We start from the raw sequence: 72,089 nt of genomic DNA, 5'->3' as shown, positions 1-72,089 counted from the left end.
TGATAACCAGTTTTCTATTCTTTATTTCTATGAGATCTACTATTTTAAGTTCTACATATGAGGGAGATCATGTTGTATTTATCTTTCTGTGCCAGTCTTATTTCACCTAACATAATGGCTCCCAGGTTCATCCTAGAATTCTTTATGACAGTAAAAACTAAAAACAACATAATTATTTAATAATAGGTCAATGGGAGCAGATGATAAAAATCATATTTTAAAATAATATTTTTACATAAGAAAACAATGTTTTTGACAGGATCCCAACTGTACAACAGGTATAGCACATATATACATCAAAATGATATATTTTTTTCTTAAATTTTAATAATCAACATCGATTACTTTTATCATCAGAAATACTTATTTTTCTTTAAATATATAAAACCTATATAGCAAGATGGCATCATCTGCTCAATCTATAGTGGTGAACACATATTTTTGTTATATATTCTTCTGTTATAGGCATGTTTGAAATATAATTAAAAACCATCTATAATTAAATTAAAATTAAGTTGCTATTTTAAAATGACCTCTTATTCTTAATTTCGCAAAGTGTAATGTAACCTCATGTGTTAGTCCATTTGCATTGCTTTACCAGGTATTCAGGTAAAGGAATACCTGAGATGGGGTAAATTATAAAGAAAAAGGTTTATTTTGGTCCAAAGTTCTGCAGGCTATACGAAAAACATAGTGCCAGCATATGCTTGGCTTCTAGTGAGGGTCTCAGGAAGCTTACAATCATGGCAGAAGGTGAAGAGGAGCCAGTGTGTCACATGAGGAGGAGGAATAAAGTGCTATCCTCTTTTAAACAACCAGATCTCCTGTGACCTCAGAGGGCAAACTCACTATTACCATGAGAAGGGCACCAAGCCATTCATGAGGGATCCACCCCCATGACCCAAACACCTCCCAGTAGGTCCCACCTCCAACATTGGGAATCACATTTCAACATGAGATTTGGAGGGGACACACATTCAAACCATATTACCCCAGCTATATACAAATATCTGTTTGAGTATGTGGACCACCTAAACCAGTGTTTTGACTGATTTTTTCTCTCTACTATGTGATTTATCTACCTGAAGAGTTTATTTTTGTTGACTGTATTTCAGCAACCTCTTCATAGCAACTTTACTCTTTAGTCAAGGGTTCACCTTTTTATAGTGTGTCTGTGTTTTTAAGGGTAGCCACAACTTTCAAATTCTGCTTCTACCTTTATACCAAATAATCCTGCTAGAAGAGCCAATAGCCCAAGTTCTGATGGTTGGGACATGGTGTTTAGCTGAGCAAGTACGATTCTTGGGGACATGTGGAATGGTGGATATGACCCTGGCAGGTGGCTTGCAGTAGGGGTGAGAATGTGTTGGAGTGTTTGGCATGGCAGTATGGAGGGGACATCCATGTGGCCCTGCAGAGCCAGCAGGAGTGAGGAAGCACAATTATGCTAATAAGAAAAGGCCTGATTCTATTGCTGTTATGATGTGACAAGACAAGAATGGACTTGGGTCTAAACCTGTGCTTTTTAAATAATTTATCAATCTGCAAACGTGAGTGGACAATACCACATATGAAGTCCTGAGGGACACAAAAGCAGATTTTAGGTCCTGTTCCTCACCGTTGATGCAGTTTAAAACCTACAGAAAAGATCTACACAAAAGTACCAATTTAACAACAGAGTTTAAAAGTTCTACAAGAAAAAAGTAATATCTTTGATGATAAACAGCTGATTTTATCAGTTGCTATCGATTTTGCTTAACCAAGTCTTCTCAATGTATTATGCCTAAAGTAACTTAAATATCTGTTCATTTTTTTCTGTGTAAAATGATTTTAGATAATAGCAAAAATGAACTTTGTACTTGCTCTGTATCTTTGCAATTGTTTATCCAATTGGTTTCATCCACAAGTAATAAACTGTGAAAGTGCCCAGCAGTCCATTAACATACGTAAGAGGATGAACACTATGTACAAAGTCTAAAACATTTACCTTAACTGGACAAAATGTGAGTTATTTCCCATCAGAGGTTCTAAGAAATTGGAATATGCTCTCCGTTAATAACCACTACTATGAATAAAAAGAACCCATATACATATATATCTATGTTACACATTATATACGTGTGTATTTATATATATTACTAATTTTCCATTATGTCAAATGTATATTCCTGTGTTAAATATGGATGAGAAGATGAAAATCATAAATATCTGTGTTCTCTGAAGCAATGGTATGTTTTTTAATATGGAAAGGCTAATTAAAAGGTATGAGGGCTGGTAAATTAGAAAGTCATTTTGTATAGTTTATTTCATCTAAATATATATATTTAATGAGTGAATAAAATGAGGTCAGCAACTTTCTTTGTTTGCATTCTCAGGCTTCATTTCTTGTCTCGATAGTATGGCATAACAGGACAGTTAGGTTGGGACAACAGCATGACAGAAGGGAAAAGGAGTATCAGGATTGTGGGGAAAATAATTTATTGACAAAAAACTCCTCCTGAAGAAAAGCAGAGAGCTGCCATTTACAGTTCTCCCGCTGGTTCCCTGAGTGGTCACTGTCTCAGAGACCCAAAGTGAGGATTAAACATTGGAAGGAGGGAGGAAATGGCAGGGTGTTTGTTATGGTTTGGCTCTGTGTCCCCACCCAAATCTCATCTTGAATTGTAATCCCCAGGTGTCCAGGGAGGGAGCTGGTGAGAGGTGATTGGATCATGGGGGCAGTTTCCCCTATGCTGTTCTCATGATAGTGAGTTCTCACAAGATCTGATGGCTTTATAAGGGATTCTTCCTCCTTCACTTTCTTCTCTCTCTCCTGCCACCATGTGAAGAAGGTTTTTGCTTCCCCTTCGCCTTCTGCCATGATTGTAAGTTTCCTGAGGCCTCCCTAGTCACGTGGAACTGTGAGTCAATTAAACCTCTTTCCTTTAGAAATTACCCAGTCTTGGGTTTGTCTTTATAGCAGTGTGAAAATGGGACTTATACAATATTATGAAAGACTCTTCCATTTATTAACATGTGTCTCTCATTTCCACAGGCCAAAAATGGCATTAGAATGCTATCATAAACTGTCAACATTACAGAATAAGCAAATTAATTGAAATTCTAAAGCACTTATTTTTTACTCTGGTTATATAACTCAACTGATGTGGGAGTTTTGGGGGTTCATTAAAAAATTTGACCTTTAAAGTTTTAAAAATCAATCTTCTTTTACTATAATACTCTTTAAATAGTTTCACGCATAAGGTGAAACTTCATTCCTGACAATGAAACTCTAGTGAAATAAAAGTAGTATATAATACCTATGTTTTCATATAAATGACAAAATTGGTTGTTGTTCATGGTTTTATTTATAAGTGCAACGTTTACCACAAAATTCCTTAGATCACTGCAGTCTACTGCTGGTATTTACTTTCCAGGATTATTATTTGTGGAGGTCGATAAATGATTAACTGCAGCTTATTTTGTTTTAGCTATGGCATCAGATAAACTGCACTTCTCACTTTGTCTTCTCAGCAGTTGTGTGGATTATGGAGATGAGCTGTGGCTCTAGTGGAAAATGCATCATTTATATATGTCAGGTGGATGGCATCACGCTCCTGTTCTCGGCTTTTTCACAGAGGCAGTGAGATTTATGACCATCATAGAGCCTTTTCACCCTCATAGATCATGTTGGTAGAATACACATACCTTTTCTGGACTTCACCCCTTCCAAAAGCAGCTGGAATCAGAACAAGGTGCTGTTTTGGTAATTTTTTCCCCCCAGAGAGAGAGAAAATTACTCCATCCCCCTAAAATTTTTCCCTACGGCCAAACAACTAATTATTCAAACTAAATAGAGAAATCTAGCGGATTATTTTTCCTTTTCAACATGTTTTCTTTGAGAAAAAATGTATTTATTTTTATGAAAAGCTTTTTTAAAGTAAAAGGTATTAAACTGCTTAACTTGGCAGAGCTACTAGGATAAAACCCATGTCCACACACAGAGCTGTTTTTGCTGATGTTCTCTCCAACTCTCAGGAATATATATATATAGCTCAATTTGTCTTATACATATAGATGTTTATCTTTCATTGGTATCATGTAATCAGAAAATAATTTTCAAAATTGGAGACCTCTCCTGAGGCAGTCGTATGTTTTAAGGCAATTCAAACTTTCACTTTATAGGATTACTAAGTCAAAGCTGCCATTCATGAATTAACTACTTAGAAAGTGGAAGGCAGTGTTTGATTTCTCCTTCTCTCAATCTACTCTGCCTCTGTCCCTTTCTCCCCAGCAAGGCAAACAGGAATAAAACCTGATCTATAAATTTAGCAAAAAGAAAAACATAAACAAAAGAATACATACCATAGTAGATGATTATTTATGATTACAGCAGAATAACTGGATTACCTGACCAAGAAAATGGATATAGTTTTTATAAAGGAGATGATGTTTGAGCTGGGGTTTTCTGGACATATATTTCCCTTCTGGCTGGAATTTTTCTATCAGTAAGAAAACAAAAAAAATCTGCAAATCAAAATATTAAAAATATAGGTAGTAGAGCATGTAGAATCAGAGAAAATATAAAAATATGTTTGAACCACTCAGATATATTAACAGAGGCACTTAATATATATAGATTTATCTTGATACATGCACACATCTATCAAGCATATGTAAGAGCAAACACAAAATATCAAGAGGCAAAACTTGCATCTGAATGAGTCAATGATGAGCAAGTAATGTTGTATCATTCATTTTTAGTTATTCTTTCTTGCAACATCCTCACAGATTACAAATGAAATTTCTTTCTCTACCGATATTCACCTTTTAAATATAATCCTCATTGATTTTACCCTTTTTATTTGCACCAAACTTTGAAATTAGTAAAAATGGATTTTATATATTCACATCATAAGCATGTATTAAAGGCTAATTTGTGATATGGAAATAAGATTATAAAAGGTTTAGATTGAATATGTTCTGACTCCAGGAAAAACAAAAATAAATAACAACAAATAAAAAGTCCTGATATGGGCTGCTTTATTGGTGATTTATCTCTTTTGTCTAGATGTTTAATTTATCAAAAATGTATGCTATTGCATCTCATTGTCCTTTAAGAATGCCAAGGTTTGTGAGCACCCCTGGGTTGTATTCACCCAAAGGTCATATGATCATCTAAGTTATTTAACAGGGAGTCCACTCATTATCCTGACAGCACATGAAAAAGTACCTGAATTCACGGATTCAAGAAATCAGATGGAAAGATCATGAAATGTTTGAACACATCTCAGTCACAGAGAAGGAGAAATTGAGATATAAAAAAAAAAAATGACATCACAGTCCTACCTTATAGGTTGCTTTATTATATTAGCTTAGTAATTTGAGGGTTTTTCTTGAGACGAAGTCTCACTCTTGTACCACAGGCTAGAGTGCAATGGCGTGATTTCGGCTTACTGCAACCTCCGCCTCCTGGGTTCAAGCGATTCTCCTGCCTCAGCCTCCCCAGTAGCTGGAATTACAGGCGCCTGCCACCATGCCTGGCTAATTTTTGTATTTTTAGTAGAGACAGGGTTTCACCACACTGGCCAGACTGGTCTCGAACTCCTGACCTCAGGTGATCCGCCCGCCTCGGCCTCCCAAAGTGCTAGGATTATAAGCTTGTGCCACGGTGCCCAGCCGAATTTCAGTATTTTTAAATGAAATATTTTTTTAGCAAATTAAGCAACTATTTTGTTAGTGTGTCTATATGCAGTAAAGCTGAATCCATTTTTATGAAACATTTATTGGTGCTGCTTATCCTTTATTTTAAAAAATTCTTTTTATATACAAATTTTATATAGCTAATCGAATTTTTTCAAATATTTTGAGTTAAATTCTTTATATTTTGCGCAGTATTTGAAAAGCCTTCTGCACATTCTTGTATGCCCTAAATTAAACAAGAATGCCTCAACTAGAGTTTATTTTATAGTGTAATGGAACTGATCTATCCTCAGGAAAATTAGCCTTCCATTTAAATATCTGCATTCATTTGACAGAAAAGCAAGCTAGATATATGTGAGAATGTATATGTGTTTTCACAATTGTTATGCACTCCCATTAGAAAGTGCCAGAATATCTGCAAATAAAATTCTTTGTCAAAATCAATTTTACATGAAGCTTGATTTAATGAGCAGTTTTTATGTGGCACACAAATCTCTGGCACTCTCTTTTTTGTTGCCAACCAGTTTTATTAATCATGGAGCAGTTAGGTTTCAAACCAACTACCCATCCATTAGGATTTATTTCCAGAACTTTGGCAGATCTTACCTCCACAATTTTTTCTGCAACACAGAATCCATTTCTCAAAGAATGTAACGTACTGAGCTTAACATCTTGTAGGGTGAAATAGGCGTTCTAATTAATAGGGGTTGGTGATGGGATATATTTTGTATCATCTAATACTAACTAGAACAAAAAGTTACCCTCCTATCATTCTAGCAAAAAGTCTACACTAAATCCTTATTATATGCTCAATAATAGAAGGGGATTAGTAATGTGGTAACCTTAATCACAAAAGATTGGGCAGATCTACAAAACCTTCCTAAATTTAGAGCAAGTGTCAGTCTGAAGACACTATTATAATGTCCCCAGTCCACGTGGTTAATTTTCAGTTGTGTCAAGGAAGACTATCTTGTGGTAATTCCAGTAGTTCCTGCAGTGCTGCTTACTTCTTAGATCATCAACATTTACTTTCTGAGTTCTAACTTTCATAAATATGCCTTTCATTTTTCTGACTCTCCCCAGAATCAGAAAGGCCATTCATGGTCAAAGAAGTGTTGCACAGGATATTCTGTTTCCTGAAGGATTCAGAAATGTATTACTTCACTAAGCCCTGGACCAGCACATAGCAAATATTTTATAATAGTTCCTGGAGTAATTTTAATTTATGAATGTTAATATTTCAAATTTGAAATAAAAGTTAGTGATTAATTGAAAATATTGTGTTTGAGATTTTAAATGTGTATAATCCCATTCTTACAGAGTTTAAAAAAATTCTTCAGAGGGAATTGAGTTTCTGGTAATATGATCCATTAGATACCATAAACAACCCTAAACAGCTATAATACAAATGTGAATGAAATACACAAAAATAACTGTATACATCCCTAAGCTGGTAAGATTTTTTAAAAATTCCAACTTGAAAATAAAGTGAAAGTGGTAAAACTGGAAGATGAATGCTGAATTAGTTTTTCAGGTTGATGGTAACATCAGAAATATGGTGACCCTGAGCTTCTTTCCTGTCACCTGATCAGGAATAGGAGACAGGAGAAAAATTGATGACTTGTGTAAGCCAGAGTCTAATAAGAGAACTACATTCTCACTATGTTAAAGAATAAGTTTGTCACGTAGGAGAAGATATCAACACAACAAAAAGGAAATTTACCTATTTTGACTTTGATGCTTAAAATAACTAAGGTAAACACTAAAAGATTATATATAAAGAATGTAAATTGCACTCTAGTAGAAGGAAATAAATGATGGCAAAAATAGAACCTCAATTAGAAAAGACAGAAAGGAAAGGAAATAATGAACAAAAACAGGATATATTGAAAACAGAATAAAGATAATAAATAAAAGTGAGTAGATAATCAATAAGTACATATGGCTAAAATTATTCAGTTGAAAGTAAAAGACATTTAGTCCTGAATTTACTACATCTAGCCACATGTTGTGCATAAAAGACACTGTCAAAACATTAGAATGCAGAAGTTTGAAAATCAAAGGGTGGACTCGTATTTACCTGTCAAATGCTAACAAAAAGATGAGCTTGTAACAAACAAAATAGACTTAACTAAAAAACTAATACTTAACATAAGTAAGGTTGTGTCATAATGATTGAAGTTTCAATTGACAAAGAAGACATACAAATTCTATAGTTTTTGTATATAATACATGGGCTCAAAACAACTATTGGAAAAATTTACAGACATAAAAGAGGAAATACACAAGTATATCATTATAGTGGAAGATTTCAGTACACTTTTTGTCAGTAACTAATAGATCAATGGTATAAACATAGGTCAGAATATAGCAGATTAATAAGATTGTTCTACTAGACATATATAGGATATTAAATCAAAAAGTTATTCTCATTTGTCTTCAAGAAGACATAGAATATTTAAAGAAATTGATTATGTAGTAGGTTATAAAAGTGAGTTTCAACAAATTTTATGGGAATGACATAATGCAGATTGTAATCTTTAACCACAAGGAATTTACATTTTAAATTAATAGAAATAAAAATAACTTTAAACACCCATATCCTTGGACATTTAAAGATTACACGTTCAAACAACCCATCAAATAAAAATAATACTGGGTATTAGAAAGTATTGAGAAATAAAAAATATAATAACTATAATACATATCAAACTTATGATATGCTTATAAAACAGTTTGTAGTAACGTAGAGCCTTAACTATGTCAAAAAAGAAGACAAGCTAAATATTAATAACCTAAAAATCTAACATAAGAAGAAATAAATCGCCTAATTAGCTGGCAAGTATTAGAGAAAAAATAAGAGGAGAAATTAATGAAACGTAAAACAAACATAAAATAGAAACAATCAACAGAGCCAAAAGTAGTTTTTTGATAAGGCTAAGAAAATTGATATATTTGTGGCAAGCACAGTAAAGGGAAAAAAGAATAGATTAAAAATAGAAATAGAGGCCGGGCGCGGTGGCTCAAGCCTGTAATCCCAGCACTTTGGGAGGCCGAGACGGGCGGATCACGAGGTCAGGAGATCGAGACCATCCTGGCTAACCCGGTGAAACCCCGTCTCTACTAAAAAAATACGAAAAAACTAGCCGGGCGAGGTGGCTGCCACCTGTAGTCCCAGCTACTCGGGAGGCTGAGGCAGGAGAATGGCGGGAACCCGGGAGGCGGAGCTTGCAGTGAGCCGAGATCGCGCCACTGCACTCCAGGCCGGGCGACAGAGCGAGACTCCGTCTCAAAAAAAAAAAAAAAAAAAAGAAATAGAAAGGAGGAACATAAATTACAACAGAGATTCAAAAGGTTATAAGAACACATGCTGACACATTTTATGTTGAATATTTGAAACGTTACTTGTTACTGATAAATTTAAAGGAATTTGCAATTTACCAACAGAATTGTGATGACAAAGAAGAGATAATAAACTTGAAAAATTATTCCATGTAAAAAACACTAGGCCAGGACTGCCGTAGAGAGAGAGAGAGTAAGGCTATTCCAGACATTTAAAGAAGAGATAACTCCAGATTTCTACAAAATCACTCACGGAATAGAATAACAGAGAGAGTTTTCAGTGGGAGCAAGAGCATTAGAGACAACCACCACTATTACAGCAAACTAGTAGATAGATGACTTTAAAATAATGAGGGCAAGTAGGCTAAAAGATCTACTGCCAACAGAGGGTAACATGTGTGAATAAGTGTAGAAATTCACCAAAGCCAAGTTAGTTATTTGAAAAGATCAATAAAATTGATAAACCCCTAAAAAAACTGACCAAGAAAATAAGAGAAGCAAGAATAAAAGAAAAAAAAAGGAACTCTATAAACCATAGAACTCTAAATTATTTTAAAAACAAGAAAATAAAGGGAATAAAGAAATATACAATACCGTAATTTATTCAATTGGCTTAACAACACATAGCTCTCCCTCTGCATAGCTGAAAAAAAGATGAATGATTTTGGAAAAAAAAAAGCAACAGAAATTATCCAAATCGAATACAAAGTCTAAAACTATGAAGCAGAAGACGTGATATCTGTGGCACAATATTCATGTTCTCTTTGAACTCTGCATAGAAAATGATGTTTTAAATAAGGATCAAAAACCATAACCATAAAAACTACCTGAAAATTAAGAACATTTGATTAATAAAAGACACTGTAAGGAGAATGAAAATATAAAGAAGTTATTTCCAATTTGTATGACTGATAAAGTAATATCTATATGTGTATCTATCGACCTTCCTATCTATCTAATGGCAGGTAGATGATAAATAAGAAAAAATAGTAAGATAGACAAAAGAACCTTAAACAATAGTCCCCTGAGGAAGAAAACTCAACAGATATTAAGATTTTTAAAATGTTGCTGAAACTTACTATGAATAAGGGAAAGTCTGAGAAACTAAATGATACTGAGTACTATAAAAAGTTAAAACCGCAAAAGGGATTGTCATACACAGGTGATTGAAGTACACATTCAAACAAATACTTTGGAAAACCATATGACATTACCAAGCATTTTGATAGTGAAGATGATGATGACACAGCAATTCACTCCCTAGGTATTATACAATGAAGAAACCCTTATCCTTTAGCTCCAGGAGACAAACATAAGGAAGTTCATAGCATAGCACAGATTTCTCTTCTCTCTCTTCCTCCATCACCCCTTCTCCGAAAATGTCAATGTATTTACATATACACATGCACACACACACACACACACACATATATCTATCTATATATATATCTCTATCTCTATCTATCTATCTATCTATCTATCTATCTATCTATCTATCTATCGCTGAACTGCTGAATAACTCATTTCTGCTTCCAAATCCACTCTATTCTTCTTCATTTATTCTGGACTTTGAGAGATGGATTAATCAGTTTGGACACCATTGATTGACTCAGTCTTAACTTCCAGCTCTTGATTTTTTTCAGCTGCAGAAGGCACTGCCGGAAACTGGGAGGTTTCTTAGAAGGGTGGGGTTGAGTTATGTATTTGTCAGCAGCCTCCCTGCAAGGTCATTCTGACTTGGCAGCATTTTCACTCTATGAAGACCACAGTTCTTGGCAGGCAGCCCCCTCCTTCTATCTTCTATTTACCTTCTCAAAGTTTGTGTAACTGCTTTCTTTCCCTTCAGATCTAGGGCTGAGGAGGGCTCTTCACTGTTGCCAGCTATGGAGTACTACATTACCACTTGCGGGTTTGCTGAAATCCTCTCACACTTTGGAGAAATAGTTCCTTTATTAAACTCTAGTCATTTGGTTCCTGTGGGAATTTTTACTAATACGAATTCAATCACACATTCCTAATTAAATAAAAAATATAACTTGTGTTGCATTTATATGATTACGTGCATTTGTGTAAGTACAATAGAGTGGCAAAATGAATAAGTTTTGCATGAATTAACATGGTTAGATCTTCATAGCATATTACTGAGTGAAACAGTCTGAAAGAATGACATTTAAACATATAAAGAAATTTCATATTGGCGAAGGTAGCATATTTCATCCACTGCAACTATATTAAATAAAGGTTAGAACTTATTGAGCTATAGCTTATTCTAGGTATGTTATCTCTGCATACATTTTGAATCTTAAACATTGTGATTACAGTTAAGTCATAGTTTGCCATAGAAAGATCGTTTCATTCACTCATCTGTAACATGAGTATGTTTAACCAATGCTCAGATTCAGAGAGAATCTTCTGCATTCTCACTCATAAAGGAACTGTTTATTTCCTTTCATATCACAAAATATTCCCCAAAATATGCAGGGATTTAGTGCCCAGAGATATCACATTCATTCATTCCTTCATTGCATTCAGCAAATAATTAGTGATCAGCCAGTATAGGCTGGGCACTGTCCAAAAAAGGTATGCTGGTCAGGGACTAAACAATGACTTGGGTAGTGGAAATGGACATCATTCCTGCAGGGTGGTCATATGGCACAATGCTGGATGCTATACAACTGAATTCCTCGAATGTCTCTTCAGATACCTATATAAAGACAAATATGTTATCTGAGTTCAGGTCACATGCATTCCTGCTCATTAGAGTGGAGGCAGGATGAGCCTGACTTCACTCTCCAGTGGCTCCTTAGTCCTGTTACAAATGATGCTGGCTTCAGACCCAGGTTGTCCATGAACTTAGTATCACTGCAGCTCCTAGGTTCTCAAATAATACTCCTCTTGATGGCAGTGTGCTAATCTCTTAACCAGTTGAAAAAATAAAGCAGATGGGCCGGACACATTGGCTCACACCTGTGGTCCCAGCACTTTGGGAGGCCGAGGCGGGTGGATTGCTTGAAGCCAGGAGTTCGAGACCAGCCTGGCCAACATGGCAAAACCCCATCTCTACTAACAATACAAAACATTAGCTGGGAGTGGTGGCACGCACCTGTAATCCCAGCTACTCAGGAGGCTGAGGCACAAGAATCACTTGAACCTGGGGAGGTCGAGGCTGCAGTGAGCCAAGATCTTGCCACTGCACTCCAGCCTGGGCAACAGAGCAAGACTCTGTCTCAACAAAACAACAACAAAAGAAAGAAAGAAAAGAAAAAAGAAAAACAGAGCAGGTGTCTGTTCTCACAGAGCTTGGGGTCTATGGAGTGGATTAAAGGAAAGCAATGAATTATAATGCAGTGCCATGGTGATATTAGGCCAAGTACAGGATGTTACAGGAGAATGGCAGTATGAATCTAACCTAGATTTTTGCTATCTATAGTATCTGTGTGGACATCCAATTATAGAATTACTGCTGCTGCTTCTGTTATTATGAGTTTACAAGGATATGTCACTATGCTCTAAAACGATGATCATCAGAGCTCCAGTTTCAATTATTATATGTACACCATATTTGGGCTTCAGTATCCACAGCTTCTCAATGTAAACTCAACTTTAACAGATATAGGGCCTACACATTTTAAAGAGAAAACTTTATCAGTCCTAATAGCAAGAGGAAATTTTGAGGTTGTTCCAGTAAGATGAAAAACTGGGAGGGACTAGAGGCAAATGAGCCCCACAAGAGATGGAATTCTGTTGCACACACTATCACTTCCTCTTACTTTTTGTTTTCATTGCCTTCCCACTCTTAATAAAAATGGAAGCTGGCTACAACTAGATTTTCATTTAGTTGAAGCAACAGACAGGAACATGTAACTATTCCAAGCCAATAAAATAGTAAATTCAAGTGAACATCTAACAGTAACATAGAATGACAAATAATTTTGAGACATGGGCTCAAGGTTTACTTACTCCCGGCATCAGTCTACTCATTTTTTCTCCACTATACTTTCTCTTGTCAAGTAATGAGTATTTCAGGGATTTAAATATGTGTGAAAAAAAAATTTAGTAGCATACAGGTGACAAACGAACAACGTTTCCAACCCTTTTCAAATTGGTCTATGCACTGTCAGGCCCAGGTGAAGGGGGTCATTGTTAGAGGAAACAGAATGGATAAACACAGATAACACTATAACTCTAGGAAGGAAAATTCATAATTGCTGATGGATCTCCTGTATTTTTCTTATATTTCTTACTAAATAAATTCTCGAAGAGCAGGGTATTTATTCCTTCATTACTGCTTCCATAAAGTGCTTATAATAAATAAGTAAATATTTGCTGGTAGATAAACCAAATAATAATTTCTTTTAATACTATATGCTCTAGACTGAATATCTGTGTCCCCCCAGAATTTATACGTTGAAACCTAATCCCCAATGTGATGGTATTTAGAGTTGAAGCCTTTGGGAAATAATTAGGCCATAATGGTAGAGCTCTCATGAATGGGATTACTACCCTTAGAAATATCAGACAGCTCCCTCACCAGACACCATATCTGCCAGAGCATTGATCTTGCACTTCTCAACCTCTAGAACTATGAGAAATAAGTGTTTGTTGTTTAAGCCACACAGCGTATGATTTTGTCATAGCAGCCTAAACAGACTATGACACTAGGCATCTACACAGCAGATTTACTGAGAGGTTAGTGTTGCATGACCTGTTGATTTTATTAGAAATTGAACTAAAAATTACCCAATGGAATTCTGATAAAGTATTGCTGAAAAAAAACTATAAAATCTTAAAAATCTTCAAGTTCAAAATTGCCTGAAACTAGAGGCTGTATTAGGATTACTGGGGAGGAGCTATGAGGAGAAAACTCTTCATATCATTTACTCATTGAATCATTCATTTATCCATTAAATACACATTGAGTGATAGGCAGCATTTTAAGTGCTAGAGATACAAATATGAATAAGATAATTTTTGAGACTTAGGATTTCAGGGTCTGTTTTTGGATACCAAAATATTATATATTTTAATACAAGGTAACACAAACATAGCAAAAGCATTAACAAAATGTTACATGAAACAAAGATGTCACTATGCCTGGGAGATTGAAGGGAAGGTTGACACTGGATGTGATATTGTGTTTTAATGTATCAGTAGTAGAAAAGTTAGAATGATGTAGTCAGCAAAACTGTCTAAATATGATACAATGATGAAACTTCCATTTTTAAAGAACTATCCATTTTCAAATAATTTTAGGCAATGTTGTTTCATTTGATTGCTTTAATAAACACACAAGTTGGACTTTAACTCCATATTTTTTAAAAATGGAATAAACAAGTTCATAGAGATTAAATTTTTTGACCAAATTTGTATGGCTAATAAGGGAATAAATGAAAACTGACAAAAAGGGAATTATTACCTGTCTCAAAAAGTATAGAGTTACCCACTACAGCGAGTGATTGGAAATAAATGGGATGAGCAGTTGATAAGAAGATTGTAAGGAAAATTCCAATGATAGATTAATGACAGGTGTTAGGTAATACATCAAGACATTTAAACCTTGTCATTTTGTGATGTTCAGGGTTGCAGTGACTATGAATTTAAATAATAAATATAGAAAGTTTTGTTAATAAGGAATAACCATTGGTAACTTCTTTTATCAGTCATTTCTTTGGAAACTACCCTGTAACAGAAATGCCATATTGGGGGTTTGACATGATAACTGAATAAGGCTTGGTCTCTGCTTTAACAATGGAGATAATAGGCACTCAACTTACATTCCTGTAAAAGATTTTTTAAAAATAATTAAGACCACTTAATTATCATTTTCATTAAGATTTGTCCCAAATAACCAAAAGTTAACAGAATGTTTTTGATATTATTAATAGTCAAGAAAAAAACATGTGACAAGAAATGATATATAAATGCAATTATTCATACTGCTTGGCCAAAATCATTTATTGAGAAAAACATTCAGATGTCAAAAAGCAAAAATTAAGCCAATTATTCAACTGGTTAACATATCCAAGGGCTTATACTCATACAGGTTGTAAGAATTAACTGATTATTTTTATTTAATTCTTATGTTTAGTTTTCTAGGAAAAGGCTGAGTGCACATGATAGCTATGTGTAACTTTTACAGTTCAAAAAGTACTGTCAAACAAACACTTCTTTAAAAGTCTTATACAAACTTCATGAGACAAATAAAGGGATACTGTCTATTTGGAGATGAATAAGTTGAGGCCTAGAGTAAATGACTTGCCTCCATGCAAAGGAGTAATTAAGAATATAGGCCCATATTTAAAGCCTAGCCTTCTAACTTTAAATCCTACGCACTATTCCACATAACTAGAGAGTTAATCACTATAATAAAAGTATGTCAAGGTCAATATATTAGTATAATAGGTTATTTTGTATTGGTATTTTGTGATATTGGAGCTTGATCTCATGAAACACATTACAAAAAAATTAAAATCGACAAAGGCCATTAAAATTCCTCTCTCTCCACCTCTGAGTCTAGGAAATAGAGCAACACTTATTCCTCAACCACTTACCTTCTGTATGTTAAACCTAGAGAAGCTTGAAAAGTAATCTTCTGACTCTGGATAAGTTCAACCATTGTGGAAAGCAGTGTGGCAATTCCTAAAAGAGCTAAAAACAGAACTGCCATTTGACCCAGCAATTCCATTACTGGGTATATACCCAGAGGAATGTAAGTCATCCTACTATAAAGAAACATGTATGCGAATGTTCACTGCAGCACTATTCACAATAGCAAAGACGTGGAATCAACTTAAATTCTCATCAATGATAGATTGGATAAACAAAATATGGTACATATACACCATGGAATATTATGAAGCCATGAAAAGGAATGAGATTACGTCTTTTGCGGGAGCATGGATGGAGCTGGAGGCCAATATCCTTAGCAAAGTAACGCAGGAACAGGAAAGTAAATACCGCATGTTCTCACTTATAAGTGGTAGCTAACTGATGAGAACTTACGGACACAAAGAAGGGAACAACAGATACTGGGGTCTACTTGCTAGTGGAGGGTGGAAGGAGGGAGAAGAGCAGAGAAAATAACTATTGGGTACTAGGCTTAGTACCTGGGTGACAAAATAATCTGTACAGGAAAACCCCATGACACGAATTTACCTGTGTAACAAACCTGCACATAGACCCTTGAACCTTAAATAGACCAAAAAAAAAAAAAAAAAAAAAAACCACGAAAAACAGAGGAAATTCCAAAACATGCTGCCCTCTGCTCTTTGCATCTTCCCTCTCTTTTAGCAGTCTGCAATTAGGTATGCACAGTGTTGCAGACCCCCCAGTGAGCTGATACATTAAAAGACATTTTGTTGTTAAATATTTCCTTGTTATGATGGCACACTTAAATCTGAAGAGCAATCTGTGAAAGAATGAAGTATTCAAAGATTTTATAGTCCATAAAACAACAAGAGAATTACTTTTAAGGGAACTACAGCATCATGGAGGCATTTCCCTGTTTCCCGCTGAGTTTTTTTTTTCCCCTCTCTTTTTTTTTCCAACCCAACCACAATACATCAGCTCTGAACCACAGAAAATTACACACTCTGAGCCACAAGTCACCAAGGGCATTGGATAATTAAAGACTCAAGATCTTGCTGCTTACTTTGTTCACTCCTCCTTTAGGATGGCTCATTTCCAAGTCTGTGATCGATGTTCTCCCATTACAACCAAGAGGATGTCAATTCTGCTTTCAGTCACAGCAATTAACAAGTACTCCCACTGGTACTACAAAAGCATTTTCTCACACAACATACCTGTACTGGGAAACTGAAGTAGGTAAGAGGAACACATCAAGAGAAAGACAGGTGTGGAGTACCATTGAAATACCAGCAGAGCCCAGACTCCTTGTATAACAGTGATGCTGAGAGGGTGAGAGATGCCAACTTTGGCAAGCTTACCTCTGGCTCTGTGCCTGCCCTAAAGCATCTTTTCTCTGTTACTGAGTTTCACTGAAAACAACACCCTTCCCTTAGGGTCCTAAAACTGTGCAGCTGTGCTAAGCTGACAACTATATGGTTTTCCATCACACTTCTTCCAGAGTGAACATATTAAGTTGAATCATTGTCTCTTCCAACAGAGATAGTTAAGCTCCACGTATATTAAGATAACAAGCACTAAGGATATTTAACAAGTTGTGTTACCACTAATTTAACAATGAAAAATAACCTTTAAAAAAAAAAAGGTATATAGCAGGCCAGGTGCAGAGGCTCATGCCTATAATACCCAGCACTTTGGGAGGCCGAGACGGGCAGATCACAAGGTCAGGAGTTCAAGACCTGCCTGGCCAACGTGGTGAAATCCCATCTCTACTCAAAATACAAAAATTAGGCCAACATGATGAAACCCTGTCTCTACTCAAAATACAAAAATTAGCCAGGTGTGGTGGCAGGTGCCTGTAATCCCGGCTACTTGGGAGGCTGAGACAGGAGAATCACTTGAACCGGGGAGGTGGAGGTTGCAGCGAGCTGAGATTGCACCATTGCACTCCAGCCTGGGCTATAGAGTGAGACAGAGAGCCAAATCAGGGGTGAACTCCCATTCACAATTGCTTCAAAGAGAATAAAATACCTAGGAATCCAACTTACAAGGGATGTAAAGGACCTCTTCAAGGAGAACTATAAACCACTGCTCAATGAAATAAAAGAGGACACAAACAAATGGAAGAACAATCCATGCTCATGGATAGGAAGAATTGATATCACGAAAATGGCCATACTGCCCAAGGTAATTCATAGATTCAAAGTCATCCCCATCAAGCTACCAATGACTTTCTTCACAGAATTGTAAAAAGCTACTTTAAAGTTCATATGGAACCAAAACAGAGCCTGCATTGCCAAGACAATCCTAAGCAAAAAGATCAAAGCTGGGGGCATCACGCTACCTGACTTCAAATTATACTACAAGGCTACAGTAACCAAAACAGCATGGTACTGGTACCAAAACAGAGATGTAGACCAATGGAACAGAACAGAGCCCTCAGAAATAATACCACACATCTACAACCATCTGGTCTTTGACAAACCTGAGAGAAACAAGAAATGGGGAAAGGATTCCCTATTTAATAAATGGTGCTAGGAAAACTGGCTAGTCATATATAGAAAGCTGAAACTGGATCCCTTCCTTACACCTTATACAAAAATTAATTCAAGATGGATTAAAGACTGAAATGTTAGACCTAAAACCATAAAAACCCTAGAAGAAAACCTAGGCAGTACCTTTCAGGACATAGGCATGGGCAAGGACTTCATGACTAAAACACCAAAAACTATGGCAACAAAAGCCAAAATTGACAAATGGGATCTAATTAAACTAAAGAGCTTCTGCACGCCATCAGAGTGAACAGGCAACCTACAGAATGGGAGAAATTTTTTGCAATTTACCCTCTGACAAAGGGCTAATATCCAGAATCTACAAAGAACTTAAACATATTTACAAGAAAAAATCAAACAACCCCATCAAAAAGTGGGCAAAGGATATGAACAGACACTTTTCAAAACAAGACATTTATGCAGCCCACAGACACATGAAAAAAATGCTCATCATCCATCACTCGCCATCAGAGAAATGCAAATCAAAACCACAATGAGATACCATCTCACACCAGTTAGAATGCCGATCACTAAAAAGTGAGGAAATGACAGGTGCTGGAGAGGAGAGGATGTGGAGAAATAGGAACACTTTTACACTGTTGGTGGGACTCTAAACTAGTTCAACCATTGTGGAAGACAGTGTGGTGATTCCTCAAGGATCTAGAACTAGAAATACCATTTGACCCAGCGATCCCATTACTGGGTATATACCCAAAAGATTATAAATCATGCTACTATAAAGACACATGCACATGTATGTTTATTGCGGCACTATTCACAATAGCAAACACTTGGAACCAACCCAAATGTCCATCAGTGACAGACTGGATTAAGAAAATGTGGCACATATACACCATGGAATACTATGCAGCCATAAGAAAGGATGAGTTCCTGTCCTTTGTAGGGACACGGATGAAACTGGAAACCATCATTCTGAGCAAACTATTGCAAGGATTGAAAATCAAATGATGCATGCTCTCACTCATAGGTGGGAATTGAACAATGAGAACACTTGGACACAGGGTAGGGAACATCACATGACAGGGCTTGTTGTGGGGTTGGGGAAGAGGGGAGGGATTGCATTAGGAAAAATACCTAATGTAAATGACGAGTTAATGGGTACAACACACCAACATGGCACATGTATACACATGTAACAAATGTGCACATTGTGCACATGTACTCTAGAACTTAAAGTATAATAAAAAAATAAAAAACAAAAAAGGCCAAAAAATAAAAAAGACAAAAAGGTATATTGCAGAAAAGGACAAAAATGATCTAGTTAATTCTTTCCCTCCTTTATTTTTAAAACCCTAGTTTTAGAGATGAAGATTTTGAGTTCCAAAAATTATGTGACTTACCCAAGATGGCATAAATGGTTGGTGATGGAGCCAACTGTCCAAGGTACAATAATATACTACAATAATAAGTTTCCTTGTCTAACAAACAATTTTTAAAGCACCTCCATAATATTTGTTTCATAAGAAGCATACTCAGCCTATGCCTAAACACATTCAGGGATAGAAAACTCATTTCTTGAACAACCAAAGCATTTTTGGTCAGCTTTAAAGATTGGGAAAATTTCTTACCATTCACCTGAAATTTATTTTTCTGCATGTTCCATTTCTGGTTTCTTTTTGATCCTTTGGAACTAAAGGGAACAAACTTTATTTTGCTTCGACATGACTTACATATTTTATTCATTCTTTCAACAACTTTATTTAGCCGCTGTCTCATCTTTCAGTCACTCTTTCTAGACATCCAAGATAAAGCTTTTATGTCTGGCCTGAATCTTCTTTTCTCTCTGCAAAGGGCTTCATATTCTTCAAACTCAGGCTTTCTAGCTACTGAATATTATCTCATCAGTATAAGTATATGCTGGTGATGTAACACTGTTGGTGTCCGTTTTCCTTTGTTATTATTATTATTATTATTATATATTTTTTATAATTTTGCTGTGATCATCTGCCTCCATTGCTGACTTACATGAATAAATCCATAAAATAAAATGCTAGCCGTTGAATTGCTGGATGAAAGCATTTGTGTGTTATTCAGGGGAATCTTCCATATATTTTTTCCAGTTTGTCATCTGCCAGTTATATTTGGCCAATTTTCCGTCCACACAGCAATTCTAAAGTATTTGAAAATAGAGTATGCTGTAGTGGAAATCAGTACTCTGAATATCATAAAATGGGTTTGAAACAGGCTCCTTGTGATTTTGACAATGTATGTAGGGCAAAGTGTCTTCGGTAATAAAAAGGAGTGTTATTTCACTATCAGAATTCTTTCTGCCATTCCTTCATGGCACTTTACAACTAGTACTTATGTTCATTATGTATTAATTATCTTGAATTCCTTTAATAACCTTCACATGTATTTTCATTGTTTTTTGTTCTCCCTTTTCTAAACATACGATTTGGCAAAGACCCTTTAAAAATGTGATATTAGAACTGAACACAAAAATCATGATCAGTATAAAACAATGGTATACCAGCTCACTTGTTGCAGATACTATAGTTCTATTAGTGTAGGCTTACATGGTATAGGGTATTTTTTTTTTTTAATTTTTGGTTTAATTTCTAAACTGAGGTACACTGAACTTCTTAATTAAAACTTTAACTTTTTGACTATTGTCGATGTACCTCTTACTTGTATGCTAATTAATTACTATTTGATAACCAAAGTACAGGTCAATGCGCTTATCTTAACTAAATTTCATTTTTGGGGCTTTGGTATATAATTTCATTTTATTTGGAATGTTTTGAATGTCGCTTTTGCTACCAGCTATGTAATTATTACTCTTAGTTTTTATTCTCCCTGAACTTTTTTTTCACATGTTTCTTGGCATTTGCTGAAGTCCTTATTATAAAGTGAAGCAGAATGGCTTGTGGGAAAAAAAACCTAGGGCATGTCATACAGCATGCTGCAAAGTGACAATAAGCCATTAATCTATCTTGTGAATGTATATGTGATGAGCAATCCAAGTATTTACCCTTTGTTTTAAATCTTGCCCACAGGATCTTGTCAGAGATTCTGAAACTGAAAGTCTTTCTGAAATTAAAACATAACACTTGCAGGCCGGGCATAGTGGATCACGCCTGTATTCCCAGCACTTTGGGAGGCCAAGGTGGGCAGATCACCTGAGGTCAGGAGTTTGAGACCAGCCTGGCTAATATGGTGAAACCCCGTCACTACTAAAAAATAAAAATAATTAGCTGGGCATGGTAGTGCACGTCTGTAATCCCAGCTACTTGGGAGGCTGGGGCAGAAGAATTGCTTGAACCCGGGAGGCAGAGGTTGCAGTGAGCAAAGATCGTGCCACTGCACTCCAGCCTGGCAACAGAGCTAGATTCCGTCTCAAAATATATACATATATATAACATTTTCAATATTACTATAGTTATGAATCTAGTAAATTTGCCAAGAGAATGTTTCCCATAATCCACTGGGCTGTTGTTCACTACCGTTTTATCCAGGTTAGTTGTTTATTATTAACTAAATAGTAATATATGCAACGATTATGTTGAGATTTTACATTACACTTCCTTGTTTATGCTTCCCATAATCAATCTATTTTTCCTATTATGAAAATCAGGATATGTATCTTTTTCACTCTCATGCACAACTTTCATGTCTTCTTTCTCAAACAAAGTATTGTTTCTGTGATCTCTAATGTGCTTTCATTATCCTATGACATAATTTATTAAAATATGACATTTGATCACATTTATAACAGGTAGTTGCTGTTCTTTGTATTATCTTTCAACTTTTATTGATTTTGAGTTGCTACTGAATTATTTTTCTTAAAATTCAATTCACAAATTGAATGTAATTTTATGTAGAAACTATACATTCGATATTTTTAAAAGTAAATATAAAGGTCACCTTTTGTAACTCAAAGACAGCAATTGAGGTAGAATTACTAAGCTTTTTAGTCTTGGGGTTCAAATACTTGTTAGATATTATTCTTTCAGGTAAATATAAAGTCTTGAACATTTAGTAAAATCTTTCTTTATTCTTAGTACTTTTAGTTACTATAAGTGGCTATTATAAGAGCAATGAAATCCTCTAAATTTCTAGCGTATATTTCATAAATGACTCTGCATTAAGAGAATCCTTAAAATGGTTTTATATTCATATTATATACATACATATATACGTATGTGTATATATGTATTTTTACTTTTTTCTATTTTTTAATTGATATATCATAGTTGTACATATTTTGGGGGAACATATATTTTGATACATGTATACAATGTGTAAGAGATTCATATTTCACCTTAGCATGCTATAACTTCTACGAAGTATTTTTGAACCCAGAATTTCAAAGTGATAACAAAACATTATTAGGTGGAATAATTCTTTGGGTATTACTACAGAAAGGCAAATTTTGCAGTGTACTTGAAGCCACATGCATTTCATATGGAGTCAGACTCAAATTCCAATTTCTCTGAGTCTTTCCATCATAACTCCTAGGACTTCTGAATATTTATATTTCTGAATTTATAACTATATTTTATTATTTACAATTTTATTTTTATTTAAATATTTTATACACAATATGTTACTGTTAATACTATAAACATTAAACATTAATCAATGTTAATGTGAACACGTTATATACTATAAAACAATATTTTAATTTTATTTGTCTTATTTTTATTTAAAATGAATTTTATTATTTTTATTCTGTTCTTCATGTAAAAAAAGTGAGTAAGATATTATCTTGTCTTATATTTTCCCTACTCTAATCAATTCCTTTTTATTTACCCAGGTATTCAGGCATAAACTAGACATATTTACCAAGGCTTTTCTGCAAATAAATTTCTTCCTGCTGGATTTTATTCATATTTAGTAACTATTTCATTCATTTATACTATAGTGTTCATTATTTTAAGTTTGAATTTAAATTTATTTGGTATTCTAGTATATAATTCTATAAAAATATTCTGTTTTCCAAAATCAGCTTTACACAATATCATACCTTCTTTAATATAACTGCAATTAACTTGTGTTTCACAGGAGACAAAAATAAAATAAAATAGTGTAGTGATTGACCATTCATGTTCAGCAAGCAGCTTATTTTGGATTCTAATTCTGCCTCTGATGTCACTTAATTTCTGTTTTCTGTTTCTCATTTGTTAAATGAAAATAATAGCTCCTTTTTCAGAAAGTTGCTGCAAGACTTCAAGTTAAATGACAAAACATATAAAGTATCAAATAGAGTTGCTAGAAAATAGTAATCACTTCATTCAGTATAATTTACATTCAAAGAAACATGCTGTTCTTAAATAGATGTTTCAGTGAACTTTGGCAAATACATACATCTATGTAATGTACATGCCTCCATCAATATATAGATCATCTTAAACACTAGTTACACTTTCCAATCTATTCCCACTCTCCCCAAATACCAACAGTTTTAATTTCTATCACCATATATTGGTTTTGCCCATTCTAGAACATCATACGAATTGAATTATACACTATGTGCTTTTGACTATTCTTTTGCTTAGAATATTTTAAAGATTCATCCATGTTTTGTGTATATCAGTAACTTATTCCTTTTTATTACTGAATATCTATCATGCACGTTTGTCATTTGTTAGCAATATAACATCCCCAAATTATGCAAAAGTATGCAAAGTATCTTTGATCCTTACAAATATAGTTTTGTTAAAAATCACATGTGTATCTTCTGTCTTTTTCAGTTTTGTGTTTATTTGTAAGTTGAATTATGAATCCACAGTAGTTATTTTAAAAGCGATATTTTTTTCTCAATGATATTATTTGGAAATACAATCAAAATATATTTTAAGCCTGTAACTCATATTAAACCTTCCACTGTTGGAATTTTTAGCAGTTCCAATATTTCCCCTGAGATGTCAAAATGTTCCTGAAGTTCAGCCACATCTAAATATGCTCAGTTTCATCTTTCTTTACTCTTATCAATTCCTAAGCCTCATATTATATTCCTCCAAGATTCCTTCTATGTCCATATCTCTGACAAGTTTTTGTTGCTTAGAATTAATTTTAGAGTTGCGACTTCCATGAATTTCAACATCGCTATTTAATAATTGCAATTTGTTGTCAAGGTTTGACCATTTTATCTGCCCTTAAACTTTCAGCCAAGTCTTTAACTCTTCTTGTCATTTAGCTGGTTTGTAAATTAAGCAATTTTTTCTGTATTTATATTTTAGTGTCCAAACCAGAATATTGTACTAACATGTATATTTTAATTGTTATTTTGGTTTAAATAACATTTAAATCATGCTATTTTAAATAATGTTTAGTGGTTCATTTAATTGAAAATAATTACTGGGTTTAGTTATTTATTAATGAGTTCCTCCAAAGGCTATGTTTTACCTTATTCATCTTCAAATTCCAATTATTAAGCAGGCAGACACCAGGGTACAATCAACCTTATTGATTAGCTGATGCAAATACTCCCTGTTAGAGTTAACATAATTAAATTTAAAACTTCTTGTTTATATCTCCTCTATTCTGTTTATATTCTCCAAATGTCTAAATAATAATATACTATAAATAAAGAAGACATTTCTGAAAGGACCCTGAAAAGCCAAAACAATCTTGAGAAAGAAGAACAAAGCTGGATGCATCATACTTACTGATTTCAATATATATTACAAAGATAGAGTAACTAAAACAGTATGGCTCTGGCATAAAGACAGACATATAGACTAGTGGAAGAGAGTAGCGATCCAGAAATAAGCCCATACATGTATGTTCAATTAATCTTCAACAAGGGTGCAAAGAATAGTTTCTTCAAAAATAGTACTGGGAAAACTGAATATCCGTAAGCAAAATAATGGTATTAGACCCTTATATATCACACAAAAGTCAACTCAAAATAAATTAAAGACTTAAACATAAGACCTGAAACTGTAACACTCCTTGAGTAAAACATTGTGGAAATGCTTTGGCTTTTGTCTTGGAAAAATATTGGCCTCGGTAATGAATTTTTGGATAGGACACCAAAAGCATAGGCAGCAAAATAAAAAAAAATAGACAGCAGGACTACATAAAATGATAACGTTTCTGCACAGCAAAGGAAACAACGGAGTGGAAGAAAACAGTTTCAAATGATATAGCTGATAAGGGATTAATATATGGAATACATCAATAACTCCTACAGCTAAAAAACGGCAAAAAATAATAAAGCAATTTAAAAATAAGCAAAGGATTTAAGCAGACATTTATCCAAAGAAGACATACAAATGGCCAACAGAAATATGAAGAGATGCTCAACATTACTAATTATCAGGGAAATGCAAATCAGAAGCACAATGAAGTATCACCTCACACCTTTAGAATGGCTGATATCAAAAAAACAAATTAAGTGCTGGCAAAAATGTGGAGAAACTTGAACCCTTGTACACTGTTGGTGTAAATGTCAAATGGTGCAGCTGCCATGGAAAACAGTATAAAGGTTTCTCAAAAAATTAAAAATAGACCTGAGAGGTGAAACCAGCTGGACTTCTCGGTCAAGTGGGGACTTGGATAACTTTTCTGTCTTACAAGAGGATTGTAAAACACACGAATCAGCACTCTGTGGCTAGAGGTTTGTAAAATGTGCCAATCAGCGCTCTGTGGCTAGCCAGAGGTTTGTAAAATGGACCAATCAGCACTCTATAAAATGGACCAATCAGTGCTCTGTAAAATAGAATATTATTCAGCCTTAAAAATGGAGGAAATATCGCCATATGCAACAACATGGATGAAACTTAAGAACCTAATGCTTAGTGAAATAAGCAAGTCACAGAAGGACAAATACTGTATGATTATACTTTTATGAGGTATCTTAAATAGTCAAACTCATAGTGGCAAAGTACTGAGTGGTTGTGCTAGGGGCTGAAAAGAGGAAAAAATGGGCAGCTGCTATCCAACAAGTATAAAGTTTCAGTTATGCAAGATGAATAAGATTAGAGATCTGCTGTACAACATTGTGCCTATAGTTAACAAGTCTGTGTTGACTCTTAAAAATTTAAGAGGATATATCTCATGTTAAATGTCTTTACCACAATAACAGAATTGGAAAACCTTGGATGGGATACTGAAATTTACTAACTGTGCACCCTGGACAAATTGCTTCAAATACTGTTCTTTTTTTAAAAATTAAACTGAGGGTCATCACAATACTTCTTGGGGTTGTTATGTTGGTTAAATGAGATAATTCATGTAATGTGGTTTCACCTAGCATAGCAAGTGTTCTATATATGTCAGTTTTCAGTGATTAATATTACCACTCCTACTACTACTATTACTGCTTGTGCTATTACTGTTATTGTTATTATATATTAAAAGGCACCCAAGTGAGAGTACAAAGAGTACATCTGGTTGTTTACATAAATAATTTTAGGATTCAGGAGTGAAGTTTATACTGTCTTAAGTCTATGCAGAGGAATGTCCAGATCCTTAAAAGAATAGGTCTTATAATCACATTGGATTTTAGTCTTGAAATGAAAAGATCTGTTGAGAACTGAGTTCAATAAGGCTCATAATTTTCAAGCATCAGTCTGAAATGTCAGACACAGCTGGGTTGGAATAATATATAGCTTGAGACAGTACTGAATCACTTTAACATTCAAGCAAAAAGGTAAGACAGTTACATGTCTCTTAAAACTTCAGGATGACTAAATCTTGTCACAGACATGTCCCTATGTAGTAAAAAAAGTCATAACTGTTACCAAGTTGCATGAAATTAAAAGATATATGTTTATCCTTATGACAAACATAGACTTAATAATTTAAACCACAACTATATCTAGACCTGTAATGCTGTCTCTTAGAATTTCTATTATCACTAGAGAGATACACATAAACAGATTAAGACAATCTTTGACTTCATTTGTTATAGTAACAAAGTAGAAAATAACATTTGTAACAAGAACATTAATAATTATTGAAAATACATTAAACTAAAAACTGTTTTTTCAAAAGGAAGGCCATAAAATTAATTATACATAGTTACAATTTACAATCCATTAGAAGAAGCTATGTGTTGAAAAACAACTTGAATGGATCTAGTTCCTGTTCTGTGAATCCACAGTAACACTAATAACCTGGTATAAATTTCTGATAGAAGAAAATACAAAGGATGCCACGTCCATTCCACATATATACACAGGAACAAGACGTAGAGATCCTCTGAGCATGTAAGACATTCAAAGACTCTAAAATAAAGCCCCAATTAATTGCATATTGGGCATTAGGTGGCAATATAAGCTTAATTTAGTGAGACAAAAGAGAAATTTGATAATTTGTGTCATTTTTAGCAAATATCAAAAAATAAATTATTTCTCAAGAGTCATTGGTCAAAAGTGCGTGGTAAAGGCTGGCTAAGGCAGACTGTAAGGGATCTTTTTGCATGGAATAGACATCTGACACATATTTCATGATTGAATATGAGGAACCAATGAAGAAAAGCAAAAGTTATTGAGGTCAAGTTAAACAGTGATATCAAATTCGGGAGAGAATTGAAACACACACACACACACACACACATGCACACACGTAATTTCCTGGCTCTTCCAGATTATAACAATCCTTGTCCTCTCCAGTTCCATCCTTCTCAAATCTTGGACTCCACTCTTCACTGCAGGGTTTGTAGAACTCTTATCTGCAGATTTAGCTTCATCACTCAGTTCTGAGCCAAGATTGCCTGAGTTTGCAAGAGCCTTATTCTTAGAAGCAATTGAAGTTTGAAGTTAGTTTTATAGTCCTCAAACTAGTATATAGTATGCTATGATTCTGAGACACACCGTACCCATCAAACTCCAGCTCTCAAACTCTCACCTTACTTTAGTCCATTTAGCAGGACTTTTGTAATGCTTTTGTGTTGGGGAACAGTTTGCCCACTTTCATGTGATATTTGAAGGTAACTTTTCTTAAAAGGAACTATTTAAGAGAAAATTGTCCCCTGCTTTTTGATAACTCTGGTCACTGTCTGGAATTCTGCTTCTTATGGAAAGAATCCTCTGAGACATAACAATCTTATTCATTATTCATCCAACCAACTTCTGTAAAGGCATAGCAAGATGATCCCGTAAAGAGTGACACTGAATCTATTGTCTGTTGTTTCACATCTTTTGATCCTCTGATTATCCCTGAAGCTATATTAGTACTCATGTCATTTCTCACACTCTGCAAACATATGCTGTATCAGACAGCATGTTAGGAATTACATAAAAAATAAAATTAAATAAAAAATCTCTTCTTACTGTCAAAAAAAACTTCCCAGACTAGTCATCCTGGTACTAATTGTTCAACTCTTCTTTTCCTTTCCCCATAATCTAGCAACTCAGATTCCAAAATGCTGTGTGATATAGGAGAAATTTAGGTGAAACCTACTGTAATGTAATTCATTCCCCACTTGCATCCTAGCTCAGGAAGAATTGATAAGACTCTATCACTTGGGTCACTCAACATTAAGTCAATCTTGCTTTTACTATACATGGTTACCTGATCCTTGAAAGCAGATTTCTACTTTCTATCCCTTTTCCAGTAACAAGATTCACATTCTTGTAATCTTCACAGTTGCCTCATATTTGAGACCCTCTCTTATTTTTCCTAAGGCCAAGTAATCATAAACCTTCATTAGCCCAGTATCATGCACTTTTGACCTAATAATGCAAAATTACTTCGTGCCTGAGTTGTCTTGAGGAAATTCCTAGGAGTAGAATTTCTGGCTACTTTTAAGACTTTTATTTGTATCACAGCCTTTCTGAAATTTTATTATGATGTGTTTGTGTATGTATGTGTGTGTTGATCTACCTGTACTTGTAATACATCGAGATTCTTGAATCTATCTGTTCAGAGTTTTTCAAATATGTGAATGTTTTGGTGTATTTCTTTTCTCTCATCCTGACTTCCTCTTTTGCCTGGGACTTTAATTACACATATTCTATAGTACTTGATAATGTCATACAGTTCACTGAGCCTTCCCCCACCCGTGTTCTTTATTTTGTATAATTTGTCTTCTTTTCTCTTGACCTTTTCTTGTGCAGGTCTATTCTTCTGTAGTCCCAGCTAGTGAAATTTTTATTTTAAATATTGTAATTTTTATTTTTATAAATTTATTTTGCATCTTTTTTACATCATCCATTTCTCTCCTCATTATGTTTGTTTTCCTTTATGTCCTTGAACATATTTGTAATAGCAGGAAAACTGTAGCAATGAAAAATTAGCTTATCAAGTTGTTTCAATATACACTGAATATCCTGTGGTCCTCTGATCACCCCTGCAGCTAGATTAGTACTCATATATTTGTTATGTTTAATACAGGTCTGGAAACTAATGGAGAGCTTATTATAATAATCTAAGAGAAAATGAGGCCCCATAGCACAAGCACAAGTGGCAGAGGAAAGAAGAAAGTAGATAGAAAATAGACTGGCAAGATTTCACATGAATAATAGTATAAGAATCAACTGACAAGAAGAAAATCAACACTGATTCTGAAGTTTTAGACCTGCACAACAGCAAAAAGATTATACTTTTACTTTGTTATCGATTTATTTATTTCAGAAAGCCGAGAAGGAAAGGAACTTTAGTAGGAAAGATGAGTTTTAACATTTGGAATGTTGTTTAAGAAACAGAGACATAAAATAAGCCTTTGGAAATTTTAGTCAAGACTTTTAGAGAAAAAATGGTTATACCAGATGTCAAAGTAGATGAGGTCACCAAAATAGAGTCAGCAGATGACAGAACCCTTGGTTACACTGACATTAGTGGTCAAGAAAAATTGCAGAATACACAAAACCAATTTTATTTGAATGGGAAATAGTATATTTGTAGACATTTTGGGTCAAGAACTTTACTTATATAAAATAGAGAAAGAGAAGATGTTATGTACTTTTTTTAAGGCTTCTTGAAATTGGAGTTAATGAGTAAATGGTAATAATCACAAGAAAGTAAAAAATGCTTTAGTAAAACCCTGGCATGCTTATTTGGTTTCCAATTGTGTTAAAGTTAATTATTTGACAGCTGGGTTTATTTTCAAACAGAGAGAGCTTGTTCTTTACTCCCTGTGGGAGAGAAAACACATGTTAATCAAAAAATAGTATACATAAGCCATTTATATTGTTACACCAAGTATCCTATTGTTTAATAGGTGATTTAGCTTTTAAGCAGGCCTGTTTGGTAAGGTGTCAAAAGTGTAATAATATCCTATCATTTTTAAAGCCCTAAGGACTTGCCTATTTTTTATTTCCCAATCAAAGTGGAGATTTAATGTAATACAATGTTATGGGAGGAGAAAACAAAAAAACTAAAATTCTATCCCTGGTATTTGCTCAGGGAAGAGGAAGATAAATTTTGTCTTCACCCCTAGCCAACACAGACATACATGTAGAGAAAGAAGCACAGGGGCCATGACCTTCGATCTTGCCTGAGGAATTGATCTGAGACCTGGGAAGTTCTGCAAGAAAAATGGCCATTTCAAAGACTGTGTATTCCTAATGATGAAGTTTCAAAATCATTTTTGAAGATAAAAAGTACTTCTTGTTTGGAAAATACAGGTGAAAGGGTCTCGAATCAGATCAAGCTAAAGAAAAATACAAAATGGCAGGGTTCAGAACAGTAGGGAGCTTATATTCCCCTGAATATTAATGCAACATGGTTATTTTATTTGAGGAATTTTTAAAGAATGCTTTTAGTTTTCCTTGTGTCTGAGATAACAGTTTATTAAAGGAATCTTTAAGTGGATTAAAGAAGGTATTAGAGAAATTATCAGCTATCTCTTGATTCCTAATAAAGCAGTTTCAATACAGAAAGCCAAGGCTAAGGGGGAAATAAAACTCCCTGGTTAAGAATTCCTTGTTCCAGACTTTGGAAATAGTATTATGTGATATATAAAGTTATTTGTTCTGCCATTCTGTAATTACTTTTACCTCCATTGTATCTTCTACTTTTAACAATTAAAAGAATTATGATGGTGATATGGTTTGACTGTGTCCCCACCCAAATCTCATCTTGAATTTCCATGTGCTGTGGGAGGGACCCAGTGGGGGGTAACTGAATCATGGGGGCAAGTCTTTCCTGTGCTGTTCTCATGATAGTGAATGAGACTCACAAGATCTACTGGTTATTATAAGGGGGAGTTTCCCTGCACAAGCTCTCTCTCTTTGCCTGCTGCCATCCATGTAAGATGTGACTTGCTCCTCCTTGCCTTCTGCCACGATTGTGAGGCTTCCCTAGCCACGTGGAACTGTAAGTCCAATTAAACCTCTTTCTTTTATAAATTACCCAGTCTTGGATATGTCTTTATCAGCAGTGTAAAAACAGACTAATACAGATGGTAAATGTATTAATTGGAAATCCAAGAATAAAATGAAATAAATAGACAATGCAAAGAAATACTATAATAAAATTACATGTGACTGAAACAAAATCAAAATTTTTGAGGCAACTTATTATATTTTTTCAATTCTGAATGTTACATTTACTCTCCTGTATGTTTCCTCTTTGTTTTTGACACAGAAGTACTCACATTTTAATATCTTTTGTCTTGTATTTTAAAAGTTTTCCTTTAAAGTGACTCCTAAACACCTGGATATATCAAATACAATTTTTATAGATAGGATAGTTCTGCCTCACTAGTTTGAAGTAGAATTAGATATGTATGAATCACAGGTGAGAAAACTGGAAATCATCTACCATACTTTTGGAACTTCTAATGAGTATTTTCTTCAAGAAAGAATCATAAAGACACAATAAATTGCCAAATTAGACTCAATCATTTCCAAAAATTCTGATAAATATTAAAGAAAACAAGGGTTTTTTTTTTAGAAGTCTTGCAATTATCTTAACAAAAGAAGAAATAAATGAAATAAATTGTCCTCTTTTTAAAAAAAATTTAGGTGCAATAAATACTTTTAGATGTTTGTAGTAAATACAGATAATATTTCTGATAAGCTGCATGTCACAATGGTCTTAATGAGAAAACTAAATAACTTTTAAATGTAAAAACAGAATGTATTTTGGGATTTCACTTTTAATTACAGGGCTTAGTTATTTCATATTATCATTACTGCATGGTGATATTTTGAAATGATTTTGTTTTCCCAATATTTCACAAATCCTAGAAAATAAAGACTTCCTTTTTTCCTCTAAAAAGGTATAAACAGTTGTAAGGGATTATAGAAGTGAGGAAATAAGGACAAAATGGCATTTTCTTTTTACCAAAAAAAGGTAAGTAAAATTTTTTCTATTAATTTGCATTTATATAAGTTTTATGTTGAATTCTTTAAAACATGAAGAATTGAATACAGATTAGCATATTATTTGAAGACAGAAAAATATTTATTCCTCCCATAATTATATATATATTCCTCCATACATACACACACATACATATGTATTCATCATCATAAACATGTATACACAACCTGAAGCAACCATCAAGACCTCAGATCCATGCTGATATGATATGTTTCATACATATTTGTCACTGAAATTTATAGATGTAGAAGTCACAGGCATGAAAAATAGTTTTGGCATTTCGTTGCAATGCTCTTAAATTCAACTTCCTTTTCACTTTACTGTCTGTTATTTTTTAATGACTGGTATTCTTAAGTAATTTTGTGGCCTTTTGCTTAAAAGATATCTGCTCTCAATCTTCATGCTTAGACAAACCAATGTTTGAATAATATAAAATATGAGCTGGACACGGTGGCTCATGCCTGTAATCTCAGCACTGTGGAAGGCCGAGGCGGGTGGATCATGAGGTCAGGAGTTCTAGACCAGCCTGACCAACATGGTAAAATCCTGTCTCTACTAAAAATACAAAAATTAGCAGGGCATGGTGGCACGCACCTGTAATCCCAGCCACTCAGGAGGCTGAAGCAGAAGAATCCCTTGAACCTGGGAGGCAGAGGTTGCAGTGAGCCGAGATCGCACCATTGCACTACAGCCTGGGTGACAGAGGGAGACTCTGTCAAAAATAAGAAAGAAGAAAGAGAGAAAGAGAGAAAGAAAGAGATACAGAGAGAGAGAGAAAGAGAAAGAGAGAAAGAGAGAGAAAGAGAAAGAGAGAGAGAGAGAAAGAAAGAAAGACAGAAAGAAAGAAAGAAAAAGAAAGAAAGAAAAGAAAAGAAAAGAAAAGAAAAGAAAAGAAAAGAAAGAAAGAAAGAAAGAAAGAAAGAAAGAAAGAAAGAAAGAAAGAAAGAAAGAAAGAAAAAGAGAGAGAAAGAGAAAAGGAAGGAAAGGAAGGAAGAACGAACCAGGAAGTTCTTATTCCATGTGGACACTGAATATAAAGGAAATAAATTTCTAGTGACATTACAGAACATTACAATAACACTGCTTATACAAGGCTTACTTTCAAGAGACCCATATATCTAGAATGTTGCTTAGAAATACAGAAACATTTTCTTCTTTTTTAATACTTTAAGTTCTAGGGTACATGTGCACAACGTGCAGGTTACATATGTATACATGTGCCGTGTTGGTGTGCTGCACCCGTTAACTTGTCGTTTACATTAGGTGTATCTCCTAATGTTATCCCTTCCTCTCCCCCGGCCACAATAGGACCCGGTGTGTGATGATCCCCTTCCTGTGCCCAAGTGATCTCATTGTTCAATTCCCACCTATGAGTGAGAACATGTGGTATTTGGTTTTCTGTTCTTGCGATAGTTTGCTGAAAATGATGGTTCCCAGCTGCATCCATGTCCCTACAAAGGACACGAACTCATCCTTTATTGTGGCTGCATAGTATTCCATGGTGTATATGTGCCACATTTTCTTAATCCAGTCTGTCACTGATGGACATTTGGGTTGATTCCAAGTCTTTGCTATTGTGAATAGTGCTGCAATAAACATATGTGTGCATGTGTCTTTATAGCAGCATGACTTATAATCCTTTGGGTATATACCCAGTAGTGGGATGGCTGGGTCAAATGGTATTTCTGGTTCTAGATCCTTGAGGAATCACCACACTGTTTTCCACAATGGTTGAACTAGTTTAGAGTCCCACCAACAGTGTAAAAGTGTTCCTATTTCTCCACGTCCTCTCCAGCACCTGTTGTTTCCTGACTTTTTAATGATTGCCATTCTAACTGGTGTGAGATGGCATCTCATTGTGGTTTTGAATTGCATATCTCTGATGGCGAGTGATGATGAGCATTTTTTCATGTGTCTGTTGGCTGTATGAATGTCTTCTTTTGAGAAATGTCTGTTCATATCCTTTGCCCACTTTTTGATGGGGTTTTTTTTTCTTGTAAATTTGACTGAGTTCTTTATAGGTTCTGGATATTAGCCCTTTGTCAGATGAGTAGATTGCAAAAATTTTCTCCCATTCTGTAGGTTGCCTGTTCACTCTGATGGTAGTTTCTTTTGCTGTGCAGAAGCTCTTTAGTTTAATTAGATCCCATTTGTCAATTTTGGCTTCTGTTGCTGTTGCTTTGGTGTTTTAGACATGAAGTCCTTGCCCATGCCTATGTCCTGAATGGTATTCCCTAGGTTTTCTTCTAGGGTTTTATGGTTTTAGGTCTAACATTTAAGTCTCTAATCCATCTTGAATTAATTTTCGTATAAGGAGTAAGGAAAGGATCCAGTTTCAGCTTTCTACTTATGGCTAGCCAATTTTCCCAGCACCATTTATTAAATAGGGAATCCTTTCCCCATTTCTTGTTTCTCTCAGGTTTGTCAAAGATCAGATGGCTGTAGACGTGTGGTCTTATTTCTGAGGGCTCTGTTCTGTTCCATTGGTCTATATCTCTGTTTTGGTACCAGTACCATGCTGTTTTGGTTACTGTAGCCTTGTAGTATAGTTTGAAGTCAGGTAGCGTGATGCCTCCAGCTTTGTTCTTTCTGCTTAGGATTGTCTTGGCAATGTGGGCTCTGTTTTGGTTCCATATGAACTTTAAAGCAGTTTTTTCCAATTCTGTGAAGAAACTCATTGGTAGCTTAATGGGGATGACATTGAATCTATAAATTACCTTGGGCAGTATGGCCATTTTCACGATATTGATTCTTCCTATCCATGAGCATGGTATGTTCTTCCATTTGCTTGTGTCCTCTTTTATTTCACTGAGCAGTGGTTTGTAGTTCTCCTTGAAGAGGTCCTTTACATTCCTTGTAAGTTGGATTCCCAGGTATTTTATTCTCTTTGAAGCTATTGTGAATGGGAATTCACTCATGATTTGGCTCTCTGTTTGTCTGTTACTAGTGTATAAGAATGCTTGTGATTTTTGCAAATTGATTTTGTATCCTGAGACTTTGCTGAAGTTGCTTATCAGCTTAAGGAGATTTTGGGCTGAGACGATGGGGTTTTCTAAATATATAATCATATCATCTGCAAACAGGGACAATTTGACTTCTTTTCCTAATTGAATACCCTTGATTTCTTTCTCTTGCCTGACTGCCCCAGCCAGAACTTCCAACACTATGTTGAATAGGAGTGGTAAGAGAGGGCATCCCTGTCTTGTGCCAGTTTTCAAAGGGAATGCTTCCAGTTTTTGCCCATTCAGTATGATATTGGCTGTGGGTTTGTCATAAATAGCTCTTATTATTTTGAGATACATTCCATCAATACCGAATTTATTGAGAGTTTTTAGCATGAAGGGCTGTAGAATTTTGTCAAAAGCCTTTTCTGCATCTATTGAGATAATCATGTGGTTTTTGTCTTTGGTTCTGTTTATATGCTGGATTACGTTTATTGATTTGCATATGTTGAACCGGTCTTGCATCCCAGGGATCAAGCCCACTTGATCATGGTGGATAAGCTTTTTGATGTGCTGCTGGATTCGGTTTGCCAGTATTTTATTGAGGATTTTTGCATCGATGTTCATCAGGGATATTGGTCTAAAATTCTCAGGTCATCATTCATACCTTATTTTCACTTTCTTTCCACTTTCTTCTTCTTTCTTGTTCTTTCTTGTTCTTCCTTCTTCTTCCTTCCTTCTTATTTTTTTGAGATTTGCTTTTCTAATTGTTTAACGTAGGAAGCTTAACAAAGTATGAAGCTGCTGGTCAAAAATGAGCACACGGATGATTGTCAGAAATAATTACTGCCAAACTGAAAGTGCCTGAGAAATCAGAAAATAATTCTAATATGTTTTGAGAAAAAAAACAAAAGCGTAATCTGAGTACATTTAGGGTATGAATAATGAGTCATACACATTCCAAATTTCCTTGAGGTTATAGCTGCCTTTTATCATGGTAAAATAATTGATGCACAGCCTTATAATCTTCATGATTTCAATAAACGGGCTACAATTAACTGTGATATATTTTGCTGACGTCACCATAGCATTGTTAAACTGCCTCTTTTGTAATTAAAGGAAAAATTTGAATTGTCTAAAAAATTCACTTGGCCTTGAATGGAATCACTCCCTTCTTTATGGGTTTGGTATTATGGAACATTTCATGTTGCCTGGTCACATATGAGAAATGATGTATGATAACATCATTACATAAGTATTCCATGAAATATTACCACTCCTGAAGCAAAATCTGCAGCTCTGAAATGCTTAAATTCGCCTATCTTTGTCTTACACACAAAGCAAACAAAAATATCAATGCCTTTAAAAACTATATTTTGTGTGTGTGTTTGCCAAATGGCATGTTGTTTGTGTCCTTCATTATCTAATGTGGTAGATGCTATAGAATCACTTAATGTTATTTCTAGGTACTCTCTAGTCCAACCCTCTCCTTAGGTCATGAGGAAAAAGACTCAGAGAGCTCAGAATATGTTTCCATGCTCTTACCATTAATATTGTTAACTATGAAGCAAAGATTTAAATTTATTAATATCCAGCTTGTATTTTCTTTCTGTGACTACACCTTTAAGTAAAATTTGAACGTTTGAAAAAATATCTCAAGTTGGCTGGGCACAGTGGTTCACACCTGTAATCCCAGCACTTTGGGAGGTTGAGGCGGGCAGATCACTTGAGGTCAAGAGTTCAAGGCCAGCCTAGCCAACATGGTGAAACCCCATCTCTATCTACTAAAATACAAAAATTAGCTGGGTGTGGTGGTGCGGGCCTGTAATCCTAGCTACTCGGGAGGCTGAGGCAGGAGAATCGCTTGAACCTGGGAGGCGGAGGTTGTAGTGAGCCGAAATCATGCTACTGCACTCCAGCCTGGGTGATAAAGTGAGACTCTGTCTTGGGGGAAAAAAAAAAATGAAAAAATACCTCAAGTTGATCTTACATCCGTATTTTCATAATGTCTAAGCTAAATTTGGTATTTTCTATGAGCATGAATTTAGGCAACATACCACAGTACTTTTAACATTACCTATGAGTTTTTACCAATAGAAATAATTTTAGTATCACATTGCAATTTTGTACATGACTTGAATTGTCTATTTTGAAATTACAGATTTTTAGATTTACCAATAGTTCTTATTAATGTCTCAATTAAAAGCAAATGTATCTCAATATCACAGTTTGCTTTAATTTTGTTAACTACAGTTTAATATAATGAATTTCCTTTATAATACCATATATTATGTTTTATGTATTCAAAACCTTATTTTGGGAAGGATTTCATAGGCACCAGACTCTGTAGCAAGAAAAAAGGTTGAAGATCCTCTGACAGATCCTCTACCATGCTCTGCAATCCTTGTGCCATGTCAGATGTGGCACCATATAGCCTTTGGGACTCCCATGGAAGCTTTGCAGCATCTCCCAGTCTAGGCCTGGAAATGATCCCAAACCCTAGGGATCCATCACCTTATTGTTCACATAATGTCTGTGTATAACTAGACACAGAACTTCTCACTTTATCACTTTCTCTTCCTCCTCCCCATGCAGTACTTGGGGGAGTACTGCATATTTACACTAAAAATCATTTATCTGAAATTGAAATTTAACTAGACATCCTGTATTTTATCTGATCACCTTAGTCATAAACTCCACAAGTATCCCCATAGGAATTTAAGCCAACATTACAAATCCCATCAGGTGACATCAACATGCAAATAGAACCAGGTGGATTTGCATCTGGCAACTGAAATCTGAGAACTCCTACCAACTAAGTGTACAGGTTTGTAGTGGTCATTATTCTATTACATTCACAATTTCTTCATCATGTTGACTCCATGTGGATTGAATTTCCTAGATCTTATTCGCTGCATTATGATAAAGCTTCGCTGTTACTCAGCTCTTTATATTCATTTTCTCATTTAAACTTCATAGACTCTGAGAGTGGGCATGTTCCCCTCATTTAGAGAGGAAGCTATAGGGATTTGGGGAAATTAATAAACTAGACTTAATTTACACAACTATTAATTGTCAAAGGCAGGGATCTAACTTAAATCTGTTTGATTCACGCTTTTTCCGTATGCTACATTGCTTCTCATGTCAAGTCAGAAAGTTTCAGAAGTAGAGCACATTATGCTAGGTGTGTTAGAGAATTTCATATTTTAATGGAGGAAAATAACAGAGCAGAATTTGAAAATATTTATAATTGTATAGCTCCACTGGAACTAAAAAAAATAAAAATAAAATGGCCTCTTTTGTTTAAACATCAAATCAGATTGTGTTGACAAAGCAATGCTTTTTCCCTTGGCATTAAAAATGCTACAAGAGATGTGATAAAAATCCACAAAGATAAAAATGTATATAGGTTTGTTTTTAAATTAAATGTGATTAAAATATCAAAAGCCCTAACATCATAACAGAGGATGGAAAATCCTAATGTTTGGCATGCAAAATAATGACAGAGCAGAAAGCTAGTGATTATAATAAGAGAAAAGCAAATAATACACAAAAAGTAAGTGCAGAATATTGTATTTAACCAATGAAAAACACAGCTGAATGGATGCACGTGCAATGTCTCCCTCGTATATTAAAAAATATGAGCTTTGTTTTCTTTTATGTATGTCCCTGGGAAAAACCAAAACTATTAGTGACCTTAAAGGGGAAGAAATTCCAGAAAAACAAAAGATGATTATGGTTGCTGAGTAGAATAGCATTAAGTTTACACTTTTAATTGTATCATCATTATACTAAATAAATCCCTTTTGCTTAAAAGAGGACACATTTCTAGACACTAAAGAAGCTTTCCAAAAAAGATAATATGCAACTCTAGATAATTATCAAAGAAATATCCTTGTAATAGTTGAGTATTGATTGATGTGTGTGTGTGTGTGTGTGCATGTGAATGTGTGTGAATTAACTATTTTAAATAAATTAGTGTAGGTCTTTTAAAGAACTACTCATCGCATCTGTTTGAAAGCATATTATTACTTTATAATTTGAATAAACACCTAATACTTTGACTCTACAAATTTTTGATTGTAAAAACTGCCTTTTTAAATTCAGGGCAAGTTTTTATTACAACATAAGCATTTATAGAATGTTTTTCCTTTTTTTCTAATTCATGTATTTCCTTTGTTTAGCATATATTATAATTTATACATATTCATCATTGTATCACAAATAATTTGAATGAAACCATTAAGGTAGTCCATGGAATAGGGCAAGCTATGGTTATATATTAGAACAATATGAATAACTATTGTTATTTTAGTTACATATTATTTATTATAGAGGTGTAAGTAAACAACCAGATGGCCTTATTTTTTAAGACCCCCCCTCCCATTCCGAATGGTAGAATATTCATAGCAGTTGTTTCTACATTAGTCTTGCTAAGTTGACTCTTGATATGCTAAGCATTTTCTTAGATGTGAGATATGTGCAAGGCCAAACAAAAGATTCAAAATAAAAAAACACTCCACCAACTTGTTGATTTTTTTCCAGGATGTCAAATAATGAACCTCACCCTTATAATGGTCACACTGACTCCTCAGAACGCTCTTTCTTTGCTACTGACACTTCTGACTAAATGTGCATCTATTCCCCAAAATACTACCATGCCAACTGGCTTGTGTGGAATAGCCTGAAAATCACAGGTAGTTTAACTAAACCTTTATACATCTGACTGTTAATCTTCACTGAACGTACCTGACTCTTCACTTTTGTATTCTGTGACTTAGACTCGGAAATTTCAAATGATAGATTAATGTAAAAAATAACAATACAGGATATATATTTAAATAAGAATAAATGCATTTGCCTGAATTGCTCCCTGACATACGAAGAGAGAAAAATCCAGGGATGGGGCATGGTAGAAAGCTCCACAGGTATATTAAGTGTGTATCATGATTTAAAGACAGTTCTTAGATTTGTACTTTTTCATTCCCTTTCCTCCTTTCTCTCCCTATTGCCTGACATATGACCTTTAAATTTATATATGTGCCCTGTGTTTAATATCCCTGAATTTAGATGGGTAAACCATTTTCTTGTTTTGGGCTTTAAATTCTTTGGTTAATTTATTTTGGTTTCAGTTTCTACTTTCTCTCCATGAATCACACATTCTCCCAACTTCTAATTCCCCATCTTCAAAAGAAAGGTTTTTTTTCATTCTCCAGGATATTTTGTTGCATCTCAAAATACAATAATCTCCCATCTTATCTCAAAATTAGGAAAATAAACAAAAAAGCCTGTTATTTGTTTTGAGAATTTAGTGTAATGATTTTGTGTTATTTATAATTAACCATTCTATAAATATGCAAGAGTTTCACAGACAATATGTTATAAATTGAATTTGATCTATCAACCCTTACAGCTAGTGAGCACGGCAATGTTTCTAAGTGAGAGATTTTAGTGATAGTTCCAGGTTAGAAGTTATGAGTCAGGATGTTTGGGTCTGGCAAAGGAACTCCTATGCTACTCAGGTGTGACTCTAACACCTTTAAATCCCAAGGCCTGGCTCACATTATTGAATCATTGCTCCAAAGGCATAAAGGCATTCAATATTAAAAGCATTAATATTTTAATATTTTGCCTGCCAGCTAAAACATTTCTCCTACTACTGTGCATCATAAAGTCATGCTGAAAAAGGGTGGACAGGTGTAGGCATATTATTCGGTTCACTTATTCCTAGTTAATTACCTTTATGGTTCAAATACCAAGTGATAATAGGAAAGCATGATAAATAGCTCTCCATTAAAATGCTTGGGATATTATAAAAAATGACTTGCTTTCTGCCACCCAATTCTCAGCATATTTTTATCCCATAGTATGTTTTCTTCAGAACAAGACATATTTTCCTTCATCAGATAGATTTGTGATAACACCTCAAGCTAGTGAAAATATGCCAATATTTGACATAATCACTTGAACATGTAATTTACTCTTAATTTGTTACGAAAATACATTTAAGATTAAATTTCTACATGTATTTTATTGATACTTGTAAATTTAAGTATTATAAAAGTATAAAACATATCTATGCTGTAAAATTTAATAACGCTGGTAAAAATGATTTTAAGTATTAGCATTTGAGGGTACTGCCATTTTTGTTGGGTTAATATATTTTTTAATTTTTTGTAATTGTTTCCATGAGTAGAATGAAAGTTAATCATTGCATGTGTAAACTACTGAAGAATTAGAATGATCTTCTTGATGAAATGATACTAATCAATTTCTGGGAATTCTAAATAATAAAAGGTGAGGAGTAGGCAGAATAATAAGTTCCGCCTCATCAAGATATCCAAATTCTAATTCCCAGAACCTGCCTATATGTTATGTTATGTGGCAGAGGCGAACTGAGGATATAGATGGAACTAAGGCTGTTAATCAGATGACCTTAAAATAGAGAGATTAACCTGGATTATCTAGGTGGGCCCAATATCATCACAAGGGTCCTTATAAGTGAAAGAGAGAGAGGCAGAAGAGGAGAGTCAGAGAGGGAGATGTGCCTATGTGAATTAGGGTCAGTCAGATCCAACACTGATGGCTTTGAAGACAGAAGAAGCAGACCAAGGGCCAAGAAATATGGATTTCCTCTAACACCTGGAAAAGGGAAGAAAGTGGGTTCTTCCCTAGAGTCCCCTAACAGAACATAACCCTGCTGAAACCTTGATTTTAGCCCAATGAGGTTTGTGTCAGACTTATGACCTACAGAACTGTAAGGTAATAAATTCCTGTCGAAGCCACCAAGTTTGTGATTATTTGTTATAACAGCAATAGAAAACTGATGCAGGTATGTAATTCATCAAAAAATATACCATTTAATTCTATTTTCTTTTAGTCACTGAGTTGGAAATATGTCCAGGGAATTTCATGTTAATGTTATATGCTTCGGTACTTGGGCAGACTTGATATATGAGCAATAAGAACTGGAATAGGGTATAACTGTTTGAAAGAAGCAGTATGCTATATTCTGCACGTGTTATAAAAAATCAGAGACTTCCACTTATGGATGGAAGAAATGGGTATATACAAATTCTCGAGAAACAGTTGTTCCCATTTTAACAGTAAGAATAAACTGAATAAAGACATGCATAATTATTAAGCCTATTGGAGAGCTGAGGAAGCAAATAAATCCAAATAGGTTACATTCAGAAAGCTTAGAAGAAAAGGTACATGTTTGCTTTAACTGCAACATAGAAGTAGAAGGTATCTGCCATAGCTGGAATTAAGAAGAAGAAAACAAATTTTTAACAAATGGCTGTGATTGGGAGGACACGATGTATTAGAAACCTGAGGAGTTTCAGCCAGAGTAAGTCTTCCCTGACCTGCCAAACCTTTCCTATAATACGAACTTTCACTTGACACACAGAAGGAGTACACTGAAGTCCTGTGCAAGGAAGGAGAGCTCAGAGATAATCCTCGAGGTATGTAGGGCCTTCTCCAAGCTCAAGGCAGCAGTCATCTGAAGGCTTAAAGCAGGAGAAATGAGAAAATTCCCTATAAGGCACATCAATTCTTCATCAAGTGAACTGAAGCTGACCTCCACACCTGAGTACAGAGGAAGTAAACTGAGAAAAGTTCCTTGAAGGCACCAAGACCTTTCAAGGTGGATTACCACCAGCTGAAGTTTGAATTCAGAACAAGTGAGCTAAGATAATTCTCAATGGGTGTACTGAATTAACCTCTGAAAGCTGGGAAGGGGCTGAGAGATGATCTGATATGCAGGAAGTTTATGATGAGAACTGATTAGCAAAGAGAACTTTATAAAGAACCAACAATCCATCATGGAGACAAAAAGTAGAGTGATCTCTCCCAATTTTAAAAGATAGCAGCCAGCCTGAAAAACATTTTTAAAACTTCAGTGCTCAGATCACAAATGTTGCTGAAGTATAATTATTGATCCCTACCTCAAAATATTGAAAGTCAGTAATTAATCTCACATAATTGAACTTGGCACAAAATTCAAACCCTACCTGAAAACAGATTAAATTTGTCACCCAATCTATTGACCTGAGAGAAGAGACAATGTACCAGTTTTGTGGTAAAACAGTATTATTCCAGTCACTATTGTTCTTTTATACACAATGTCTGGCATAAAATAAATAACTGTGAAAGAAGGAAGAAAAAAATTGACCTGTCATCAAGAGAGGAAATATTCCATATAAGCAGATACAGAGATGGCCCAAATGCCTGAATTACTGCTTGATGACTTTAAAATAATGAGGGTAATTAGGCTAAAAGATCTAGTACAGAAGGAGGTAACATGCATGAACAGGTGTAGAAATTCATCAAAGCAATAAAAGATATAAAAAACTGGAAATCTATAAACCATAGAACTGTAAATTATAAAAAAACCAAGAAAATGTAGTGAATAAAGAAATACACAATACCATAAATGAATAATTCATTCAATTGGCTTAATACACAGCTCTTCCTCTGCATAGCTGAAAAAAAGATGAATGATTTTGAAAGAAAGCAACAGAAATTACCAAAATCAAATACAAAGTCTAAAAAATGAAGCAGAAGACCTGATATCTGTGGCAAAATATTCATGTTCTTAGAATTTCAGAACAAGTATAGAGAAATAATGTAGCAGAAGGGTATCAAGAGACGTTATCACTAAGAACTTTTCAAAGTTGATTAACTACATCAACCCACAGATTCAAGGTCAGGAAACCCCAAACAGCATAAACACAAGAAAAGCATAACTTGGCATATAATCATAAAACTGCTGAAAACAAAAGGTACAGAGGATATTTTACAGCAACCAGAAAATACATATACACACACACACACACGCGTGCACGCACATATGGTTTTCTTTTTAATTTCTATTCTTATTTTTTTCTAAAAAAAAAAAAAAAAAAACCAGGATACATGTGCAGAACATGCAGGCTTGTTACACAGGTATACGTGTGCCATTGTGGTTTGCAAACCACCATCTCAATATATTTAACAACTTACATGAAATGAATAAATTCCTTAGATGAATACAACTTACAAAACTGAGCAAGATAGAATTGAAAACTCTGAATATCTATATATGTTACAAAAATGAATTGATTAAAATATTTTATATCAAGAAAAATTGATGCTCACAGAGCTTTACCAGTAAATTGTTTTACACAGTTAATTTAGAAGTTCTTATGCAAATACTTTCAGGAATTGAAGTGAACACTTCCCAACTCATTCTATGAGGTCAATATAATCTTGGTGTCAAAACCTGACTATTCTTCTAGGTACTTATCCAAGAGAAGTGAAGACATGTGTTCACAAGAAGATTTATACAAGAACATTCCTCACAACTTCATTCATAATAACAGAAACTAGAAACCACCCAAATGTCCATTAACAGGTGAAAATATGAAAAATATATGTTATATTGATTTAACAGAATACTCCTCAGCAACTGAAAGGGACAAACTTTTCATTCAACAATAACTTAGATGTTGAGCAAGAAAAGTCAGATATAAAAAAGGTATAACCTATGATTTTATGAAGTTCTGGAACATGTAAAACTAATCTACAGAGACAGATATCAGAAAATTGTTGATTCCAGATGTGGGGAGCAGTGATGGCAGGATCTGCTCAAAAAGGAACATGAAGGAAAATTAAGTGGTAGTGGAAATGTTTTGCATTTTGCTTTGGGTGGTGGTTACATGGGCATATGAAGTTGTCAAAATTCATCAAACTGAACAGGTAAAATCTCTATATATTTACAGCGTTTTAATTATACTTCAATTTGAAAAAAAGGCTTGCAAAGAATGGAAGCAGCAGGAACCTTGGGGTAATATAAAGCTGAATGGAGGGGTCCTTAAAATTGAGCAGAGGAGCAGGAAATAGTATTGTTCATTCGTTTTGGCAAACCTCTATCAATATCTTATAATTGTATGAATTCAAATTTATCAAAGATTTAATATAGAATATCTGCAAGTATGGAAGTCTCAAGTTTTTAGTTGGTGACTTTCCTAGATTTCTAAGTGTAATTTCCAATCAAGAGAAAAATTTTAAGCCAAAAGCTATCACAAAACTCTTTGTATTACATTAGCCTCTGCAATAAAAATTATTATTAGCATTCCAAAGGTGAAATCAAAAAGCAATTTTAATTGTAATCTGTGCAAATTATGAATTTTTATTTTAAAAATTTTAAAGTAACATATTTGCTCAAAATTTTTAAAGTCAAATTATACCAAAGTATATACATTGCAAGGTGAATCCCTTTCTCAGTGATACCCTCCAAAATTTTACTTCCCAAGAATGTTTGCCTTTAAAATTTTGGATGTATTCTTTCAGGCCTTGCCTATGAGCACAAATTGTTAGAGTTTTTTTGTTTTGTTTTGTTTTTTGTATGTAAAACGGAAAGCAGGCTTTTTTTCTTAGTATACTATGTGACGTACAGGCTTGCTCTTGCCCTTCCAAACACACATAACAACAGCAACAAAGGCTATCCTTGTTTAGAATTTGCTTTACTTTCACCGTTATGACTTGATCATCTAAAGCGAAATGCTGAGCTAAGCTAGATGTCAATGTAGATTTACAACTGAAAAAAAAGAGGTTCTGCTTTCGAGGAGCGTGTAATCTAATTAGGGAGGACAAGAAAAGAAACGACTTTGATACAGATAAATAAGTTAAACACCAGAGAGGAAGAATTAAGTCATCTTGTATCACTTTGGAAATACCAGCCAACATATAGTTAGCACTGGCAAATCTAAAAAGTTACAGTTGCCTTTGCCATTAGGAATTGCTAACACCTAATAAAAAAGCTTCTGTAGAATGATTTGGAAATTGACAAAGATCAGTCAGCAATGCTCACTGGTCAAGTATGGACACATGTGTAAGAGATCAGCCACCTGTCACTTAATTGCTATGAAGCTGCTTATACACCTATATGAACTTGGTTGACAAATCAGCACAGTTACTCATATATATGTAAATAGTGATCTCTGTAACTCATAAAGTCTGGCCTGAAATATCCACTTTGCTTTTGTGTAGTTTTGTAGTTTGCCTAGGTTATACGATGAAATATTGCACATAAGATCCTTGTCACCAATTCCTCCAGCAAGATAAAGTATCAACTTGATCCTCTCAGCCGAGTATCATTACTACATGATAAATTACCACAAAATGTAGCAGCTTAAAATGATCATAAGATGCTCATGGATTCTATGTTTAGGAATTGAGATAGTGAAGTGAGATGGCTTGTCTGTGTTCCAAAATGCCTAGGGTCTAAGTGAGGGAGACTTCACACTGTAGGTACATCAATGGCTGAGGACTGGAATTATCTGGAGATGTCTTCACTTCCATTTCTGGTGCTTAATACTGGCTGTAAGCTGGGACTTCAGCTGTGTTTGTTGACCAAAACTCATAAACAGGGCCTCTCCATGTGTCCTGGGTTTTCTCAGAGCATGCTCATCTCAAGGTAGTCAGATTTCTTAATGACAGTTCAATGCTCCGAAAGTTAATGTTCCATTGAGTATAGCAGAAGCAGCATTGTCTTTAATTACCTAGCCTCAGAAATCATGAGGTGTTACATTCACCACATTCTATTTTTAATTAGTCAGTCACAAAGGCCAGCACAGATTCAAGGGGACAGGACTTACATCTCATTCCTTGATGGGAGACGTGTAAATGAATTTGTGAAGGTCTTACAAAAGAAAAAATTAGGGAAGGTTTTCATTGCAATGAGAAAAACAATTTAAACAAAAAGCTACCTCTTAAAAAAATTGTGTAACAAAAGGAATTAAATGGAAAAGACATATGCTATAACAGTATTGATCCTACTACAGTGAAATCATGTTGCACACATTACACCAGCCAATGCAAATTCCTACTGAGGGAAATATATATGTTACAAAACCATGTTTCCTTCCATTGTCAATCCCAGTGAGAGTTTGTAGCCATCACTGGGATATCTAACGTCACCCACTGTGACGTTTTGGTATGTAAAGTTTGGAAAATATTAAAAATTTTCTGAACTGAAAATATCTTTAAGGTGATGATATTTTATTTTGGCAGTTAGAAAGAGCTATAAAAATCAGCAGTGTCTCGGAATGTAAATTTGCCAATTCCACAGGGTTAAAGTTTTCCTATTTTGCTTTGTTTATGAAATTTTAGAGTGCCAGGAAATACACTATGTCTTGCAAATAATTTTTTAAAGAATAAATGGTATGTGCCCACAAAATCCACTGTCTATGAAGGGAAAAAATAAATATAATTTTAAAAGTCTATAAGCAAGGATGAGATTGCCAAAATTTCATTGGAGATAATGACATTTGCATAGCGTAACCTTCCTTCAAGGTGATAGCCTCTTAAATTTAAACAACTGTAAATGAAAAACCACCAAATAATTACTAAACTGTTTCCTTTTTTGGATATCAAGGGTAATAAGCAGATACCAAACAACTGAACTCTCCAGGTAACAAAAATCTCCCCCTTTTAGCAAGCAGATTAAGAATTTTCTAAATTATATTCGATGGCTTATATTATCTTTAAATTAACACACATGATATAATTTAACCTTTTGGGAGATAAGTTTATTATCAGTAAATCAATTATTGCATTCTGTTTTAAATTCTGGTACCATTGTCACAAACAAAAGTCATGGAATTACCTATACTTAACCTTAGATATACTCAGCCTACCACATTTACTTTTATATTTTGGCCTCTGTGTCTGAAGTGAGCAGGAGTGATGGGAGTTGAGTTTCTATATGTTAAAAAAAAAAAAACACAGTATTTTCATCACCTTGATTCACTAACACTTGTGTCACTAATTGCCACAACTGTATGTAGTCTCTCTATGCATGTGTTTATTTTTCTGAGTCATTTAAAAGTAGTTATATGATATATACGATGTATATGATGTATATATGATATAGACGATATATACAATATATGATGTATATATGATATATACGATGTATATATGATATATAGGCTGTATATATGATATATATGTATATATAACATATACATATCAGCATGGATCCCCTAAGAATGAAATATATAACTATATTATCATAAACACACAAATTTATGTATGCAGTAGTATTATATTAAGTTCATCCAATATTACAAATAATGACTTGATACCTTTTTACACATCCATGATTCTGCACTGCATTTACTTATGTTTCTAAAATGTCATTTAATTCAGAAGCATATCACCTTCATGATATTGACATCTTGGAAGCATCTAGATCAATTGTTTTATAGAATGTCTTACCATTCAGATTTGTATAATTATTTCCACATAATCAGATTCAGGTTAAACATGCTTGGTAAAATTTCTACAGGGGTAGTACATGCTTTCCTTCACATCGCATCAAGGGGACAAATATCAGTTTACCCCATTATTGCAGACAATTTAGTTAAATTGGGGTTCTCTACAATATCCTTTTAAAAGGTACCCTTTTACTTTTGTAGCTATACATAGTCAGTGGGGTGACAGTTTCTTTTTTTTTTTTCTTCAACTTTTAAGTTCCAGAGTACATGTGCAGGATGTGCAGGTTTGTTAAGTAGGTAACTATGTGCCATGGTGGTTTGCTTCACAGACCAATCCATTCCCTAGGTATTAAGCCCAGCATACATTACCTATTCTTCCTGACGCTCTTCCTCTCCTGTCCTCCCCAGCAAACCCAAGTGTGTGTTGTTCCCCACCCATGTGTTCTCACCCTTCAGCTCCCACTTAGTGAGAACATATGATGTTTGGTTTTCTGTTCCTGCATTAGTTTGCTGAGGATAATTGCTTCCAGCTCCATCCACGTCCCTGCAAAGGACATGATCTCATTCTTTTTATGGCTGCATAATATTCCATGGTGTATATGTACCACATTTTCTTTATCCAGTCTATCATTGATGGACATTTGGGTTGATTTCATGTCTTTGCTATTGTGACTAGTGCTAAAATGAACATATGCATGCATGTATCTTTATAATAGAATGATTTATATTCCTTTGGTTATGTACCTAGTAATGAAATTCTGGGGTCAAATGATATTTTTGCTTCTAGAACTTTGAGGACTTGCCACACTGTCTTCCACAATACTTGAACTAATTTACACTCCCATCAACAGGGTAAAATTGTTCCTTTTTCTCTGTAACCTCACCAGCATCTGCTGTTTCCTGACTTTTTAACAATCACCATTCTGACTGGTGTGAGATGGTATCTCACTGCAGTTTTGATTTGCATTTCTCTAATTATCAGTGATGGTGAGTTGTATTTTTTTTTAAATATATGTTTTTGGGACACATGTATGCCTTCTTTTGAGAAGTATCTGGTCATATCCTTTACCCACTTTTTAATGAGTTCTTGTAAATTTAAGTTCCTTGTAGACTCTAGATATTAGACCTTTCTTAGATGGACAGATTACAAAAATTTTCTCCCATTCTGTAGGTTGGGGAAGTTCTCCTGGATGATATCCTGAAGTATGTTTTCCAACTTGGTTCTGTTCTCCCCACCTCTTTCAGGTACCCTAATCAGTCATAGGCTTGGTCTTTTTATATAATCCCGTATTTCTGAGGTTTTGTTCATTCCTTTTCTGTTTTCTCACTCTCTATTCTCGTCTGCCTATTTCAGAAGGATAGTCTTCAAACTGAGATTTTTTCCTTCACTTGGTCTATCCTGCTATTGATACTTGTGATTGCATTGTGAAATTCTCATGTTTTTCAGCTGGTCAGGTCAGTTATGTTCCTCTCTAAACTGGCTATCAGTTCCTGTGCTGTTTTATCATGATGCTTCGCTTCTTGGCATTGGATTACAACATACTCCATTAGCTCAGTGAAGTTTGTTATTACCCACCTTCAGAAGCCTACTTCTGTCAATTCAGTCATCTCAGCCTCAGCCCAGTTCTGTGCCCTTGCTGGAGAGGTGTTGCAGTCATTTGGAGGTGGTGAGGCACTCTGGCTTTTTGAGTTTTCAGCATTTTTGCATTGATTCTTTTTCATCTTTGTGGACTTATCTACTTTCTGTCTTTGAGATTGCTGATCTTTAAACAGAGTTTTTGTAGGGGTCTTTTTTGTTGATGTTATTATTGCTTTCTATTTGTTTTTAACAGTCAGACTCCTGTTCCGTAGGGCTGCTGCAGTTTGCTGGGGCTCTCTCCCACACCTAGCGGTATCACCAGGGAAGGGTGCAAAACACCAGAGATGGCAGCCTGCTCCTTCCTCTGGGAGCTCCATCCCAGAGGGGCACCGACCTGATGGCAGCCTGAACACTACTGTAGGAGGTGTCTGGAGACCCCTGTTGGGTGGAGTCTTACCCAGTCAGGAGGAACGGGATCAGGAACCTGCTTTAAAAAGCAGTCTGGCTGCCCCTTGGTGGAGCAGGTACACTGCCCTGGTTGGGGGACCCCCCTTGTCCTCCCCAGAGCCAGCAGGCAGAAAAGACTAAGTCAGCTGAATCACAGAGACCATGGCTGCCCCTTTGCCCAGGGGCTCCATCCCAGTGAGATGAGAGTTCCATAAAACCCTGGCTGGAGTTGCTGAAATTCCTGCAGGGAGGCCCCACCTGGTGAGGAGGGATGGATCAGGCTCCCACTTAAAGGAACAGTCTGGCCACCATCTGCCACGGCAGCTGTGCTGCACTGTGGGGAATTCCTCCAGGTCCAGACCACCCAGACTCCCAGGAGCTCGCGGGGGAGAACGGCCCACTGGAGCTGCAGTGATGGTGGCTGCCTCTCCCCAACGGGAACTCAGTCATCTCTGGGGCAGTCTTCAGCCTGCTGCCACTGGCCAGCTGGAATTCCAAGCCAGTGGGTCTTAACTACTGAGGTGCTGTGTGAGTGGAGTCTGCTGAGCGACGCTGCTTGGCTCCCTGGCTTCAGCCCCCTTCCCAGGGGCATGGTCAGCTCTCCTGCCTCACCGGAATTCCTGGGCAGGAGTATGCAAAAACTCCTGTGTCTCCATGCCTGCCTGAGTGGCTGCCAAGAGTCCACACAGCTCTGTGCTTTGGATCCAAGGCCCTGGTGGCATGGGCTCATGAGAGGATCGCCTGATCCACGGGTTGCAAAGATCTGTGGGAAAAGCATGGTTTCCTGGGCAGGGTCGCAAAATCACTCACCACCTCCAGTGGTTGGGGGTGGGGGTTCCCCATGGTCCTTACTATTCTTGGGCAGGCCATTGCCCCACCCTGCTTTTCCTTGCTCTCCGTAGGTTGTGCCAACCACCTCGTCAGTCCCAATGCGAGCACCTGGATACCTCAATTGAAGGTGTAGAATTCACTCGCCATTTTCCTTCTTTATGAGCGCCACGGACTGCAGCTGCTTCTAATCAGCCATCTTGGCCCAGGGTGATAGTTTTCAACAGAGTGGAAAGTTCAGGTCCCCCAAAACTTTTATCCAATGGCTTTAGCATCCATTAATGTTCCTTGCCTAAATCAGTTATCACTTTGCTCATTTATAATTGTCATTTTCTAATTGTTTTATTCCATCTATTTTGACTGTCATTCTTTCCTAAAAAAACTTTCACTCCTCTGTTCCCTCTTTTTGAATACTAACATGGATTCAATGATTTTTTCTCAACTGTGTATGTTATAGCTTTTACTGTCACTATCTTTTTTCTTTCTTTTCTTTTTTTTTTTTTTTTGAGATAGAATCTTGCTATGTTGCCCAGGCTGGAATGCAGTGGCAGGATCTTGGCTCAGTGCAACCTCCACCTACTGGGTTCAAGTCATTCTCATGTCTCAGCCTTCCGAGTAGCTGGGATTACAAGTGAGTGCCACCACGCCTGGCTATTTTTTTTTTTTTTTTTGTATTTTTAGTAAAAACAAGGTTTTGCCATGTTGGCTAGGTTGGTCTCAAACTCCTGACCCCAAGTGATCCACCCGCCTCAGCCTCCCAAAGTGCTGGGAACACAGGTGCAAACCACTGTGCCCAGCCTCACTATTCTTTTTGATGTTCAACTGAACCACATGTGGCCAGTGGGAGCCCTTTTAAGCTGACATGCCCTCATTGATATTTGAGTAAGTCTTTGGCAAAAAAGTTCCAGACTCTGCTCTTTCCATATTCAGACCTAGAATCAGTTGTCTATCCAAGGAGGACTAGTTCTTTTCAGTAAGTAATGGTATTTAGAAACAAATATTTGAGTATTAATTGTTGTGACAGTAATCAATTTATTACCTCTCAGTTCCAGCTGCACACTTCAATATATACTCTGTGGTAATACACAAAATTCCTTTGTTTCTCCTATGAAGTGGGTGTGATGTTAGGCTTTCTTTGGAGGCACAGGAGGGACATATTACAGCAGGAAAGGATCCTCTTGCAGTGTGGTAGAACAGTTGTGCCAGTGAAAGGACACGGGGTGGAACTCTGCCCCAGTGATGCACGTAATGTGCCTGATCCTTGGCAAAATGAGATCCTTGGCCCAGTTAAACCAGTACCTCGAAAGTTTCCTCCTTGCACCACCTGATTAACCTCTGCAAGTCCCATGCTATTCAAATGTGGCCCAGAGGATTTTTCTTTTCTGATTGCAGGTTGCCTGGTGATTGCCCACTCTTTGGTTGCACTCTGAAAGGTTGTTTCCTGCTTGTCCAGTTGACTGCAGACCAGCTCTGGCCTGGGAAAACCAGCAAACTTCTCCACTATCTAGTGGGCTGAACGATACCTTCACCTACAAGGTCTGAAACCCAACCTTGGGGCAGGGCCTCCTTCTAAATTTGTCCTTTTTTCTGTACTGTCCTTCAGCTAGAGTACCATATAGAGTTTCTGTACATCTTACCGTCACCTATTATTACAGTCTAATTCTTTTTATTAATCTTCCCCTGTTTAACCCACATTGTGATTTCTGTATCCTGATTGGGCTCAGACTGATACAGGAGTGCTCATTGCAATAAGTGCCATTGTTTGTAGGTTCTTTGAGTGGGCACAGATAGAATGCATACATAAAGAACTCACACTGATATCTCCAACTCAAATGCATCTCCACAAGCTGTTCCTCACTCTTCATAGTTGTATCTCCCTTTTCCCACAGTGAGAAACTTGTTTCATAACATCAATATATTAATCATTAGAACAGATACACACAGGATATATTACACTATAATATACACAATACTGTTTAGAATCACTAAACCAATACCACTACTAACAACAAAACTACTGTGTAACACTCAATGCTTATTTGAAGATTTCTGTTCTTAAAATATATCTACTAAGTATTTAATCACAGTCCTGGATGCAAATATGAATTATTGTTTCTGTAGGAGGACAAATTTAGAAGGAGGCCCTGCCCCAAGGTTGGGTTTCAGACTTTGTGGGTGAAGGTGTCGTTCAGCCCACTAGATTGTGGAGAAGTTTGCTGGTTTTCCCAGGCCAGAGCTGGTCTGCAGTCAACTGGACAAGCAGGAAGCAACCTTTCAGAGTGCAATCAAAGAGTGCGCAATCACCAGGCAACCTGCAACCAGAAAAGAAAAATCCTCTGGGCCACATTTGAATAGCGTGGGACTTGCAGAGGTTAATCAGGTGGTGCAAGGAGGAAACTTTTGAGGTACTGGTTTAACTGGGCCAAGGATCTAAGTTATACATATAATCAGTCTGATATAGATTATAGGTTCATTTATCTATGTTTTCAGTTTTTGGATTCAGTTAATTCCCTTTTTGATATTTATGTTTGTTATTTCTTAAATTTTTTTTTTTAGAGGCAGGATCTTGCTTTGTTACCCACATTGGAGTGCAGTGGCATGATCACAGCTCATTGAAGCCTCACACTCCTGGGCTCAATCGATCCTCCTGCCTCAACCTCCCAAGTAGCTTGGGAATACAGGTGCACACCACCACCCCTGGTTAATTACAAATAACTGTAGAGACAGAGTCTTTCTATGTTGCCTAGGCTGGTCTAGAACTCCTGACCTCAAGTGATACTCTTGCCTTGGCCTCTCAACGTGCTGGGATTGCAGGCATGAGACACTGAGCCTGGCTCCCTTTTTAGTCTTTTTAAAATTTAAAATATTCATCATTTCAAAGTGGATTATACTTATTAAAGACTTTCTCACTCTGTTTTCCCTCTATTAGACCATCAGTTATTTCAGAGAAGTGCTATGACTGCATCCCTAATAACTCCTTTATTCTCTCAAACATTATAACTTTTGACTTTTAATGTTCTCCTCTATGGAAAATAAAATATCCAAATGTGTTAAAATGAAAGTTAAACTCTGAGTAAACAGACTCTACCTGAGAACGTGTATTGTTATTATCCAAATGGTATGTGTTTAAAAGCCTATTAGTGAATTAATTTCATTAAAATAGTAAGGCTTTCAAATGTCTTTGTATGTTCTGCTGTATTCAAAATTATTGACATTCCAAGATGAGTGACTGCCAACACATAAAATATTGGCATACTCCAGTGAAAGGTTAAAATGACCTGTAAGAGGATGATGAACAAAGTGGTATACAAAGGCTTTCCTGAAAACCTAGAAACTCATTATTTTAATATTCACAGCCATTAATTGCTACATACTATAATAAACCATTAATATCAACTAAGAACTACACATATACACATACAGACTCTTATAGAGTTTATCACTTTCATTTGTGTGTGTATACATATGATATGCATTTTTAAACCTTTATTTTATATATTTTCAAATGAGATGAAATGTATGAAAAAGCAAGTCCTAAAATAATAATAAACAGCAAAATTAATTAGTTTGCTTATAATGGCTCTTGAACATTTGACATAATCATGATATAAAATCCACCAGTCCACATTTATTTATGAAAATGATGAAAGTATATCTGTGTGGCATGAGCATGTCTACTCACAAGTGAGAACATATTTATACTAATGCATCCATTCAATCTAAAGTAGGACATATGTTTGCTGATTTTTTAGTATTGGTGAATAAATCCTGAGTCATACAAGTATAATATGTAATGCCTTCCCAGAATTGTGTTATGTCCTGAAAGGAATAGGAAAAAATATTGTGATGTATGTTATTATTAGGCAAAGGAGAATACAATCTATTGGAGAAATAATAATTGATCAAATTGGATTGATAACACATAAAATCATCAAAATATGAGTTAGCTTGAATTATAAGTATTATACAAATAATTTAAATATTTTGCTGACAAAATTATAAATTTTTTATTCATTCCTTTTTGTATTCTAGACCAGGGGTCCCCAATTCCTGGGCTGTCAACCATAGCCTGGTAGGAACCGGGCAACACAGCAGGAGGTGAGCAGCAGATGGGTGAGCATTACCACTTGAGTTCTACCTCCTGTCAGATCAGTGGAGGCATTAGATTATCATAGGAGAGCAAACCCTACTGTAAACTGTGCATATAAGGGATCTAGGTTGCACCCTCCTTATGAGAATCTAACTAATGCCTGATCATCTGAGGTGAAACAGTTTCATCCTGAAACCACCCCCCTCCCCCACCAAGACTGTCTGTAGAAAAATTGTCTTCCTCAAAACTGGTCCCTGGTGAAAAAAAGCTTGCAGACCACTGTTCTAGACTACTGTTTCATTAAATATTATTTCCATTTCTTGTCCAGTATTATAGTTAATTTATTTTAAATATAAGCATGTATTAATACATAACATGTATGTACTTTGTGTAAAAATTAAGTATGATAATAAAGTACCCAAGAACCCACCATCCAACTTAAGAACTAGAACGTAATATACTGCTTTTATTTGTAGACTATATTTTAGATATTTACCCTGCCTTGTCAGAGGTAACCACTATTCTAAATGCTGTGTTTATTTCTCCCTTGTTTTAAAAATATTATGTTAATTGATACCTTTATCCCCTCCCAATTTTAAAACCTTAAAATACTTTGATATTGCTATCTTTTGACTATTTTTATATTTTGATTCTGTTCATTTTAAGATCAGACATTACTTTAAATTTCTTTAATTTTCAGCTCTTCATAAATCTCTGCCTTTCAGAGATTTATTGGTGAATCTGAACCTTTAGAATTTATTTTAGACTGGGTCTGCTAATGGCAAATTCCAGTTTTAGCTTCAGTTTGGTTTCTTTTACATTAGTTCTGGGAAAAATGTTTTACGTGGATATACATATAGGATTTATTTTACTTTTTTGAAAGGCAAATTGAACAAGTCATTCTACTTTCTCCTGAATTCCATTGTGACTTACAGTCTGTCTCCCTTTTGAGGGTTACCTTATTTTTATTAGATTATTTTTAATGTTTCTTTCTGCTTTTTATTCTGTTTCACTATGTGCCTAGTGAGAGTGTATGTGTATACATGCACATATGTACTTAACGTTGATGGAGATTTGTTGGGTTACTTGAATCTGTAGAATAGTATCTTTCATCAGTTTTACAATATTTTTCAGCCGTTATCTATTCAAATACTGCCTTTTCGTCTTTAATTCTCACTTCTTCTGATATTAACTATATATTCTATCTTCTTATTGTATCCTCCATGACTTTTATCCTGTTTTGCACTTTGTTTAACTGTGCTTTATTCTAAGTATTTTTCTGATGTATTTTCTGGTTCATCAGTAGTCATTTTATAATTTATAAAATGTTCATATAATTTATAAAATGAACATTTATAAATGTTCACTGACTTGCTTCCAGTTCACTAATTCTCTCTTCAGCTGTGTTAATCTGATGTTAACCACATAAACTGAATTATTGATTTTATTTTATTTTGTGTTCTAGTAATTCTTTTTTGTTGTTTTTATATCTACTATGTCATCTTTATGGTTATTCACTGAATATATTTTAAGCCTTTATCTTAATATATTGAAGGAAATGTACTTATTTTATACCCTGATAAGCTCAACAGATTTTCATGGTCTGTTTTACTGGTTCTCATTTTTTTTGGTCTTATTTTCTTATGTGCCTCCCAATATTCCCATAAGGCCAGTTAAAAACTACAACTTAGTTTCACAGCTGTTTCTTTACAAGAAACAATACCCTGAGGGAAAATAATCACTTTGGTACCAAGCTTACTTCTCTTGATTTTGCAAACCCACCCCACACATCTTTATCTGGTAGTTTCTTACTCTCTTGTTAGCTATTTTATGCACTTAGCGATTTATTTTTTAAAGTTCATCTAAGTCTTTTAATTGTCCCCAGCAGGATGCTTAGTAATTCTCTAAGCTTCCTTCCCAGAAGTAAAAGTCACCAGATGGCCTCTTTCCTATAAAAAACTGTTTTGTGACATTTGTTTAAAAATACGCTGTTTAGTTTTCCATATTTTTGGCCCACATAAACATAATACTGCATAATATATATTATTCTATGACCTAATATTTTCACTTATTGTAGCAATTTTATGAACCCTATTGATACGTCAATTTTCCTTCTAAAGATACTTCGAAATCTTTGAATGATAGAAAAAGCAATGAAACATCATAAATATCCAATTAAACAGTCAGAAGATAACTTATTCTATGCCATTTTTGGGGGAGAACAAAAAATCTTCACGATAAAGAAAATACAGAATTGCATGTGAAAAAATCTCTCAATTTTCCCACCAGAAATAAAATTGAGAATGATTTGCTATAATCTCTCCCAGTTTTTCTCCTACATGTGTGTATGTATGTATGCATTCTAAAATTGTAGTCTAAAATTGTTCAAGAAACCCATTGCATATGTGATCTATTATGAAGTTTTTAAATACTCTTATAATGTTGTTAATTTACTGTTTAACACTGGACATTAACACACACAATGGGTGGTGTATATAGCTCTAGAAAATCACATTATTCATGTTTCACTATTCCTAAAAAATAAGGCAAAAGTATTCTTGATTAAAATATGGTTAACAATGATTTCAAATGTAGCAGTTTTAAGATTTATAGTTACACTGACTCAGATATCATAGAAATGTAAATTTTAAAATACATTTCTTTAGATAATTCACTTTGCTCATTCGTTATTTTAGCCTGTGAGAAAAAATGGGATATTCCCACTAACAGTTATATTTGTAAAAAGCTGTGCTTTCTCACTCACGACCTTTGTATCGAACTTGTATGCCAAATGCAGTTTTCAGAATTGATAAAGGCAGATAATTGCTGCAAAATCTGAGGAGCAATAAATACCAAGGAGGAGATGGTAGCAACTATGTACCACCCAAAACTGGAGTTAATCGATTTAAAAAATTACAGGAATGTTGAAAAACAACAAGTTGTATATACAAGTACTTCTCCATTGCTGAAGTTGTTCTCCCAGTAGTTTTTCACACTGATCCGTTCTCCAATAAGGACACCAAGAAAATTTCATAAAGAAATCACATCCTTTTGAAGGTTCTCTACTATAGCAGTTTCGTCTCGATCTCTAACTAGTCTGGATTTCTGCTTTGACATTTTAGTCATCTCCAATCTTATATGAGCCTCTTTTGCGTTAATGTGATCTCTGCTGAGTAAATACACAGATTCTAAGGTTTCTCCTTTCCATTTCCAAAGGTCATGTCTGAGACAAAAACTTACTATGGCACCAGAGGTGAACAATCTAAGGGCTGTACCCCGGTGGCCCCCACTGAAAAGTCTTTTGCCATTTGGTCTCTGAATGTTGGTTTTCATAGAAGCTACAGCTGCTCTTGCACTGCAGTACCTGCTTTGGATTTTCCTGATTCCTGCCATGATTTCTGGTTTAAAGGTCATCCTTATCTCAATCCTTGATCCTTGGCTATTGACTAGCCTTTATAGCACTCACATACTCACTCATTGGGTCATATGGAAACTTATTTGTAAATAAAGTGACATTCCTTGTCTGCATATCCTGTTACCAATTCTGATCTTCCAAAGCAAACCAATCTTGACCTTAGAAATGAAACCTTGTTCAGTCCCAGAGTTCAATTTTGAAAATTAATCATTGGCCCTCACTGGTTTAGATTCCATCTTCAACCTAGCTGGGGCTTCTACTTTTCTCTCTCAAATGCCTGGGTTTTGAAATGAAGACCCGGTTTTCACAACTCTTATTTCTAAAGATTGGCTTTTGAAAGCTCTTTTAGATTTAAAAATGTGAACAATGACTCTTTCTCTTGCTTTCCAGATATAGCATAGGACTCCCTGAGGAATGAAGCAATGGAGTACTCTGGCAGCATAAAGAAAATTTCAAAGTAAAGCATATTAACAGTCTTTGAAATATTATTTTTCTACAGAAATCATGACTCGAACGAAGATATGTTTTATTAAACTCATAACTTTCCATTATGCTCTAAAAGATATAATGATAATTAGATAAGGTAATAAAGAAAATAAAAGCACCAATTTTATCATTAAATTCTTAAGTTGTTTCTTTAGTTTGGTTTTAAAGAGACAATACCACAATTACTTAATTTCAAAGTCAAAACCCCTACATTATTTAAATCTACTTTTATATTGGCAGTTAACTTCATCCACTCTCGAGTTAATCAAAGGAAATCATGTTTCATTTTCGTTAGTGAAATGCCACACTTCCTCAACAGTTGGTTTGATTTTGCTTCAGCATTTGCTCATCTTGACTACACATCACTTTTTAGCCATCCTATATGGGATACAGAGCATGGCAAGTTATTTAATACTTGTGCCTCTGTTTTATTATTTGCAAAGTATACAATTAATAATGTGCTGATCCCTGTATTCTTATGAAGGCTACATGAGATTATGTAGGTATCAAGCTCACAGCACAGTAGATGTTCAGTATGTTAACGATTCTTTCCTCCATTTTTATTTTCCCATTCACTTTCTAGGTTGCAAAGGGAACATTACAATTTAATGCATTTGTTTTTTCTCATTTAAGGATATCTCTTTTATAAGCAAAATAATAAAGCTCCTGTTTTGTTTTGTTTCTTGTCCTCATAAAATATACTAGTCTAGGTTTTAGATTTAATCACTGGTCTAGGCTTTAGATTTAATACGTACTCACTAGTTTGTAAGTAGTTTTAATTTTTTAATTTAATTTAATTTTTTATTTTTGAGACAGAATCTCACTCTGTCACCCAGGATGGGATGCAGTGGGATGGTCTTGGCTCACTGCAACTTCTGCCACCTGGGTTCAGGTGATTCTCATGCTTCAGCCTCCCAAGCAGCTGGGACTATAGGTGTGCTCCACCATGCCAGGCTAATTTTTGTATTTTAAATAGAGACAGGGTTTCACTATGTTGGCCAGGCTGGTCTTGAACTCCTGACCGCAGGTGATCCACCCACCTCAGCCTTCCAAAATGCTGGGATTACAGGCATGAGCCACCGCGTCTAGCCATAAGTAGCTTTCTTTAAAAGCAATTTCAAACAAAAATGGCTTTACTCTTAACAACAAATTTCTCATTATGGTTCTAGATGGCTTAAATACTAAAATAAAAGTAGTTGAATATTTTACTTTAAGGGATACTCTGTATTTGCTGAAAAAAGAATTATACAAGAAAATAACCATCTCCAAAGTCACAGGGCCCACGTTTCCAAATACACAAAATATTTAAACCAGTCATTTAAATATTGTACTCTGAGTTGGTAAGAAATGTTCTCACCTAACATTCATGGTTTTCCTAAAAATGGTAAATGTGTAAGTCTTCAAAATATTGCATAAATTTGTAGGCAAATATGCTATTGCCTACCACATTAGAAAATTTCCTAGGAATAATTTCTGTTAGGCAATCCAGGGTAGTAGAATGTAAGCTAATAAAGTGAAAATCACATGTACAGTTGAAGCAAGCATGGAACCTCCAGATACCCACTTTACACCATAAATAGAAAAAAAAAAACCCAAAACACCAAATTCCCACATATCTATATAATCTTTCCAATTTACCTGAAATCCTTCCAATTTAACACTCTCCTCCAGTTTAAGTATTTATCTCATGAAGAATACTCTTAAAATGGCACTACCTAATTCAGAGAAAAAACACATTATGGCATTGTCTGCCATTAGCCTACTTTCTATGATTAGGTTTGGACTGGTTTCCAGGCCCATCTCTCTTATAATTTTATACAGTAAGACTGAAATGTGGCCAAGATATCTGTATATCGTATCAAGCACCCCTCACCCCCATCGAGTGTGTTATGGTTGGTCTAGTAAAGGACCCATAGGAATTCTGTCTAGAAAGAAAGGGCTGCTTCATAAAACTAATAAACAGCCAGGGGAAACTTTGAACTGGAAAGTGATTATAAGGTAGGAGAAAGGAACTTTGAGAACAAATCAATTTTGTATATTTGGCCAACGCTGGCTTCTGATGGAGTCCCTATCAGACTGCATGGCCATACCTTAAAGTAACTGAAATCTATGAGAATACATACAAAAGTAAAACACAAAAAAAGTGCTATAAAGCATGGCATATTCACAAGGCAGATTCCAAAAAATATGCTTTCATTTAAATTTTTACATACATGTGTCTCTGAGTGAAATAAAAACTATCAATTGTGAGTCTGAAGTTATCAATCATCAAATATGATTGTTTTATATTAATTTTTATCAGGTGGGAAGACCATAAAAATGAAATATAATTTCCTGCTTTTTAATGGTCCTAGAAACTAGAGCACATTTGCCGTTAATGGGGTTAATTATATATATGTGAAGTAATTTGATAAGAATAGTTTATATAATATTTTGTTTTAGATATTTTTAAACTAAAGAAATATACATAATTTTAATATTTATGATTAAAATATAACTTGGCACCTCAGTATGTTCAATTTAAATTAGACTTTGGTTATATATTATTTAATGCACAAATAGGTTTGAGAATACAAAGTCATATTTTAGAAACTTCTTTACAGGCCAACTATTTAAAACATGTCCCAGATAGCAGTAAGATTTATGTTACATTTTAAAGTCTCCTTATTCTTTTCAAACTATTTACAAAGATTAAAACTTAAATCACTGGGATAGGAAATATCCAAGACTAAAACTGTAATTTTATAGACAATTTGTCTTTGTGTTCCTATTTGTAAAATTGAAGATAAAATGCATTCAAAACTGGCCTCCACAAGCAGGAAATCATTACAAAGAAATGCTGTTCAATAAAGTTTCCTAGTGTTCCTTAGTTCAATTTGAGTTTGAACCTTCTTGAAACTAAACAACCAACATTGTTTACTAGGTGTTGTAGTTGGATTTTAATAGCTTTTAGTTTTTTAAAAATTATTTTCTGTAGGATAAAAATGAAAACTTTCCAATGATAAAAGTAAACTTAGTGTTCATACTCCAAGGCTTTAGAGCAGATGGGTAAATGTTTTCTGGAATAGACCAGATAGTAAATATTTTCAGTGGTGTGGACCACATATAGCCTCTGTCACAGCCATTCAACTCGGCCACTGTAGCTTGAAATCAGCTATAGACAGTACATAAACAATGGACATGACTGTGTTTCATTAACACTTTATTTACAAAAAAATAGCAATGTTCTGACCTGATTTAAAACACAGAGTGAAGGCATAAATAGTAAAACAGTTAAATTATTCATACAGAAGCTTAGCCCTAAGCCAGGTGTGTGAATTCCACATGAGAGCTATTGATTGCGACATGATGATTAACCATTTCTGCACCTCTTAATTCACATGAATTTTGTGAAGACAAAGTATAAATACTACTTTCCTTTATCTCCTGTTACTTTCTCATTCTTTGAGTACAGAGCCTATGTATAACCAAGATAGTTATGTGTTTGCTATTAGATAAATACAAAATCATTAAAAACATTGACCACTTCTACAAACAATAACTGTTGGTCCAAAATAATAAAAATGCTCTATAAATCCATGATACAAAGTTTATCAAAGGAAAAATAGTATTATTATTGTAAAGAAGGGCCATGGATTGACAACAGTAGAGGATTCTTTTCCTATATTCAGTGGAGATATTTAGGACAAATATTTATTCAGAGTTAAATACATGAAAGAATTGGCGTAAAGTCAAGCTACGTGTTTGAAAATACTTAAGTTATCTAAGTAAAAACCACTGTTGTTCTTGTGTTCCTGAGGATGACAAAAGCCAATTTTCAGAAATAGTCAATTGCTTAAGTATAATGTGCACATCCTCATGGTAGAAAAGATGTGACAGAATGTTACTTCTCCTTAATATCAATGTTCTCTTTTTTTGAGACATCCCTTGGCAGTTATGTGGGGCCATGTGGTTGCATTCTGGACAATGAAATATGAATGGAAGTAATATACATTACTTCAAAGATTGGTTTTTAAAACATCTGTAGAAATTTGCATGCTCTTTTTCTGAGTTTATTCAGTGGTAACAAATAGGGGATACAGTAGAGGGCTCCAAAACTCAAGAATGATTGGGACATGAAATCATGTGATTAAAGAGAGTTCTGGCTAGAAGTGGGTTTAATAGGCAAGGTTGTAATGTCTTAAGAGAAATAAATAAATAAATAAATAAATAATACATGAATTTTAAGCATATACCTGTCTCTAGTATGAAATAAAGGTTACATCTGTAACAATTAGAGTATATATGTATTATTTATATATGTGTGTATATTTATATACATATATGTATATGTACATATTATTTATACATATGTACATATATGTATATATACATGTTTATACATATATACATATGCATGTATATACATATTATATATACATCTGTAATAGAGTATATATTATGTTTGTGTATATTTTTCTATTAGTATATATACAAATATAATATGTATATTTATATATACATACACACACACACACACACACATGGGTATATTGTATATGTGTGTATAAATTTCCCAAGGGTCTGCTTAGAATAAGTTTCAAATTATAGCTCAGAAAACAAATACCAATTTTCTTCAACTATCTTTTTACATAGTGTTTAAATCTAAAAAGTGTTCAATCCTACTCATACAATCGTTCTGAAAAGTAGACTAGTAAAAATTTAGTCTTTTGTTCATCTTTCCTCTTCCTAAGTGCCAATGTATATGAAAAAAACAGAAAATTTTTTCTTTTAATAATTGGTATGGCAAATGCAGGCACAAATAATTTGCTTTATTGTATTTCATAGAATAATGTATATCCCTTGGAAAATTTTTTGAAAAAAATAAAATGAATCTAAGCAAAATGGATTTTAATCTTAAAACAGAAAAACAATGTAATCACATTTTGAAGTCTGATTTACAATTTGTGACAATCAGTTGTGCCACTTTTGTATATCTTGCTACAATAGAAAAAGAACTGAAAAAAGAAAAGGAGTCAGCCATAAGTTAAATTGTAGATAAATGTTAATGATATAGATGCCTACTTTTTATTTTTAAACTGTAATAAAAACAAGCTTTTCTACCTAGTATGCTTTAAAAAAGAAATCATTTTGCATTGATCCTATTCAAATTAAGTCTAATAACCAATTTCAAAAATTTCAGTAAAAGAGATTGCATTGTGAATTCAAGGAAAACAACGGCAAATTCTTATTTTAATGCATCTGGTCTTCAACTTTCATTGTCACTTTCTTAGGTTGTGCAAAAGTACTACGGAGTTACAGGCAAAACACCTGCTGAACAACTGAAATGATACAGTAACTCCTTTGAGAGTTGCATTAATGCAATTCAATAAAATTGATCATTGAAGAGAGTTAGCATGTTACTAGTAAAAGAATTTAGAATTACAAGAAATAAGTTGTAAAACTGGCAAGCATTAATAGTTATTAGATGCATACAGTACATTACAATGTAAACAGTAAATCACCTTTTAACACAATAAAATAGTAACTATGTGATACAATGAACTTTAGAGATTCAGAAAGGGGACGGTGAGAGTGGGGCTAGTGATAAAAAACTACACATTAGATACAATGTACACTAATCGGGTGACAGGTGCACCAAGATTTCAGAATTTACCACTATATGATTCATCCATGTAACAATAAAAAAACTTGTGCTCCAAAAGCTATTCAAGTTTAAAAATTAAATAGAAATTTTAAAATTACAGAAAAACATGAACATGAAGATGAAAATGAAAATGATCATGCACAGTAGTATCAAGTCAGAAAAGTACGCTATGGATGACACAAAAATAACATAAAACTATGATACAAACCTAATTCATGTCTGGGTTTTGTTGACATAATATGGAATTGAAATCTATTTATTATATTATTTTACTTGGTATATTTATATTTAAAGAATTAAGATACTATTTGTTAACTGCACATATATAATCCTAATCAAATTTATGTTTAAATAACTGTAATATTCCTTTCCTTTCTGTTATGAATTTAATGTGGTCCCCCAAAGTTCTAACGCCCCATGTGATTGTATTTGGAGATAAGGCCTTTATGGAAGTAATGAAAGTTAAATGTGGTCATAAGGATGGAGTCCTAATCTGGTAAAATTAGTATCCACATAAGAAGAGACACCAGAGCACTCTGTGTCCTTTCCTCCAAACACACACCTAGGAAAGGCCATGTGAGACCAGAGAGAGAATGTGGTCATGCAAACCAGAAGAGAGCCCTCACCCAAAAGTGACCATTCTGGCACCTTGATCTTGGACTTCTAGCCTGCAGAACTGTGAGAACATAAATTTCTGTTGTATAAAAAACCCAGTTTATGGTATTTTGTTATGTCAGCATGAGTGGACTAACACACACTATTTGAAAAGCAAAATTTCATTCCTGAGTCTGCAACTCTGAGTTCATTTTTTTTTCACACTTTCTAAAAACTTAAGTTCAGGGGTACAAGTGCAGGTTTATTACATAGGTAAACTTGTGTCATGAGTGTTTGTTGTACAGATTATTTTATTTCCCAGCTATTAAGCTTAGCACCCATTAGTAATTTTTCCTGATTCTCTCCCTCGTCCTATCCTCCATTCTCTGAAAGGCCCCCGTGTGTGTTGTTTCCCTCTGTGTGTCCATGTGTTCTCATCAGTTAGCTCCCAATTATAAGTGAGAACATGTGGTATTTGGTTTTCTGTTCCTGTGTTAGTTTGCCAAGGATAATGGCCTTTAGCTCCATCAATGTCTCTGCAAAAACATGATCTCAATCATTTTTATGGCTGTGTAGTATGCCATGGTGTATATGTACATTTTCTTTATCCAGTCTATCATTGATGGGCATTTAAATTGATACCATGTCTTTGATATTGTGAATAGTGCTGCAAATGAACACATGTGTGCATGTATCTTTATAATAAAATGATTTATATTCCCTTGGGTATATACCCAATAACGGGATTTCTGCATGGAATGGTGTTTCTACCTCTAGGTCTTTGAGGAATCGCCACGTTGTCTTCCACAATGGATGAAGTAATTTACACTTCTTCCAACAGTGTAAAAGCATTCCTTTTTCTTTACAACCTCACCAGCATCTGTTATTTTTTGACTTTTTTTATACTTTAAATTCTGGGATACATGTATAGAACATGCAGGTTTGTTACATAGGTATACACATGTCATGGTGGTTTGCTGCACCCATCATCCCGTCATCTACATTAGGTATTTCTCCTAATGCTATCTCTCTCCTAGCAAGGCTGGTTCAATATAACCAAATCTATAAATGTGATTCACCATATAAACAGAATGAAAAACAAAAACCATGTGATTATGTCAACAGGCACATAAAAAGCTTTAGATGAAATCCAACATCCCTTCATAATAAAACCCTCAACAGACTAGGCATTGAAGGAATATACTGCAAAATAATACAACTCATAAACAACAAACCCTCAGCCAACATCAAACTGAATGGACAAAGCTTGAATCATTCCCCTTGAGAACTGGAACAAGTCAAGTATGGCGACTCTCAGCATTCCTATTCAACATATAACTGGAAGTTCTAGCCAGAGCAATCACACAAGACAAAGAAAGAAAAGGCATTCAAACAGGAAAAGAACAAGTCAAACTACCTCTCTTCATAAAGAATGAGATCACATACTTTGCAGGGACATGGATGGAGTTGGAGGCCAATATCCTTAGCAAATTAACACAGGAACAGAAAACCAATACTGCACGTTCTCACCTGTAAGTGGGAGCTAAATGATAAGAACACATGGACACAGAGAGGGGAACAACAGACACTGGAGCCTGTAGGAGGGTGGAAGGTGGGAGAAGGGAGAGGATCAGGAAAAATAACTAAAAGAATTTTAATAGAAGTTAGAGTATGTCATATAACCTGAGCCATTCTGGGGAGGCAGAGAAGTCAAACTGGACATTCCATCAAGTAAGCAGAAGACAACGTTATGGGTACAACTAAAAGACATCTAGGCAAAAAGGCAGTCAGACTAAGGAAAACGCACTGGAAAAAATGAATATTCTACTATATAACTAAATATCATACAATGATACTAACAGTATTAATAACAATAACTACTATTTCTTGACCTCTGGTAACATGTTAGGCACAGAGGTGCATTTCTTATATTCTCTCTTATTAAGGTCAGTCTTATTGGCCTTATGTTATGGGAGAAGAAACTAAAACTCAGAGAAGGCAATATTCATAGTTTTGCAATTAGTTAGGGGGAGAAATCTGGGTTAAACCCAGGTTTGCAGAACTTCAGGTTTCCTGTTTTTTTTTTTTTTTTTTTTTTTGTTTTGTATCACTAAGGGTGCCACCTTCTAGAAAGACTTGGTTACTAGACAGGCTACCAAGAAAATCTGCCCCAAACAAGCAAGCAAACAAACAAAACAAATAATTTTCAGAATTTGGATGCAGGGCTTATCTTAGGATCATTTCTTAGTAGTGGGACTAAAATTCAAAGTAGGACAAGTAGTAAGAATATCTTCATGCTGAAGCCCATATTATTGGCTAAGATCAGAGACATTTAAATATTTAGATTTCTTTAATTTTTTGTTCCTTTTCAATGACTTTTCATGGTTTCTTTCATCCTCCCTCCCAGTTTTACTGAGGTTTAATTGACAAATACGAAGTGTATATATCCTCACATAGTTGGTTCTTGTTGTTGTTGCTGTTTTGTGGTGGACATGCTTCAGATCCACTCACTTGTTTTTAAATTAAGTCATATGATCAGAAGCCCTTCACACTGGTTATTCTCATTTCTTCCCTTAAATCGATTCTTGTGCATTTTCTGCTCTACTCTAGATCCCAGAGGGTTGGCCCCTACAGAGGACATCAGATAACGTGTCCTCAGTATTCTGGTTGGATTTGACCAATAAAATTGAACCAGTAGGAAATTGGAGAGTGGGAAGATAGAGAAGGCGGGAAAGTATTCCTGCCCACTTCCTCTGTCCCTCATTCCAGTCACGGCAGTGTCTGCTTTCCTTCACTTCTACGGTTCTGAAAGGCAGTCCTTTTCTGGCCATGACTCCAACTCTCACAAGGCTCTAGCCGGCACTGCTCTGTTTTTTGCCCCCTCAAATCTGCTATTGTTAATCCATGGAGTCTTGCCATCCCTTATCAGATGTCTTACATTACCCATATCTCTATACTTTCTTCCTTTTTCAAATTCTTTTCAGTTAAACCCTTCCCAATTTGTCATGTATTTTCTGCCCAGAACATTAACACAAAAGGTGATAATATACCACATTACACCTATTGCTATATGGTATTTTAATACTCATGTTTCACTCTCAAAATACCCTGGTTTGGGGTTGATATATGGTTATTCTGTTGATATTCCATGTAAATATTCATTGCAAGTTCTTTTTATTATTCAAATCCCAAAACAATGTTGGAATCCGTAATTGAATTCACAAGGGCAGGATGGTAAAATAGACAATGCATCAGACTCAAAGAGGAGGATTTTACTTATTAGCTCTAAACTTGGACCACTTAGTTAACTTCTCTGAACCTGTGACATTAGCTGTAAAAGGAGAACAACAAAACCCACAGTGAAGGGTTGTTTCAAAGGAGCAGAGAATATGTAAAGTTTCCTGAAGATATGTGCTTAATATTATAAATTATGAAAATTATTTTATTGGAAGTATTTATTTTTGAGCTCTTGGACAGTCCTTGATATAAAGCAAGTACTCAAAAATGTTTAATGGGATAATGTAATGGATGATTTTCAAATGAGAATCAATTATAAATTAGAACTGGATTTGTAGTTATCTTTAGCTTTGCAATAATTTTTCATTTTGTTCTTTCCCTGTGCAATTTTTCTTAAATTTAAATGAGTTACTAAAACGTAGACTTTATTGAGCTTTAACTGGTAAATAAAATGTATATATATTTAAGGTGTGAAATGTGATGAACTGATATACATATACATTGTGAAATGAATACCACGATCAAGCTAATTAACATTTCCATCACCTCACATAGTTTCCTTGATTTGTGGTGGTGGTTGTTTTGTGGTGAGAATACTTCTTATCTACTCAGTTGTTTTTAAAATGGGTCATATGATCAGAAGCCCTCTCATACTGGTATAGCTGTAAAACCTATGCAATTATTATATTCAATTTCAATTACAATTATGAATATATCTGAGCCTGTTAGCTTGCCTATACTATTAATATAGGCGTTCAGGCCTTACCTGCTTTCTATTTAGCCCACTATTTGACATGTTCTAGGCAATAAGTAAAGAGGACTAGATAAGAACCTCAGGATACTTGCTTTCAGACCATTGGCTATAGGCTGACACAGGGTGGAGGGCTTCTTACTTTCAGACCAAAATACTGAACAATTGAGGTGGGACTGCATTTGCACGTGAGAATAATTATAGCTGTGGGCTTATAAAATTTCAGACTGACCTAGGAATAACCTGGCATAACAGGACTGAGGGGTACAAGGCTGCTCCACCAGTCCTACTTTCCATCTTTTGTAGTGGATCTCTATATCCCTTTATGAATATACTATATCTTCAGCTCCTTGTTATACCTAGTGTGGTACTTTGACAACTTAAGCTTTCAGTCAAAGTCATTAAGCTACATTAAGCTACCTCAAGAAACATAAAATGAAATAATATATGTAAAAAGATAACTTATACAAACTATGTCTAGCACACAATACATAGGTAAAGCATACTTGTTGCACAGCTATTAAAAGTCACTCAGTAAATAAGAATTTGCTTTCTTTCTACTATAAATGGGATATTTTGCTATGTGCTGTAAGGGATATAATATTGGTCATATAGGATGGTGTTCTACCCTAGAAGACATACAACTTAGTAGGGGCAAATCCGAATCCAACACTGTTAACTGTGTCATGCATTCAAATGTTAACTTGTGTTTACCTCTAACTCACAGACATTGGGCAACACATTGGAGACATAACAATAAGCCGTGGTGTATTTTTTTCAAGAAGTTCACCTTCTCTTGTAATTTTCCTGTTTTCTCACTGATTAATCACCCTAATCAATTACTCTTTCTAAACTTCTGATATATTTTGTTCAGACATCTGTTATAATTTTTATAATTATGAATTCACAAATTAATCTTCCCCATTATGTACAAGGTTCATTGCCCATGTTATTTACATATGGATCAAGGACTGGCAAGGCTCCTGCTAAACATTTATTGTAAATATACCCCTATTTAGTAGCAATCTTCTGATTTAAGATGAGTTATGAGCCTTAATTTATAGCTGTTAAAAATGATTCCTTACCAGAAAAAGGGAGGGGATCTAAACCTAAATGTACCCTCATGGCATTTTCACTTAGATTTTGGGGTGATGAGTAACTCTTTACCTCCTCCATTTCCTTTTTATCCCAGCTTTAAAAAAGTTATATTTCCTTACCAGCCCTCATCATACATGTATTTATTTACTATTAGGTGGATAACAACAGGTACCTAGTAATCCCTTCAACCAAGACATTCAATTTCTCATCTTTCCCCTCCCACTTCTCCATCTTAGCTTTTAAATTAGCAATCAAAATATAAGGCACGCTAAATTTATTTAATATAACTTTCCCCACAAGTGAAATACCTGCATACCTTCTCTCAAAGAAGAGTGAAAAAGTGAAGGCTGACAGAGGGCACACAACCATATTCAGTAATTTTCCTTGTTTTGTTGTAACAACTTACTGGGTACTGGTTTGTCAAATTACCTTAATTCCACATTACAAATTATTAATAGCTTTACCTTTTTGTTTGTTGTTATCAACAATGATCTCTTCTCTACCCGTGCATGGCATTTTAGGAGGTTCCCTTAGCTTTCCTGTAAATATATGAAATAAGAATAATCTCATTTGATGTTTCCTAATCATTTTCTGTTTGTGAATGGTACTGTATAAACTAAAACCTTAAGCTCACATCTAATTTAATCTTCCTTTCTGTCCCATCCTTAGGTTTGACACAAGATGTATGAACCTGTACTAGAAGAGGGAGAGCAATATGGTCTCTTTTACACTCCTCTGCCTCCTCTCCAGTTTTGCTTTGGGCTGCTTGTCAGAGTTGGAGTGAGGGAGAATCAGAGGAAGAGGAGCAAATAGCTTTACATAAACTCAGGTATTTTAGTATTCTCTTGATCAAAACCAGCCAGGATGGCCTCTATTATGGAAAGCAATAGAATACTTGGTCTTTCACAAGACTTATTTTGAGAGTTTTTGAAAACACATTTCTCTTTCATGGGCTATGTGTTTTGTGGCTTATTTTGTGACCTCTCTGAGCACTTGCTCTGTGACTTTTTATTGGTGGATCCCCTCATTTTGGCAAATAGCCCTCTTGGAAAAAGTCATCAAGATGACTCTGGCATGGATGCCAACTATACAATAGGAAATTGGCATTTCATTTTTCAAGTGCTAATATAAATGGTACTGTTTTAAATTTCAAATTCTAATTAATATATAAGAAAGCAATTGACCTTCATGTATTAACACTGTATCCTGCAAACTTGCTATAACTTATTAGTCCCAGGAATTTTTCCTTGATTCTTTAGGATTTTCTGCATAATCACCTCATCTGTAAACAGACATTTTGATTTCTTT

This window comes from Papio anubis, chromosome X (genome assembly GCF_008728515.1).
Source record: "Papio anubis isolate 15944 chromosome X, Panubis1.0, whole genome shotgun sequence".
NCBI lineage: Eukaryota > Metazoa > Chordata > Mammalia > Primates > Cercopithecidae > Papio > Papio anubis.
This window is presented reverse-complemented; position numbering follows the sequence as displayed.